Source organism: Anabrus simplex, chromosome 10 (genome assembly GCF_040414725.1).
Source record: "Anabrus simplex isolate iqAnaSimp1 chromosome 10, ASM4041472v1, whole genome shotgun sequence".
NCBI lineage: Eukaryota > Metazoa > Arthropoda > Insecta > Orthoptera > Tettigoniidae > Anabrus > Anabrus simplex.
This window is the reverse complement of record NC_090274.1, coordinates 49,934,623-49,995,570: the sequence shown is the minus strand read 5'-3', so window position 1 is coordinate 49,995,570 and position 60,948 is coordinate 49,934,623. Positions and strand designations below refer to the sequence as shown.

General features: G+C 38.2%; 1 protein-coding gene across 1 annotated transcript; it reads right to left on the bottom strand.

Annotated features, from left to right (window-relative positions):
• Positions 1–14,584: 14,584 nt before the first annotated feature.
• On the bottom strand, positions 14,585–57,915 carry LOC136881993 (zinc finger protein 347). Its single transcript, XM_067154473.2, has 5 exons — positions 57,777–57,915; positions 38,351–38,441; positions 30,839–30,961; positions 26,942–26,994; positions 14,585–16,391 (listed from the first exon to the last, which is right to left on the bottom strand). Exons 2-5 carry the CDS (start codon positions 38,426–38,428, stop codon positions 15,296–15,298), a joined length of 1,350 nt encoding a protein of 449 aa, XP_067010574.2. The 5' UTR covers positions 38,429–38,441; positions 57,777–57,915; the 3' UTR covers positions 14,585–15,295.
• Between the last annotated feature and the right edge of the window lie 3,033 nt (positions 57,916–60,948).

Sequence of the window (60,948 nt, the reverse complement as noted above, 5' to 3'; positions counted from 1 at the left end):
GTAGCATGTTCTGAAATTCAGCCTCATAAATCTTCAAAATCTTCTTCCACACACCTATCTACTACAAGATTACACCAACAAGGGGTGGTCGTGTAAGTCACGCATAAAGCAGGGGGAAAAGCTATTTCAGGAACAGGCAGAGCAAAGCCCGTATAAAGCTGTTAACCCAAGGCGCCCAAAATATCCGCGAAATCTTCCTATTGAGAGTTGGGAGAATCATTTAGGCTACGTATAAAGTACAAGAGACACATGCCGATGCAGTATTCTAGTTCATACACTCACACGAGAAGAAGACCTAGACATAGAACTGTTTACATTCAAGGAAGTAGAGGATGCTATAAACAGACTCAAGAATAATAAGGCTTGCAGTCTGGATAATATCTACAATTAACACATCAAAATTGTTTTCCCGGTATTAAAAGAAGCAATAACATATGTTGAACAACCCACATAAGCAGAACTGTATCAAGAAGAATAAGAAGAACATATGCCTTGAACCAATGTCTTAAGCAAGGAACGATTCCAAACAACTGGAGACCCACTATCGGCAGCCCTGAAAATGGTTTTCTGTAGTTTCCCATTTTCACACCAGGCAAATGCTGGGGCTGTACCTTAATTAAGGCCACGGTCGCTTCCTTCCAACTCCTAGGCCTTTCCTATCCCATCATCGCCATAAGACCTATCTGTTTCGGTGCGATGTAAAGCCCCCAGCAAGAAAAAAAAACTGGAGAAAGTCCACAGTCAAAATGATGTATAAAGGAAAGGTGAGTACTGAAGATCCAAACGCTTACAGAGGCGTCGCCCTCGAATGCACGTTGCTAAAGATCCTAACAAAACTCTTATGACAACGCCTGACTAGCGAAGTGGATTCCCAACTACCAGAGGAACAATTCGGTTTTAGAAGAGGGAGGAACACGATACAGGCCATCAAGTGTCCACTGGATGATATTGAAGCAGGTACAACTAAGGCGGGAGGCACGCTATACACCATTTTCGTTGACTTCTCTGAAGCATTTGACTCCACCAGCCGAAAAAATATAATGGAGAAACTAGACAGATTAATGAGAAGGAATATAAGCCTCAGACGACTAATTCAGAACGTACTGGCCGCAAACTGCACAGAACCTAGTGACAGAATCACGAAGTCCAACCCAATTCAACAAACCACCGGTGTACTACAAGGGCGTCCACTAAGCCCAGTACTATTTGTAATTGCTACGGCACCGAGCTCTATAGCTGTAGTCGCTTAAGTGCGGCCATTATCCAGTAATCGGGAGATAGCGGGTTCGAGCCCCACTGTCGGCAGCCCTGAAGATGGTTTTCCGTGGTTTCCCATTTTTACATCAGGCAAATGCCGGGGCTGTACCTTAATTAAGGCCACGGCCGCTTCCTTCCAATTCTTAGGCATTTCCTATCCCATCGTCGCCATAAGACATATCTTTGTCAGTGGGACGTAAAGCAAATAGCAAAAAAAAAAAAGGAAAAAAAGAAAAAAAAAAGAAAAATTGCTACGGCTGACATTAGAGAAGTAATCCCTGAAGAAACAAGCATATATATGCATTCAGATGATATCGTGATTGCCTCGAGGTCCAGTGAGAAACTGCAGGAGACACTTGACGCAGTTGCAATTCAGCTAGCGAGGTGAACGGACGTAGTGCTGAACGTGCGGGAAGTATACGAGTGCGCGAACATGGGAGTTACAATCGAACAATACAGATGTGCTATAGGCAGATGGCAGGCCCGATGTAGGATGAAGTCGTTACAAACGGTGAAAAACGATCTCAACATCACTTATACAGTAGTGTCATTAGTTGTAGTGGTGGTACTATTAGTGATTGGCGGAGTGGAGATGAACCCCGGCCCAGGACTGACATGGGAAGATATTGAGAAGATCAAAGAGGCCATGCAAGAATGCCATGCAGAAAAGACCAAAGAAATGTTACTAGAACAGAAAAATGAATTCAAGGACTTGAAATCATTTATACAAACAGAACTGAAGGATATTAAAGAGAGTGTATCACAAAATAAAAACGAAATATATGGTATGAAGATGAAAGCACTGGAGGTAGAAGAAAAATTAAGGAAACTCCAGGAAAAAGGAAAAACACGGTCAAAAGAAGATAGGAAGAAAAAACATAATAATCTACGGATTGGCAGAACCAGTAAGAGAGAACTTCAATGACTTGATAGATAGAGTACTCTCTCTAATCAGAGAGAATTTGAAAATAGAGTGCAACGAGAGTGATATTGATAACGCCTTTAGATTAGGAAGAAATATGGGAAAAAGACCAGTAAAAGTCTGCATGGTATCTGGTTTGAAGGCTCGAAAATTTTTGGAAAACACGAGAAACCTGAAAGGCACGAAGATATGGATCAAGAAAGATCTCGACAAGGAAGAAATGGAGAATGTACGAACACTACGTTTTCATCAAGGAAGTGATATGTTCAATTAAAGTCAAAGAAGATTTAATGATAGGTAAGATCCACTCGAACATTGGACTTAAGCAGGGATGTAAACTATCACCAATACTGTTTTTGCTTTTTATTAATGATGTAATAGAATGCCTAGGGAAGGAGGATAGGACTAGCCCTTGCTTATACGATAAAGAGATCCCCGGCCTAGTCTTCGCAGACGACATCCTGCTGCTCTTACTAACAACAGTAGGTATGCAAAGTAACCTCAATAAAATGGTGGAATACTGTAATACATGGAATTTGAAAATAAATACCAAGAAAACGAAAGTAATGGTTTGTAAAAGAGGAAATAAATTAAAAAGAAATGAAAGGCGATGGTGGTTAGATGGTGTTGAATTAGAAGTCGTAAATAAATTAGAATATTTAGGAATGATATTAACAAAGAATGGGTTGTGGAAGGAACAGATACGCCGTGCAAAAATAAAAGGTTTGGCCGCCCTATCAAGTATAAAGGCCTTTGAAAAGAAGATGCCTAATTTAGAATACAAGCTACATAAAAATGTTTTTAATACTCTTGTGGTATCAAAAGCACTGTATGGGGTTGAAATATGGGGTATAGAAGTTGATAAAAAAGAACTAGATGTCATAAGTAACAAATTCTGTAAAATAATAATGGGGTCTACCAGAATGTTCAGCAAATAGTGGAGTGAGAACTATATGTGGAGATATCAGCATCCAAGCAGGCACAAGTAAGAAAATGGTAAAATATTGATTAAGATTAAAAAGAGGAGAGGGGAGGGAAATATTAAACCTAGCTTACCATCACCAGATGAGACACTTGGATGAGGATTATTGGTTATCGAAAGTAAAAAGTATGATAGACAAAATAGGAATGGGGCTATATTGGGATAAGGAGATGAACGGTAAAGAAAACAGCTTCATTAGAATATTAACGATTGGAGTAAAGGACATAGAGAGACAGACGATTAGGGCATAATGTGAAACTAAAAGAACACTAGTAGAATTTTGTGGAATTATCCAAAACATGTCAATAAGAAAAAAAAGAATCACAAATAGGGAACTAAGAGGTGTGTTGTGGTGGCTTTTGGGTTTATACAAAAAATAAGGGAATAAGAGAGAACCATAACGTAAATCATTGTTTATTTTGTGACGACATAATGGGAGAAGCCCATTTACTGAGAACATGTAAAGGAACGGAGGCACTGAGAACTAAATACCTTGGAGATGAATATAAATTAAAAGTAGAAAGAGAGAAAGAATTTTATACAATAACCAAATTGTTAAATAAAGAATGGACCACCCCAGGAAAACTAGCTAAATTTTTCTGTATTCTAAGAAACATTTGGAAGAAAGAAATTAAAATGAGATTAGTAATAACAGAAAGTAATAACAGTATTAGTAAATGATAGTAAATGTAATATACATGAGCATGAGGATGACTGTACAACAAGAGATCTCGGAAATAGCAGATATGTATGAGTTAATAAGATTTCAAGAAGTATGTGGCAGAAGGAAATGAAAAGATATTAGCACTAACTGCAAGTATTGTTACTGTTAAACAAGCACTTGCGTCAAATATAGTAATGGTAACATACATGGTGGCATTTAAGCAAGCATTGGAATAGATTGATATACCTGAAAAGATTATTTAAATGCCTGTGAAGGCGCTTTTGTGACTTGCTTGAAAAGGTTTCACATAATATGTAGTATCTGCTGGAAAGTGGGTATTCACACTTATTTAAATTATTTCTGCTGTGAAGTAGAAGTGTGTGCTTTTTGTTAGTTTGCCGCGAGGTGAGCAGTTATTTGATAATGATTATTTTTCGTTAATTTAAGTGTATAAATAAACTAAGGTAAGATACATGTTGTCCTAGACAATATAGCAATGCTAACATCTAGGACAAAACAAATTTTATTTAGTATAGTTAAACAAATGTAAGAGGAAAATGTAAAATGTTAGGCATGTATCAAAATTGAACAAATTGCAATAAAAGAGTGCTCTCTCTCCCATAATTCCGGAATCAGGAACTAGGGGATGGGCGTACTCCATCTACTCTACTCTAGCCTACACTTGACGCGTTGGTGAAGTGGACAGAAGAGAATAAACTTCAATTAAACGAGGAAAAGGATGTATCAATAACATTCAAGAAAGGGAGGGTGAAGCATCAGAGTTTCATATACATGGGAGACCTCTAAAGAATGTATCGAAATTCAAGTATTTGGGAGTCACACTACAAATTAGAGATAATGTTTTCTCTATCCACATCAGTGACAGAACAAATGCAGCAATCAGAGCCATCAACGACATACAGAATTTGAATAAGTTGTCTATCAAAACAGCCTTGAAATTATTTGACCTCAAAGTCTCACCAGTGCTCACCTACGGTTTAGAAATTGTATGGTCATATCGAAAAATGGAGCAGTTGGGGAACTAGAAAAAGTGAAAGCTACATTTTTTTAAAAAGAGGCACTGTGTGTCTCGAAGTATACGCCTTTAAGGCTTGTGTATGAGTCAACTCGTGAACCTTTCTACGTAGAGGATCTCCCTTATCACCTACCGCTACCAACTACACCAACATATCTACAGTTCATAGAGAAATATGGACATATGGAGCGAATTTGACTCGACGGATGCAATGATTTACAAAGATTGGCAAAGAGGAGGATACGAGCTCAGACACTTGATCACATGCTTTGCAATACATGGATTCCATTCTAAGTTGTGTAAAACTAAGAAATTCCATCAACCAGACACGGACTGTGTATGTGAACGTTATCATGCCATGATTTGTACTTGTCGGCATGAATCGCTAACAGCCCTCTGCAAAGATGACTAATGTTGTGTCATTAATGTAACTTTCTTTTGGCCATTGGCTACAGGAAAATATTAATTATTATAAATATTCAAAATTTCAATGTAAATCACATTTTTCAGTTCTTCTATGATGCTAGGGTTACTTTTATACACATTATGTTTCATTAGCATATCATGTGGGTAGAAAGCGACCCATTGGGCAGTTTCCCAAGAAATGTTTTTCTTTGCAAGTGGCTTCTACATAGGCAGGTCCTATGGCGACGATGGGACAGGAAAGAGCTACGAAGGGGAAGGAAGTAGCTGTGACCTTAATTAAGGTACAGCCTTAAAACAGAAAACCATCTTAACGGCTGCCGACAGTGGGGTTCGAACCTACTATCTCCCAAATGCATCTGCACAGCTGCGCACCCCTCACCGCATGGCCAGCTCACTCGGTTTTCCCGAGAACTATAATTCACTTACAGTTTTGCTAATCTCTATATATATAATTAGAGTTTTGTCTGCACATTGCTCAGAATTTGAAAATAATGGTATTTCTGTATCGATCATGATGGATGGGATGGGATGGGATGGGATGGGATGGGATGGGATGGATATCAAAAGCGCATAAAATTGATCAACGATAACATTACATTGACCATCGTTTGTTGTGATGTTCTATGCTGCCACTCAACTCCTATAGATGGGATTACCACTGCTGCGTACTGAGTATAACAGCCTGACTGGATATTGGCGGAAAATAGTTGTGGAGTTACAAAACTTTCTTTAGCATGCCATTCCTCTGGTTCATACATTTTCTGATACTGCTGGTACGTAACACACTGGCTCATCGTAGTATTCCAGCCATTTGATCCCTACTCTGACGCACTGTTTTGAATGAGCAATGTGCACACTTAAGGCAGAGGTTCACTTAGTAGTAGTAGTATTAGCAGTAGTATGACCTGGTCTAGAATTATAATTTAAGCCTATTCCAAATTACAGCACCACAATTCACTAAATAACTCACAATTCAACCCTGAAAAGAGCAGTTTCTTAAAAAAAGCTTCTCCCTCTTCACATTTATTAAATTCTACATTCATTTTATTCCAAATTAGCAGTGAAGGGGGGTTTCTCCTCTGGCCAGGAGGAAAGTATGCCTCCTAGTCAGATAGGTTTTCCCGCCGCCAGTGTATTGAATTGAGAATTTCGGACTCATCTGGTACTGCTAGGAAAACATTAGTAAAAGGGCATGGTTTTTGCCCTGGAACTCTCCACTATTTGACCCCCTCCCCCCACCGCCGAAATAAAATACGAAGTGTATTCACGGATCACGGCTTGGTCGTTCCAGCTCTGGAACTTTGGACTGTTAGATTGGCAGCTTAGTCATGTTCGTTAAAAGTGAGAAAATGTGTGGCGTTTCATTTGATGAAATATTTCATATGAAAGTATTGCTTTTAATCTTGCCATTCCTACTGACGTCATTGTAATGTTCATTTCCGTTGGAAAAACCACTAAACAGTCTTTCTGAGGATGTAAAAAGGCAGGTGGAGAGTGAGTGTATGCCATTATAATGAAAACTCCCCAGCCTGATTGTGACTGATAGTAAGCAAGCGGGCCTACCATTACAACAAATATTCCCTAACCCAGTCTTGATATGAGAAAAGACACTTTGTGACTTCCCCGTCGCATTTCTAGGGTAATGTTAAGACCTATGCAATTTAATACAATCTTGCTCACAACATGTACACTACCTCACCTAGAATTCCGTATACAATGTAGAATTCTATAGCGAAGCATGGGTACATCAGCTAGTACATGTATAAAATTTCACGCATTTGCAGCCAAAAATGAAAGCTGGTAATCTATACAAGGGAGTCTCACAAGGTTTGCTTTGTTTGGCTTGTTTTACATACCAGAGTAAAACACGTAACAGTACGAAAATTCTAAACAAGTTTGAAGGAGTTCATTTCTCAGACGTCTTGAACTCTGAATTCAATATTTATACATGTTAGTCAGAGGGTACAGGGGAAAGAGATGAAGATTCTAGGGATGAAGACTACAGATTCCACAGATTAAATTGTGGCCAGCTTCAGCACTGTAGGTACCAATAAACAAAAGCTGCATCCCAAATGATCCTCTTGAATTCAGTGAAGCTCCTGTTTCAGTGTAACTTGGACATAAATTGCAGTAAAAAAAAGTTACAACGAGCACTAGAGGAAAGAATACCATAGTCATTATCTAATCAGTGAACAAAATACAGGTGCCAGTTCAGGATTTGTAGTAATAAAATGCTGAAAACATGTGTAACTTTTCTCTTTCCAATACCTGTTTTCCAATTCACCGTGAGTGAATCTGCACTCCATTGATGGTGATGTCTTCTGCAAACAATATATTCTTAAAGAAGAGATGTAATAATTATCAATGTGAAAGTGCTCATTTTACAACTATATACACCATGCATGCATTTCTTTTTAAGTAAATTGTTGGTAAAATTTCCAGCTAGTCTCAACCTCATTCCCTAGCAAGTTTGTGTTCATACAGAACCTAAATGAAACAATTTTGGTTCATATATATGTTAGTAGCAGTCCATATTGAACATATCTATGTACAAAACTTCAGTCAGTGAACTAAAGAATTAATTTGGGCTTAAATGGGTTATCTAGTTTATCTAGTGTCCACTAGGATGCAGCACTAATCAGGAAGTTTAAACTGAAACTGTAAAAAGTAGTTTCTTCTTGCTGTGACCTCTACCGAAGCACTCAATGTGCTGGGTGCTGATCACGCCAAATCTGTTGCGATCAGGGTCAATGTATTCCTTGACAGAGATGTGAGTAGGGGAAATTACCTTTCTCTTGCTCTCAAATCCTCATTGTTGTTACTACTCTGATTGTTTAGAAATTGTTAGATTAGTTTGAAGCTGAATTTAGGTACCAAATCCAACCAAAATGGTTTTAAATCTAGTTTCAAATTCAGTTTCAATGAATAAACTATTCTGGGAAAGACAATGTGGTGGTTATAGTCCTAAAGTTATTTACAAGTAAATAATAAAGATTTCCAGTAATATGTTTCTCGCGGATTACAGTAGAAAGGAAATTCCAAGCACCGAAGGATGCAGTCATTAGAAAGAGGAAAAGGAATTCTGTAAAACCAAGCAAAGCTTGAATTTAATTTATATGGCTGTATACCGTGTATTCAATGTATATTGTTGAATGTTTGTGATTGCAATTTAAACACAAGATGCAACATTTAATAAAATTCATTATCCCTCTCAGTTTTCCTTAAATATTATGATTAATAAATTAACAACTTTAAAATAATATTATTATTATTATTAAATATGCTCATTTGGAGTTATAAACATATGTATAGGTCTAATTATGTAAGATGGACTTTTCCTTTATAAGTTTCTGGATTTAGGTAGTGTATTCGTATATGGAGTAAACAATAAAAGTCAGATTTGAAAAAACAGTGAGTCTCTATAAAATATTATATTAATTTCTTGTAATACAAACATAAAGCTTTTTCATAATTAGAAACTGCTCTTGGATGGGCAACATTTGTATGAATACTCTTGGTACGAGTGCTGTTAAGCGCATGGGCTTACAAACATTGAAAAACAAGGGGGTTATTCCAAAGCAGGACAAAAACAACGCAACTGGGGGATGCTGTACTGTAGGTCTACTGGGTTCGAAATCATACAAATGCAAGCTTCATCATATAACATTACAGTTTGTTTATTATTGCTCAAGTCATCAGTTGGTAAAGAAAATTAAAGATAATGCTCAGTAATTTCCAAATCACATAAATTCCAGTCATTTCAATGAGTGGATTTACACAATGCTGCAGGAAATATGGACATTCCTTAGTTTAATTTTGTGGGTGGGATTTGCTCAATAGTGAATTACAATGAAAAGGTCTTGGAAACAACTCCACATTAAACAATATGCTCCCTGAACACAGAGGAAAGAAACTTTCCCTTTTGTGAGAGGTTTAATGTCACACCAACACATAGGTTTTTGGTGATACAGGATAGGAAAGCAGTAAGGTTAGGAAGATGGTGAGGATGGACTTGAGTTCTGATGTGAAATGGGCTGTCATTGGTGGGGTTTGAACCCACCGTCTCCCAAATGCAAGCTCACGCCTATGTGAGCCAAACCATAAAGCCAACTCACAAGGTAAAGTAAGAATTAATTAGCCCCAGAATGTACAACAATCCTGTATCGGAATACGTTTGTATAGCTTGTAATAACCACTGTGATCTCACCAGACACTACCCCATTTTTATGCATGCATATTATTAGCTTGGCTAACATAACATAAAGCAGGGCTGGCTGAAGAAACAAACTCAGTTCATAGGTGCAGTATTTCCATCATTTTTTTAATGGTTCTCCATTATTTGAAGCATTTTTCACCCAAAGTTCATCAGAACATGTTTAAAGTTGAGAAAGTGAAACATTACTAACCTCATATTGGATAAGCTGCAAGTAAAAAATCATGAGCGGCAGAAATATAATTGTTTTAACAGCAACTTGCAGTTGTTGAACTTAGACAAGAATTTGCACATTATTTATTACAATAGGATAATACATTGCCCTTTTTCTGTAACAACTTAATCAGAACAAAAATGAAAATGAATTCTTTTTGCTATTTGCGTATCGTTGCACTGACACAGACAGGTCTTATGGCGACGAGAAAGTGAATTTTGTGAAGATGTTCAGAGTATGAGTACTAATTTAGAAAGTACACTATCACCGCAAAAACATCATCTTGGTAGGAAAAGATTAATAGAGATTTCTGACAAGAAAATGTCCAGGGGGAAAAAGAAAACTGTAAATGTTTTATAAAATTTACAATGTAGACAATTGTCAAAAAAAACGTCACCCATATTACAGCATCTGGAATTTTCCTCACATACATTTTGCCCGTTTAATTCGTCACCAAATTACATTTCATCACCACCATATTTTGCCACCAATTCAGTTTTGTCACAACTATACTTATTCATCAAGAAATTTCTTTGCGGTGTGGAAATGAAGGGGAAAAACCAAGAATTTTTTTTTTTATTTTCAGAATTTTCATGGATTTATTCGGTTTCCTAATTGTTTGTGATATTACAGAATTATATTGATTTGAAGAATAGAGGAAAATATATATTAATCTACAGCAGACAAATATGCGAACGCCAGGAGCGATTGGAGATGCGATCAGCAAGACATGTCATTCGTTGATGATCACTTCCTCAGATAAGAAATCCACTATAAAGGAATCCACAGAACATTTCAATCAGTGAGTAAATTGGGGTAGATTTAAGGGCTGCAGAATGGGTACAACCAATTAACAGCTACAGAAAGAATTACTGAATGCTCTCTTCCAGATAATGGACGGCAAATACAAATCTGCACCAGACTTCTTTCTCCAAATTTGTGCAATACATGTCTGTACAGGGACAATCACTTCCACTTGTCACTGCATTAATGACAAGGTAAGAAATGCTTACAAAACTCTTGTCAGCATTCTCAAAGAGAAGGTTATTGGAAATCAGTAACATTCAATTACTACAAATATGCATTTCTACAAACTTTGAGGTAACAGTAATGGGTGCTGTAATGAAAATATTCCCTGGTTTGACAGTGGCTGGCTGTTTGTTTCATTTAGGGCAAACATTATGGAGGCAAAATGCAAGGAGAGAGATTATCAGGAGAATCTCCACAAGAAAAAAACAAACTACAATGCGTTGGCCTTTGCGCCAGTGAATAATGTAGTTCGCACCTTAAATAAGCTCCAAGAAAATGTTATGGGTGAACTAACCCAGTCTTCTATTACTTTGAGAATAATTATGTCACGGGTCATAGATATGACAGAGATACACAGCAGCTGAAATCTCCTCCACATAAATGGAATTGTTACTTCCATACCGGGGAAAACATACCCAAAACAATGAATACTTGTAAAACATGGCATAGACAGATCAGTACTTTAAAGGACAAAGCACATTACTACTTTTAACATGTCCATCTCTTGCTACAGGGAAAGACACAAAAGACACATCAGTACATTGAGAAATTAGAAGCAGGTCAGTCTCTATCCAAAAAGAAGAAATCCTCAAGTAAGAATTGCATGAATTGTCAATAGGAATGAAGCCTATAGAACAGAAGATAACATTCTTGATTATCTTCATGCTATAACTTAGCTGGAAATTATGTGTACATCAATGTTAAAGTAACAGTATAGTGTTGATTTGGACTCAAATAACACCAAAGCAGCATACATTTGTTATTGTTAAGAAGAAAGCCATTCTTTTCCATTGGCAACTCAATTAATTCAAATTATAAGTTTTGCAGTCTGTTAAAACATTTAACTTTTTTTTACAGGTATGTTATAGTATGCTAAGTGTTATAATTCATGTTTGACAAACTGAAAACTTATAAATGATTAAAAACAAAATCACATTTCATTCATTTAGATACTAAGCCACTGAAGTTTTAAGGGAATATATTGTACCTGTATGTGATAGAGAGTTCCTTATCAAACTGTTTCACATTACAGCCAGAAGAATTCATGCTATCCAAAACACTTATAATAACTCAAGGATTCACCAAAATACAAAGAAATCATAACAGCTGTCCCATAAGACTAAAGAATCTCTGTGGGAATTATTAAGGAGCATTGGGCAAAAATACCTCCTTCTTAAACCCATTATTCACAAAGCAAGCTTCAATATTTTCAGAATGAGAATGTTTTTGAAATGCTTTGAATATACTCCCAAGTTAAAGTGAAGTATTATTTTAAATATTTCCAAGCCATCTCACCACGCTTACTACAGAGTCAAAAAAAAAAAACAAGTGCAACTTTTGTGAGAAATCAAAGAGACCCTTAAGATGGCTGATCCAGGAGAGGGGACATAACAAGTAATGGAAGATCTTTGAAGAAATTCAGGCCATATGCTTGCAAAAAAATATGTCATGATGATCACAGGGCAAAAGACAATGATAAATCCCTACTTTTTGAATCTCAATATTTGCAGAATATACTCATTCCAAAACTGAAGATGAATTCACATTTTTACAGGTGCTGAATGCAGTATTGGATTTTTAATATTTGTTGGCTCAATGATGGGAAGAGTTTTATGCAGTTGGAAGCCCAGATCCCTTTCTGGTGAGCAAAAGCACTTACAGTGCACTACATCTCCTGACATGAGCTATAACAAATTTGATACTTTCACCAACCTATCACATCCTTTGCTTTGATAATATAAAAGTGACAGATATGAACAATACTACTAACATCATTTTCTACACAGTGTCCCTGCTTTGAATGGTGTGAGAACATTGCTGATGAGGTTATCAATCAATCTGCATTTAAGGCAATCACCCAGGTGACAGATTCCCTATCTTAAATTCCCGTAGATTCCCTTCTTAAATAATTGCACTTTTCGGATTAGTAATAGTAGTAGTAGTAACAGTATGGCTTCAACTACTATGTGCAGGCATTTTTACATCTCACCCTGGCCACCTGTGCATCAATTTCGATGGCCCGTTCCACTCTAACCTCATAACAGAGTAACCTCTTGGGTGATCTATGGCTGGGTTTTAATTTTTTGACATTACCATCAAATGTGTCACCAGTGTTCTTGTACATGCTGACATCATATGACGTGGAGGGATCAATGGTCTTCTCTCCACTTTTCAGAATTCCCAGTGCTTCTGCTGGGTTTGAACCCAGAGAGACCAATACTCTACCACTGATGCACAGAGGGAGCTATAATAAGGCTGGTTAATATGTGCAGATGGTGATGGTGATCACCATTTTAAAAGAAAGTAAAAAAAATTGGTAGCTACATTTCAGTGAGCCCAGTAGATTATGATATAGTACCTTCTAGTCCAGTGAGGTAAGTGACAGGAAACTACTTTGATCCTCAATTCCTGAGTACACCTCCACGGCAACACGCTAGTTCATCTACAATACCTAAAGGCAGAGCTGTTGGAGAGCCAACCAGGTTTTAATCTAGAACTCAATATACACACAATTCAGGTGGCCAAAATAAAAATGACTACGATCACAGGAATAGAACCAGCTTTTGGATGGTTAGGCCGTGTGCATTTGCAGAGTTTTGCCCAGATGTGCCATTTGAGCCATTCCCATGATCGTAAGATCTGCGGCCGTGAAAGCCATTTTTGAAATTGTATCTCCATGGGGAGAACACATTTTTGAGAACAGAGAATTCACTTCACATTTAGCAATCCCTATTTGCTAACATGGCGGCATCACGTGGTTGGTCTGCCACTGCAAAGCAGTCTTGGAGGCGTGTCCCAATCCAACAGATGAGCCCAAATGGCACATCTGAGCGAAACTCTGCAAATACACATGGCCTAACCACCCAAAAGCTGTATCTATTCCCATCATCATAAGATTTGTGTGTGTGAAAGTCAGTTTTGGAAACTGTATCTCGATGGGGAGAACTCGTTTTAGAGAACGGAGAATTCACTTCTCCTTTAGCAGGTTAGCAATCTATTTGCTAACATGGCGGGACCATGCAGTTGGTCTGCCACTGCTAAGCAGTCTTGGAGGGACGTGCCAATCCAACTGATGAACTCAAATGGCACATCTGGGCAAATCACTGCAAACAGACACGGCCTAACCACCCAAAAGCTGGTTCATAAGATCTGCGGCTGTGAAAGCCATTCTTCAGAAGTGACAATCTTCACACACTGCTCATATTTAGCTCAAACATCCACTTAAAAGTGACACATCTTCTTTCTAAGAAGCCATTCAATCTACCAAGTGTGAAAGAAGTTTTTCCAGTTTATAACAAAGAACCAAAAAGAAATTCCCACAGAGAGCATAACACAACTATTTCTAAAAGTTCCAAAGTTCATAGATGTAGAATTATGAAACAATGGGATACTTGCTCCAAGGAATGTTTCCAGAAGCCTAAATCAGAGAGAACCTTCTTTAATTCTTGAAGTATTGTAAGCTTCAGCACACCCCCAAAGAGTGTATTCTGACAGCAACAAAATAACTCGATAATTTACATATTAATTTTTCAAATCAAGGGCACCCAGTTCCCTGAAATATTTGTCAAAATATTATGACAGGCACTTGTAAGTCAAAAACAGAAAAACTGAGATGTCCTCAACAGCATTTGTGAGGAAGGGATCCAGTGGTTTTTAGCATCAATTTCAGCACAACTTTCATCATAGGTATCACACTGTTAGTTTTCCCTATAGGTTGTCTGTTTGACAACAAATACATTTCAGGAAGCCAAGGTTAAAGACAAATTTCATTGGAAAGGACTGATTTTCTTTCAAATATATTAGTTAATCCTTTTTACCAGCTTAAAAAAGCTGTCTTTTGTGATATAAAATAAAATGTATAATAATAATTAACTGATGGGAAAATACCTTAGAAATATCTTAGTAAAGTAGACAATGATGCAATAACTCTGCAACTCTAAGTAAATAATGCAATACAGAAAGAAAACAATCATTTAAAATAAATCTGATATTATGAATATTACAACATACCAAACATACATTTAAATGGGTTTTCCTTTGAGATGAAAATTTGTTCTTCATGTCAACAATAACTTTTAACATTATCTGAATTTCCCACAGATGTGTCTATAAACTTCTCATTAACATAGCTCTTTCTTTGTTAACAGCTCAATAATTAAACTTCATGTGACTTTTCACTTGAGACAAACTATACTCAAAATAAAAACTTACACTAAAAGAAAATTGAGATGCCTTGGCAACTCGTATATAAGTAAATAGTGCAAAAAGACAATATCAATTATTTACATTACATATATTACAGCCTACCACAACTCTTTCCAACAGAAAAATTTCTCTTTATCCCATCAACCTTCTCAGCATCAGATATTTCTGCCAAAGCAGTATTTTCATCACGCTCTTCATACATATTTTACAATGATTCCATTTAAAAGTTCCTTCGTTAAAACTTTGCAGACTGTTAGGCACCAGAAAGAAAATCAGATTACTCACACCTCCACATGGCTACCGTCAAAATTTAGCTGCCACTCAGACCATGTTCGAGGTACATACTTTAATTCTGAGAGGTTTCTCTTTGATGTACACGAGAATGCCTGACAAGATGGGACTGCCGAGTAAAGGCCTTGTTACAAATATTACATGAGTGCTTTCGCACCCCTTCATGCACCCGTATATGGGCCTTCAAGTTAGAGCTCCTAGTGAACTTTCTTCCACATATTTCACAAGCATGAGGCTTGGCCCCGGCATGGATCAATTCATGCGCATACAAGTTCGAACGACGTAAAAAGGACTTCCCACATATCTCGCAGAAGTGCGACCTCTTGCCCGAATGAACTAAGCCATGCGTCCGCAAAGTCGATCGTCGCGTGAAGGATTCACCGCAAATAGCACAAGAAAATAGCTTCAACTTTGTATGAGTTACCATATGTGTATCAAGGGTACATCGATCCCCAAAGGCTCTACCACACAAGTCACAGGAAAACGGCTTGTACCCTGCGTGACGTAACATGTGGCCTTTCAAGTGAGCACGCCTACGAAATGATTTTCCACAAGTGTTACAATGATAAGGCAGATGCACTGTATGAATCAACAAATGACTTTTGAGATTAGAACTGGTCGCAAAAGCCCTCCCACAGGTTGAGCAAGAAAATGGTTTTACACCGGAATGTGTGTATGAATGTTTTTTAAGTGTCCCGCGTTGTCGAAAAGATTTTCCGCACACATTACAGGTATAAGGCCGTTCATCAGTATGTTGATTCATGTGCTCCGCCAAAGAACTTTTGCGAGCGAACAACTTACCACACACGTTACAGGTATGCAAACTTTCGCCAGTGTGTATTGTCCTGTGCGTAAGAAGATCGATCTTTTTATTAAAAATTTCACCACATTCATCACATTCATAGGTTCGTCTATTTTCATTATTTGTACTAGGGAGATTTGTAAATACCGAATGACATCCTGCATTGTGTTCCACGGTATGTTCCTTCAGAAGCAACTCTGTTTCAAAGAATTTCCCACACAGCAGACAAATGTTACTCTTATCTTGAAATTCCTTGTTCAATTTAATACCGACAGCTTGGTTTTGACCTTGAATCTCGTGGCCTTCGTTCCCATCAGCTATGACAGTATCCGAAAGTGAAGTGCGATTCCTGTCAAGAAGAAACAATATTTATACCTATCGAAGAATGCAAAACAAAATTCCATGATAGTGTAAAAAAAGCAGCAGTCAAGAAGTAACCCAAGTCTGGTTAGCTCTACCTCTACCGTGCCTGCAAAGAGTATGGCCAAAGCCCCAGATGTAAATGAGAAGTTAGGTTCTAAGCATTCAATTCAGGGCCTAGAACAGTACATTCCAAATTCATTCCAGATGGTAGATCTGTCAAAAAGGGATACTTATGTTGGCATTCTTCCAGTGTCTTTTATGACACTGAGTGACATTTAAAATAATTTATTTGTGGGAAGGATATAGTTGCTTTATCCATTATGACAATGTCCTAACACAAAGGTCAATCTGTAATGTATCTGCCCTTCCTCATCGTCCTTATTTTCCTTGCTCCCGATTACTTCCTGCTTCTGAAAGTCAAAATCCATGAGAGGAAGAGGTGCAAGGAATGACATGCACAGTCTGTCAGAAGTGATCAAAGATGTACTGCAGGACTGTTCCAAATACTGGTACAGATGTTAGCAGAACTGTGCCACCACCCCAACATATGCGTACTTTGAAGGTGGTTTAGTGTAAGTTCCATATCCTCTGTAATGAGCTCTTCTACACATGTCTGGATTACTTTTTAACTACTGGTACATACTACATAACATCACAAAAACTAGCTCAGTTGAAGGCCATACTTAAACATTTAAAATACAATAGAGAAAAGGGCTAGGATTGGGAAGGTCATAGCCTTAATTAACGTACAGCCTCAGCATTTGCCACTGTGAAAATGGTAAACAATGGAAAACCATCTTCAGGGCTGCCGACTGTGAGATTCAAACCCACCATCTCCTACATGCAAGCTCATAGCTACGCAACCTTAACCGTTTGGCCAACTCACTTGGTTTATTATGGAGTGTTCCTGGAAATATACTGATAGGAAAACCTACAGATACCAGAGAAAACCTGCCCTCTACTTTCTCTGTCCAGTACAGCCTGTCAAAGGTTTCCCAAGACTTGAATCACGGATGCAGCAACATTCAGTCAACATCTGACTATATGAACTGCAATGAAGCCGTAAAGAGGTAAACACATACCCTACATTAGTGTTTGTGTTACTGGCACAATATGCAAAATTGGATGTTAATTTCCCCAAAAATCTTAATTAAACTTTAATATTATTTTATTACAAAGCTTGTTCACAGTGGAGACCCTATTTTATGATATAATTCATATAATTTAGGCATCAATTTAAGATGGCAGTACATAACTGGTGGCCTTCCAAAATAGCCAGACTGGCTTTTACACATGAATTACACATCTACAGCATAATCGCAATATTTTCAATAGGACAATAACTTCTAATTATGCCATTTCAGAGAAATGTTGAAGAAAACCTGAAGAGTCTAGTAACAGAATCTAGCAGTCCGATTATTTGGTCCAGTTCCTGACATCCTATACAGAGATCAAAGAGTGAGTTAAAAATGGGTATTTACTTTACTGGTCTGAACTTTCTCATAAATGCCTGGGTGGGTATTATACAAAGAATACATCACTGTAAAGAAAAAAGTGACCAGTCAATTATTCTGCAGTGAGCTCCACAATGGGCAGGCCTCAGGATGGTACCCTCTGCCAGTATTGCATTTCCCAGGATCGTGCATATGTAGTGAGAGATTGCAAAATGTCACCACCAAATTTAGGACAAAGATTGTGCTAGGAAAGAGATTCACTGTCAACAAAAAGAATATCCAACATGATTATCAAAGTAAGTGGCTGGTGCGTTGTCATCACTGCTTTTTGAAGCTAATCAGAAACCAAAATTATTGTTGATGTAACAAACTAATTTGCATCACACATTAGTCAGATGGAACATGTCTATAGTGAAGAGAGATCCCTTTACATCTCAAGTATAGATTACCAAGAAAAAAAACCCCTATTAGATCAAATCACTGTAACAGGATGGTGGCAGTGAAGGTACACTTCCAAAGTTTTGTCACCAATTATGGTAGACCTTGCGAAACATATCAAAAGAATAATAATTCAAATGTAGTCATCCTCAAAAGATTTATAGCTATGCTCTCTGTAACAACAGATCATATCAAACTATAAACAAAACAAAAAGTGCTTTGTAAATATCAAATATGTATACAAAAGGTAGTGTAGTATGGGATACAAAATGCGACACTTCTATTAAGAAAGGGATGTTGAGAAAATATTTAACTGTATTGCTTAATCCATCCAAGCTGATGAATCTAGTTGTAAACTAATAATCTCATGCAAGTCATATCTTGATGATGATGATGATGATGATGATGATGATGATGATGATGATGATGATGATGCTTGTCTAAAGGGGCCTAACATCCAGGTCATAGGCCCCTAATTGTATAAGATGAAACAAAATGTAATGATAAATAAAATTCTAAAATGTATCCACTTACTATAATTTTTAAAAAGATGAAAAATGAATATGGATTTAGAATAATCAATGGATCTCATTTGTAATGCTTTTAATTTCTTATAAAATTGATTTTAAACAGATTCAAATGTAATAAAATGAAATAAGGCATTGCCTCTGAAGAGGCATCATGTATTTCATCCATATTAAATATTTTTAAAAGACAAAAAATATACAAACCTAACAACAAAATAAAAATTGCAAACAAATGCAAATTGTACTTTCAAACACAATAAAACAGGTCACTACCCCTCATAAAATGGATGATGATGTCTGCTGACTGCTCATCATCTTATAAAATGAGGGAGATAGTATTTGGAAGTTATAGACTAGATAAATTGCATCTTCAGGACCTATAAAATTATCTTAAGGTCTTGTGGTAAGCTCTTCTTCGTTATCATTCTTGTTTACTGCTGCCTCAGACTGCATCTTGAATCACCACATTGCCATCAATCATAACCTCAGTTACTTACTTACCGACTGAGATCCATCAAGTGTACTAATTGGCTTGTCACCAGGGCCACACATCAATTTCAAGAAATTGGCCTCAATATCAACAAATACACAAGCCATGGACTGAGCACTGAGGAACACATCCTGGCTGATTAACCCCCTTTGATTTTTGCTGAAAATGATTTACTCTGAAATAAAATTAAACTATTTGCTACCTGGGGTAAATTTTTACAAAGAAATTAGCTTCAACTCAGCTGAAACTTTGTACAGACTAGAGAACACCCTTGAAATGCTCATTTCCAGAACCCTTCCTGGTCCTCAAGCTCATAAAAAAGTGTCATCACGAACACTTCAATACGTCAAATGTTTAAATTATCAATTTCAGACTGTTCCTCCAATAATATCGCCCCATAATGTCTATTTCTATAAGATTTATTGCAGCTTCCTAATAATATTTCAACTTATATGGTGTACGCTAACAACATGAAATTCTAAGGGTTTGGAACTATTTTCTTTTGAATAGGAAGTGCATCTGAAGCACATTAACATATGTATAATCTAGTCAAAATCAGGAAATCCCTTTCTGTGTTCTACACAGCAATTCTCTGATGACATTTCACCCAGTCTTTGACCAGCAAGATTAACAGAACATAAGTTTGCAGATGACAACCGAGAAACAGACCTGGGTTAACTGGAATAAGAAAATATATAAAAGGAAAATTTTAATCCAATTACAGTATTGTGCCAAACGGTTACAGAGACGCTACGCTCAAAATTCTCCCCCTGACTAAAGTCGAGAAAAGTATTAGCATTTACTAACAACCACAGGAAAACTAATTATAGGACAGGTGCTTTAACAGTTAACAAACTAGAAAAACCAGATGCAATTTCTCTCAGAGAAGAACAATCTTACTCAGGATTACTCAACAGAGTTAAATGATATATGAAAGAATGATAGCATCTTGGAGAAAAATTTCTCAAGCAATTTGAATCTATTCCTGGATGAAAGGCAGTTGTTCAAGGTGCTCAGCTGCTCAAAGCAGTCATTGGTGGACTTAAATAAACAAAATCATCCAGTGATACTACCTCCAAAACATAAGGTACCAAAGCTCATACTAGAAGAAACACTTATAGAAAATTTGTATGCTCCTTGTCTTACCCTACTATCTTTAGTAAGACAGAGATACTAGACAGCCAATTCAAGAAATCTGATTAGGCATTTTTCTCATAAATATGTAACATATTTTAGGTTAAAACCACTAATGTCAACACAATGGGACAGTTACTAGAACCATGGATTACAATATCACATTTGTTTACAAATAAACAAGTTTACTACAATGGAACTTTTATAATTAAACAAGGTTCAGTGAGAAGAAAAACTAAAGTGCTTTGTTTGTGTGTCTAACACCAAGGATACTGGTACTCATACTAAATTGAATCAGACTTGACATTACAAGCTTATGTAACTGCTCTGAGATGATTTACCATGAGAAGAGGAGTGCATACCAATAAATAATACATAATAGTGTGAAAGTTTCAAGTCTACACAATAATATTTGATTGGTAAGAAAAACTATATATTCCCATATGTGCAGACCAGCCTATAACCTATACGGGTGCACAAATTTATTATAATGTTATTACAGCAGCTATGCTACATAAAATACAAGCTAACTAAACAAAAATATTGTAGACAGAAATAACATCAACAAAGGTGCATTTTTAACTCACCAATATATATATATATATATACAGCCTCCAAATAAGAGCGGTAGTGATAACAAGTACAACGTCATTACACAATGTTTTGATCTGTATAGCAACAAGTCGCTCATTTGTTTCCAAGGAAACATATACAAGGAGATTGTTTCTATGATGAAAGTGAGTAAGCAGCATCTGTAAACCTCTAGAATCACAAGACAAGACATGTGACACCATCTGTCAATGGAATAGTGCTACCAAAATGAAGAAATTAAAATGTGTCAAAGAATAGACTCTGTCGCTACAATAATGGACAAACCGTCGGTTCATCGACACTTGCCGGTTCTAAGGTTAGAAAACATGCCCAATATCATACTTCACAAAGAGGAATGAACTTTCATTATATACCTGCAAATGTACAACATATGAATGAATTATGGGAAGCAGGAATAAAATCCTTGAAGATTCAATTCAGGAAAGAAGTGGGGATTGTTTAACTTATGAAGAATTTATTACTGTATTGTATCAGGCAGTAATGGTTTGTTTAAAGCTTTCAACACTACCATATTTTAACATGGATACTGGCTGTGAACTGGGTCTTTTTGCTCATTTTTAACACGTTATTATGGAACAGCGAAACATATTATATGCCTGATTTTTGTACCGTATGAAGGTGTCAACCATCCAAAATGAAGATGTTAATCAACAAGTGAATATCTGAAGTAATTTAATTATACTAGTCTTATGAAAAACATGAGAAAAATAGCATGGAAAAAAATTTTACATTGAGGTTATACCAATAAGCTTGCTCAAACAATAAAAAATAATCATTTAATGCAACTACTTAGGCCACAAATAAACACAAATGCAGTGGAATAAAATATTTTCTATTTAGGAATAGTTTGTTTTTGTATGATAGTCCTGAAAACATTGGACTATACACAGTCCTACTTTGCACTCCTTGCACCACCATCTACTCCCTTTTCTGACGCGTTTATCACTTTCCTTCTTGCCCCTGTCTGAGCATACCTTGCAATAACGAGTAGCATTCACTTAATTGTTTGCTGGAGGAACCTTTTCTGGAAAATGGCGAGCAAAAGTCCTGTCAACACTGGGGGAGGGAGTAGGTTCCAGCCTTGAGATATCTCCCCCTCTTTTAGCTGCTAACCGTGAACTGATCACTCTCATGTAATCCACAAGAGATATCTTTGATTTTGAGATCTCTTTATATAGAATGAAACCATTCACAACAGACATAAGGAACAAATGGAAGAAGAGCTTTTTCCACCATTTAATTGTCTTCCATGCAAATGGGTAATAATTGTTCAGTTGATCTGCTCTATCAACACCAGTTTTATTTATATTATAATCGATGACTACGTCAGGCTTTAGTTTCTGTACGACACCACCCTTCGATCTACCAGAAACAAGTATAGTGGAAGCCTTATGTTTTGTTGAAAGGCATAAAACATCCCGCTTGCTCTTCCACTTCACAGCAAGAAGGTGCCCTTTCCTCAAAAATATCATCTCGTCCTTCTTCAATTTCTTTATCTTGAACGTTGGTGGTAAACCCTTCTGTTTTTCATGACAGTTCCAACAGCCAGGGTTTTCTTTTGCCACAGCGTATTCAGTAGGGAGGGGCTAGTATATTACTTGTCCATATAAATACAGTAGCCCTTACTGAAAAACTGTAAGCATAACCTATCTACAGGAGCCTGAATGCTGTTGTCAACATTCCCTGCGGATCCCATATATATTTCACAATTCAGTACGTAGCCTGTTGCTGCATCGCAAAGTACATACATTTTCATACCGTACTTATTGGGCTTATTCTTCAGATAAACCCTATACCCTACTCGACCATATAGCCTCATCTATTGTTAGGTTCTCATAGGCTGAAAACTGGCAATGCATTTGTGCACAAAAGAATCAAAGAAAGGCCTGAGTTTACGTAGTGGGACATGATCAGTTTCCCCCTTCTTGATGAAGGTGGCATTGTCATTTAGGTGCAACATAAATAAAATTCCAGAAAATCTATCATGACTCAACAATCGACTGGCAAATCCTGTCTGATAAAAGGGATCAGTAGACCAATAATCACTAAGTTTGGATAGCTTCACCACACACATATGCAAAATTGTTGCAAAAAACCAATAAATTTCGTGAAGTTTTACTGCAGACCATTGGTGCCACATGGAATTTACCTTCAGTTTGCCTTGACGTTTCATTGCCGCAATTGTCATACCTGCACATCTGTTAGTTTCTGTTGTTATATTTTTGATCACATCATCACTAAAAAAATTACTGAAACAATCCATTTTGTCACTCCCCGCGCAAAACTAAGTAGAACCAGATGCCGACTGGAAGACAGGTAGCTGTGGTTGGTCATCTGTTTCTGACCATTCATCATCAGGTTCAGATGATCTAGCAGATGTTCCTGGCACAGGTGAATCATCAGCCTGTGTCTCTTCGTCTAAACAAAAAAAAACAAATTTCTGTAGGTGAAGTATTTCTTTCGTTTGTATTCGGACTAAAATACAGCTAAACACTTATGTTCCAAAGTAACGTAATAAATAAAAATCTTACCTGAACTATCGTCACTTTCATCCATCTCTGAACCCGCTTCTCCCGATAAAATCTCCAAAACATCACTATCATTGAGCCAACGTGAAGACACGCTGTCAGCTGTGTTACTGTGTAAACATGACAGATTTGGCACGCGCAGCACACGGCACACTGAGTGCTTCGGTAGAGGTCACGGCAAGGAGAAAATACCCTGTTTATCGTTTCAGTTCGAAATTCCCGATAACTGCTGCATTCTAGTAGTCACTAGATGAACTATTACCTCCAACCAAGGGACAAGAACCATACGTGATACGTGCAGCTGGATATAAACACACGAGAAAATGACGCCCATATCACATACGGGCGCCGTCCAGAAGCAGGAAAGCAGCGTGCCCGTATCCCGTACGAGCGTAGTGTTGAAAGTGTTATACTCCTAGCCACTCATTCTTTTATCTAATGATCCAGAAAAACACTGAACTATTAACTCCTGGATACTTCCTCCTACGTACATTTTTTTGTCATTAATCCCTAACTCTAGGTAGTTGTTTACATACAAACTGCAGCAGCATACAATTTGATGCTCTTGAAAAAGATGATCCTTTAAGTATCTGAAGTTAGTTCAGAGCAGCACAAGTAGAAGGATGTACAGGCTAATATAATGGTACAGCAAAGAAAAGTAGGAGTCAAAAACTAGAAAATTAACTGCAAGAAAACTAAATTTAGAGAAATGCCAGACTTGTAGCACTGGTAGTGGCAATGATTTTTATTTTACAAGGAAATTACAAATTAGCAACCATCCTCTCTTAAACTAAAATGGGGCAAACATAAAAATTAATTTATTCCACAAACAACAGATTTGAAAATAAAGTAAAACAAAAATTATTTTATTACGCCAAAATAGACACAAACAGAACACTTGAAATTTACATGTGCTTTATTAATCCACTCTCACATATAAAGTGAATGATGTGATCAGCAGTACTCTCATTATCGGATAGTATGAGTTTGAGCATTTCCTGTAGGCCAAAGTTTTGTCTTCGACCAGAGGCATGCAGGAAGTTCAAGACCATGGCTCCTCCAAAATTCTCCATTGTTATGTTTGGTTTTTTTTTTTATGAGTTGCTTTACGTCGCACAGACACAGATAGGTCTTATGGGACAGGAGTGGGCTAGGAGTGGAAAGGAAGCGGCCATGGCCTTAATTAAAGTACAGGGCTGATGACCTAGATGTTAGGCCCCTTTAAACAACAAGCATCATCATCAATTAAAGTACAGCCCCAGCATTTGCCTGGTGTGAACATTGGAAATCATGGAAAACCATCTTCTGGGCTGCCGACAGTGGGATTCAAACCCGCTATCTCCTGAATACTGGATACTACTGGTCACACTTAAGCGGCTGCAGCTATCGAGCTTGGTCCAAACTTCTCCACATCCTTTGCTGAGAAGGCTGCAAAAGTGTGCATACCACCTGAAAGCTTTGTTGTACCTTCAACGCCTCACATTTGGAAAATCTTCCAGCACCAGCTGGAGAAATCTTTACCCTCACACTGGTGGAGAAGGACTTCCCAGTCAAATGTTCCTGAGAAAAGCTCTTCTTGGACAACATCCGCAATGATGTATTTTTTGATGTCTTAGAAGGTACGGGTACCTTCTCCCAATTTTGGCTTTCACATTCAGTAACTAGTGGCTAAGTGAAAGATTTAATAACACCATTGTTTTTTACATCCCATTCCTTGGACAGTTCATCGCACGAACACATCAATCCTGAACCAACTTCAGATAAAAGTTTGTCTATCGTGTAAGGTCTCCCAGTGGATCGTAGGCTACTTTGGACATATAATGCGCCGAGATGGTAGTCTTCAAAAGTTGATTGTGTAGGGCAAAGTCCAGGGACCAGACAACGAGGACGAGTACCAACATGATGAACTGACATGGTGAACGGCCCCCTACAGAGTTCTCTCAGAGTAACCACGTTGAAAGCTTTACATAGGGAAGAATGGCAGAGTATGGTTCATCGGCTAGATGGCTGAATATTATGATAGTCACGACGCCTCACTCATGAGGCAAAATGATGACGAAGAAGAACTACTTTTTGACAGTTTTTGGAGATGCTGAGATACTGGAATTTTGCCCTGCAGAAGTTATTTTATGTGCCAGTAAATCTACCAACACAAGGCTGACATAATGGAGCATCTTCAAATGCCACCAAACTGAGCCAGGATCAAACCTGCCATGTTGGGGTCAGAAGGCCACACTGAAGATTTTTATTTGTGGAGAGACAAACATTCCTGTATCATGAAGATTTACACAAACATGCCTCTTGAGCCGCTTAACATCCAAAACTTCCCTATTGCAAAGGCTATGGATGTTTCAAATATCTGAGCACCACAATTACAAGAAACCATGTGATGCTAGAGATAAAACAGAGGATTTGCTCTGGGTAACAGCTGCCTTCAGGCTGTTGGTAATGGACCGGTAACTAAAGCCAGATTTATTTCGAAGAAAGAGATGATCAGGACCTATATGATAACAATCAAGCCTACAGTTGGGTGTGCACCTTGACAGAACAGCATTGGAGAAAGATTTATTCATGCAGGCTTAAGAGCCATGCCGAAAAATTAGCACCAAACACTAAGACACCATGGGTTTCTGCCAATGCCACTGTAGCGAGCTTGCTATGGGCTGAGCCTATCAACAGGAAGGTCCTTGTTCAAGTCCCTCCCCTGGAGGAGTTTGTTTCTTCTACTGCTGCTCTAGAGCCAGTCATACACCACGTGCAGATTTAGCAACACTGCCTTGCAAAACCCATCTGAAGTCTCCCGCGAAGCGATCTGATTGGCTAACTTCAGTAGCTGATAAAATTACAACGGCGTGAGATATCAATGTAATTTTTTCAAATTACATATCAGTATGACCAACACTCTAATGCTCATATACCCAGTTCACAATGCTCCTGACCATGCTCTATACAGCCCCATACTTGAGAAAGAAATCGGATGGACAAGAACCAATCCGGAATTGCATCATTTATATCAAAATAAAAGTAAGAAGACTGGAATGCTAGGGCCATGCAATCACAATAGACAGGTACAGGATACCCAGAATTACATCAAATGCTAGGACTGATGGAAGAAGGAAAGTTGGAAGACCTAGACTATGATGGTTAGATTATGTCCATACCAAAAATGGATAGGTGGTTATCATTCAGAAGGCTAATATTAAAGTATGAGAACCAAAATGCCAAAAAAACAGTGTTATGTTATTTTCAAATAAAACAAAATCGTGAAGTGCATAATACCCACAAAAAAACAGGAGATGTAAATATCAACATCAACATTATATACCACTACATTGATTAGAATGACTACTTACTCATGAGTTCCGCTGGTGCCACATAGATCATTTTGAGCTTCACTCTTCATAGCCTGGAGAAAATGAAGAATTTTCACACTTATTTTCAATAATATACCACTAGCTCATAATAAATAGTAAGCCATAAGTCTAACCCTGTTGTGAGAATCAATACAGGAAAGCACACCAATGTTACAAAATTGAACACATCATAGCTAAAAAATATGAAAAACTGAAAAATCACTGATGCTGGCACCAACTTCCAGTCTCATACATACCAATGTGAGAAAACATGCAAACAGGGGGAAGATCAGATGCAGCTAAGTGTTAATATACATGACCACCATGCTTAAAGCACTGAAATCTATACTGTTCACATATATGTATCATCTGAATCTTTAAAAACATAAGTAATTTGTGAACCATATAAATTGTCTACTGTAGAAATATCTCTTTTCTTTCTGCAGTTGCTATCCTTTATGCAATTCCTATGCAAAATACCATTATTTCTTTTCAAAAACCAAAATATTGTATTTCCAGATGTACAGTAGAATCTGGTTAGCATGTTCTTATGCAGACCTAAAAGATATGGCATTAATAGATGAAAGTGTGCTAAATAAAACTAAACTATGCAGAGACACTGCTCTGAGGGTTGAAGAGAAAAAATAATTATAGCAAATAATGGGTTTTTCCAAAAGCTAGAAACATTTGTTTGTGGTATTGCAGCACTGTGATTGCCAGGAGCTTCTTTACCATCTGTCATTTGATCATCTGATGTTGAAACTGAGGATATGATTTCAATTTTGCTGTTTTGAAAAAAGAAATGTTAATTCGTGGACTACAGATAATGCACTGTAAAGTAGAGAAAAACGTAACTTCTAATACATTTTCCTATTTGAGTTTAACACATGAGTGGAAACAGCTGAGGTGGCTTGAAACATTTGCATTGTGTATGCGGAGAATGCTACTGTGGAAAGTACAGCAAGAAATTGGTTTAACTGTTTTAAATAGGGCCACTTTAACCCAAATTACTGTCCACATTCAGGCAGAAGGCTTTGATGAAGACTGCCTCAATACACTGATTCACAATGATTCACATAAGTCAACTACAGAATTGCCAAGTGTAATCAACTATTACCAGCCAACCGTTGTGCAACATTTAAGTCCATGGGGAAGGATTAGAAATTGGGTGTGTGGGTAAAACACAATGTAATATAGTATGAAAACATTCTCTCAAATTAAACTTAGTAAACCAAGAATGAGTTGGCTGGAAAATTTATAATTTAATTTATATTGGAATTATGCATTCTTTCATTCAGGACAGATATTCCAGCTTCCCTATGCAAATCAAAATCTATAGTACGGCCCACGAGAGATGGAGTCTAACATTTGAGCAGCGAAAACAGTAACTACAAAGTATGCTACGTTGTCATAGTTACCTCCATCTGCGTCATATTACCCTTTAATACAGGCTGAGTGTTTCATAAAACAGGTAGGCCTAATGCAATTCAATAAACTTTGGCCTGTTCCAAAGCTTGAGCTAATAATTCCATCATTTAAGACAGAACACATTGCCGATAAATATGAGATTACATAATCACTAACAAAGTCATGTTTCTGACAATAACCTCAACAAATTCAGATGTTAAGTATGGAATAGAACTGTAGAGCTAGCCACCAATTAAATTAACTAACAACAAAATAATATTCAGAAAACAAACATGTAAATACATAAAGCAGCAACAACTAAGAGCTAACACAGTACCACTCTGAATAATATCACAAAAGCAGCTAAGAGCAAGCCAACCCATGGTGGTCATAGCTTCCTTAAATGTGGCATCGCTGATATCATTGCCATAGCATCGTTAGTTGACTTTTTCTCGCCGGTGGCGCTAAACGTCAGACTCCAACTCTCGTGAGCCTTAGTATACATCATTTGATGGCCTGGCAAGCATCAATTCTGTAATGCATATCAGGTCTCTAATGGTGCATTGGAGCTGTCTATGACTCCAACTAGCTTAAGCAGTGACCTCCATAAATGCACTAGCCACGCATCTTGGTGGGTGTGCTGGTTGCCAACTGATGAGTCCAAGTTGGCATACTGCAGCAAACCACTGGCAACCAAGAATGAATTGGCTGAAAAAAATTTAATAGTGGATCAAATGAGGATGTGGCATAGAGCAGCAGCTTTGTCATTACTGAATCAAGACTACTGAGAAATTATCTCCCCATGGGCTTGACTTCGGTCCCTCACAGGCGACAACCACAATGATGTTAACTGGTTGTCATACAGAAAACAATTTGGCACTCTTGTCCAGAAGCTATATTCTCAAAGGCAGATGAGTCCTTTGCAGATGAACTGTATAGGATCAGTAACGCAAGGGAAACCACTTGATTAATATCCCACGAGCGCACCACACAGAGTAAAAAATTCAATCTTGCTATCAGAATGCAGCAGAATCCTAATGGCTTAGCACTTCATATCTTGGAAAAACAGCATGAAATTTGAAACGAGATGTCCAGAAGTGAATGATCAGGCCTTGCATGGCAACTGTGCTACTGAACAACCAAATGCAGACCAACTCCATGAAGGTAAAACAATAGGAACATGGGATATAAGAAGCTTGCTCCGGATGGGGAAAACTTCACTTTGTACAGTAGAATGAGACCTAAACAAACACCGAACTGACATTTGTGGACTACCAGAAACTCTCTGGAAAGGCAACAGGCATTTTGAAAGAAATGATCATATGATATACATCATTAGCATAGATAATACAGGTCAGAATAGCGTCACGTTCCTTGTCAATAAACGGCTGACCCAGTACATTGAAACATACAAACCTGTCAATAAAAGAATACTGACCCTCACCATCAAACCAAATCAGCTGAATCTGATCCATGTGTACCTACTCCCCATCATTGCAGATGACCAAGTGATTGAAGACTGCTATGCAATCATAGAAAACACTGTAGTAACCCTTAAACCTAGAGGAATTACAATCATACCAGGAGACATCAATGCAAAAGTCAGAATCACCGTGCTGGTCAACCACTTGCATGAGATGGTGGGACAGTATGGCGAGAGGGGGCAACAAGCAAAGCCATCAAATGATACACTTTGAAGCCAACCAATTTTCTACAATGAATTATAATCATCATAAAATATCAATTATCAATTGCAAGAAAAACAGTGCTGATTATTATTATTATTATTATTATTATTATTATTATTATTATTATTATTATTATTATTATTATTAAAATCTGACTAAAATAGAGCTCAAGGTTGTATTGTCTTTATTAAAACTTGACAGTCATATCAGCATGTACAGGTACAAACAGGTGGGAACAATGGCAGGAGGATAGTTGAAATTAAGAGAAAGCACAACGTAGGAATAAACTTGATGAATGAAACAGTAGGTATAAACCGGCTTTGGCAGTGGGGTCATGTGAGGCGAATGGACAAGAATCAGTTTCCTATGAGGACAATGAACAATGGACTCAGCCATGAGAGAAGTAGAGGGTCACTAAGGCGATGATGATTATATTCAGTTTAATCACTTGATGGAACTAAACAAAGCCACAGAGTTAGTTACAAACAGATTCCTGCAGGCTTGAAGACTGAATGCTGAAAGGCATAACAGTATAATGACGATGTATGTACGTATGTATGTATGTATGTATGTATGTATGTATGTATGTATGTATGTATGTATGTATGTATGTATGTATGTATACCTGGAATAAAACAGCTAAAGAGGGAGAAATTGGAAATTAGACTATGGATCTGAGAAATATAACATGAGGTAGCAAATACTGTATGTTAAAGTGAACAATAAAATTGTCATTGTACTGGGAGGAAACTACAGTGAACACAATTGCTTATCAAATATATCATACAGAAATAATACACACCTGATTCCCATGATCCTCGTTAAGTAATTCCGCATCTTCCTCTTCCTTTGAATCACAAAATAAAAGATCTGGCTCAACCTTTATCTGTACAAGATCTTCACTGGGCAACTGTTTACTGGACTCCTGAAAAATTAAAAGATTAATGAAGGAAGAGTTAAGTAAGATTCAATATAAAGAATGGACACAAAGTTTATAAAAGAAGTTATTTTCTTCCTTTCTACTGTACACAAAATATAATCATATATGGCCCAATCTAGCTGTGCACCACTCTCACCACAATCAATCTTGAGGATCTGTTGACATTTTATATATTAAACATCATCTATTCCATGATTAATCCATTAATTGGGTACAATATGTATTTTCACCTCTGCAAGGGTAAGAAGTATAACTGAATATTATGTATCCCAAATTCTATGCATAATGTCATATAAACATGCATTATCAGTGCAATTGTAAATATTTATACTACTAAACTGTAGAATTACACATAAATTTCAAATGAAGCATTTCTTTTTTAATTATTGATGGCACTGTTGTGCAGCTGGAGATACAGTGTTTCCTTCCAGAAACAAACAGCTGCAACTAGCTCATATTGAATGGAATAAATACTAATATATTAACTAATAATAGTGACAGAGAGTTTTGCCCTATAAATCTGAAGATACGTGGATTAACATGGATAATGGAAACAGCAAAAATTATTCATATAATGATTTAACCTTTTGCACTGTGATTTTTTTTATTTTGTAAATATTGCTAAATACTGCTGGCAGAAGCTGGACAAGGGGAAATGGAAAATGATTACTAATGGTCCACTCCAACTTATTTCAGCACTTTTGTTAGGAAATTACCTAATTTGTAACATTATGGATTTGTTCCAATCAACTGACAATATATGAATATGAATGTGTAATTCCATCAATAAAGCAGTGTTTGAACCAAGTTCAAGTCATTTATTACCCGTACTTCAGCAGTCAGCAGGGTATAGAATTTCTTGAAAAATTCACAAATATGCATGCTGGCTTTTAGTTTTATTTGCATCATTATCTGTGGAATGCCTCCATTGGTTTACGAACTCTGTAGCTGCAGCATCACCTATACCATTATATCCAAATCACTGTTAGAATGAACAATGTCCATTTGTCTTATTTTTGTATCCTTTGTCACTGTTGGAACCTATATCTTTACCATCGCTCTTACCTACATATGGAAGGATGCAGAGGTTACAGTTATCACTGAAACTCTGTTCACATTACATTTATAATGACACATCACTTCCACTGTCACTATCATTGTCATGTAATGTAGACGAGTCTGGTACTGGCTCACCAGGTGCAGGTCTTTTGATTTGACGCCGTAGCTGACCTGCACTTCATGATGAGGATGAAATAATGATGAAGATAACACATACACCCAGCCCCCATGTCAGCGAAATTAACCAATGATGGTCAAAATTCTCGACCCTGCCAGGAATCGAACCCAGGACCCCAGTGACCAAAAGCCAGCATGCTAACCATTTAGCCATAGAACCGGACTATTTTACTGCGATTTTTATGCATGACTACCAAGATAATTTTGGATAATTCTATTTGAAAGCATACTGTTAAACAGACATGACATTTGACTACACTTTGTCAGTTTAAAGAACTCTTCCTGGTTAAACACTGCAACTGAAATCAAACAACAACAACAAAATCAATGACTTTGCCTGGAATTGAAGACAACACGATCATAATATGTTAAACTAATGTTAATTTGGAAAATGTTGAAGAACTAATGGAACACATGAAGAGCTCAAGGATATAGAGTTCCGGAAAGCTCAATCTGAAAAGGTAAGAGAAGAAAATACATTGGAAACAGCCACATTGTCACAGGATTAAATACCAAATGGTTGGTAAAAAGAATTCTGTCATCAAAGCTGTTGGAGGAGTGCTAAGAAATCCATCTATCCCTCCCACACAATTCTGAATCACACAGTCCATTCTCCCCAACATCAAGGCATGGAGGGGATGGAAACAAGTTAATACAAGTAAAGAGAGATGACAAACAGAATGAAATGAAACAGATCGAGAATATAGAAATACTAAAGAAAAATAGTTTCATCAAAAATGTGAAAAAATCAAAGAAGTGGAATTCCGGGTGTGCTGCTATATCTCTGGAGTATTGTGTATGAACATATCAAAACTAACAGCAGGCGTTTACAACATTCTATGTAAGAAAGAGTTTCATGTTGTATGCTGATATGCTCTGTTCCTATGATTAACGTACTGTGTAGAGTTGTAGAAAATGAGTTCTAACAGGGAAATACAGAGTTTCTGGAACCTTGTCCATGTAACATATTTTCTTCTTCTACGTGGGAGGAATGTGTCCTAAAAGTTTGACCGTACCTTATTGTTACATCCTGTCTGTGGATGTACTCAATTTTTTCAATTTTACATAATATCCTACCGTATTTATGCTAATAATCCCCGCACCCTAATTTTAGGAAGGCTCACTTTGAAATAATGAAAGGAACTAAAATTCCTTCCATTGAAAGAGTAACATAGGCATAAACAAACATTACACATCACTCCAGGAGGTCCACGTGGTCGTTACGCAAATATGAACGTGTAAATTTATGGAAATAGCTGCTTTGCCTGGACATATTTGAGATGATAAAAATACATTACCTCTGTTATAAAATATATTTGCCATGAAAATTACCAAATAGGGCTAGGCATTTCATTAATCTGAACCTACAATAGGCTCCATTCTCTGTAGATCGAAAGATTCATTGTCTCTTGCACCACTAAAATCCTCTCCTAAATTACTTACAAATTCATCACACTCCACGTCTAAAACACTTTTCACATGCGGTCTTTTTTTCTATAGGATATTAACACAACCAGTGGTGGATAATTCTTTTTATGCAATGTAAACACTTGAAACAGACACACCGGCGAACTCGGATGTTAGTTTTGCGATACAGTAAAACCCTATTAATTGAAAGTCGTTGGGACACAAAAATCAAACTTCAAATTGCATGATTTTGAATTAACCACCAACTTGTACTTTAGAAATGCCAATCCTTATGCCACAAAATATTCTGAGATCCGTTACTGCATGCAATTAACAATCATTCACAGTTTAAACCTTTCAAATGCCATGGAAAAGAACTATTTCCAAAATGTATCCAACAGGGTGCATTTACATTATTCAAATAATGCACTTGAATAACTCACTGGCAAACATAACCTCACTCAATGAAAGAAAAAATAGAAAAAAATTATTCGAAGACCAGAAGAATTCTATGCTGGCTCCCCTGTGCAAGTACTTTATTTTTTTGATTACTGTACTGTTTGCAATTTTAGATACCTTGAACTTGACTATGACGAAGGGAGGAAATCTTTTGCTTCTGTCTGCATTGCAACACAGTAGAGTGACCCACCTCCTTTTAAAAAGTCCATTTGGACTAGACATAAAAAACAATACATTTTCAATAGCACTGACAATGTTGTTTCTTGCGTATGAATTGATGATAATTATGAGCCACACTTTTTCGCCAACTGTCGGCATCGCCACTGATCGCGGTTTCTGCTTCTCTGCACACTGCCTGTTACATGATATTGTGGCGTTCCTTAAAATGCTGAATACAAAAGAATTACGATTTCACTCGAACTTAGCAACTATGAAACAAAGTCGACACATCGAAGTAAGTGAAAGTGCGGAAAGCTACCCCTGCACGTTCTGGAAGCCACATTCTGTTATGACACGGAGAAGTTTTGAATTTAAATTACTCAGTAAAATACTTTTTTAATGTAAAGGTAGTTTTAAATTAAAAGTCTGAATTGTTTTCTGTTTAAATATGACATATGGGGGCAGTTTTCTTCCACCTTCAGTTACACAAAGCAGAACTGTACACCCAACATCGAAAACTAGGTGAGCCAGGAGTGTGTTGCCAACCTTGATGCAAATAAAACCCGCACCCCGATTTTGTGCCTCAAATTCTTTTAAAAAATATGCAGGGATTATTCGCGTAAATACAGTATTTGTTATATGTATGAAGTGTAGCAAAGTAGTCATGTTATGACAATATAAATCACATGGTTAACATACTATCAGGAAAAATGCACTAAATATAAAAGAGATAAGGTGTTTAAAGCAATAATATTACACATCTAACCCTGGGAAATAATACTGTGACAGCAGAAAATCATGTAGAAATACTGATAATCTTAAACAAAAGAAATTGGAAAGCCCAAACGAGAGGTGGATGATTTCCTCTTGATTTTTCACCTCTCAGAGAACTGTTCCTTATGACATCTGTGAACAAACTTCACAGTAATGCCCACAGTTGAACGATTATTGCCTTTTTTTTAAATTGATGACATGTATCACTCATGTCCTCTTTTATTTCAAAAACCCCACCAAATTAAGCTTTTGATCTCCATTACCCTTAGCGTATGCTTCCTGCTCCGCTCTGAATTAATGTCTGCACTATGAACAGTTACAACACAAAATACATCCTTGTAGTTTTTCATTGTGTGGTACTTTTCAAAACAGTTTCCTGGGTGGAGACAGGATTTTCTCAAACACTTTTTGTGTAGTCAACTGTTTCCTTTCTACCCCCTTACTTGCTCCTGTTTGAACAGGCAGCAGTCTTTATGCTGTTTTCCAGGTTGGTTGATGGTGTGCAGTTTACCATTCACATGTTTTTCAACATCAGAAGTAGATGGTCTTCCTTGCTTTACAGAGCAAAAATCTGTTGACTATTGCCACTTACAATGGTCAAAAGTACAAATTCTGCCATTATTTCAACCTTTTCAATATAAAAGCATAGCTTGATGTATAGTGGTCTGAACGATCAACAACTTCCATCTTTGTTGTGTAGCCAATAATTTTGATTTCTCTAATTGTTCAACACAGTTTTTGCTTCTTTCTATCAATGACCACGGTAGAACTGTTTCCAGATATTGAAACCATCAATACTGTCCACTAATGGTTCTAAAATATCCATTTCCATGAGTGAAGATGAAGCAGAAGCCATGTTTACATTCAGTCTGTATCATCAGTAAACTGTCAAACATGTTAAAAAGTCATTACAATTCCCGCAAAATATATTAAAGATACTGGAACACAGCACAGTCGACATAGGAGTGCTGAAAGTACAAGCTATTGTCATGTCGAGTGGAACTCTACATCGGAGTGCAAGTCTAATATTTTAACGTTGAGCCCCACTTGACATAGGAATGCAAAAGTTTCATGACAGTCTGAACACCTTTTTCATTCAACACTACACAAACACCATATATTTCAAGAGTATTTACCCTCAAATATTATCCGCTGTCTTCACACATCTGATCGTAAGATCGTTTACTGCTTTCTGGAGATGCTGGTTATCAGATACCAAATTCCCAATAATCATTTGCTGCCTATCAATTATTGCTTGCCTATTATCAAAAAGTTTTGGCTGTTCATCTAATCTCTCATAACAGACACTGAGTTATCCAGGTGGTTTTTAATTTCAGAAGTTGTCTTCCTCAAAGTTGTCATGTTCTCCTTCAAAGTGAGAAATAGTTCACATATTATGTCGTCAGCAGATGGCATCATAGCTACTGACTGTTCTTCACTCATTCATTCCTTTCTTGTTGTGATAAACTCTGCACCTCCATTTCTAAGCACTAGCTATGAGAAATTCCATATCTCTCTCCTGGAGATTGATACATTTGGTATGGAACCATCTACACTTAGAATGTAATTCAGCAGTGATATCCTGCCTGGATATCAATTTTCCAAACTCTGAACAGGTACCCATTGTTAATGTAGGTTAGGTCGATCGATGTATCAAATAACCAATGAAGAATGTACTTTGGTATTATGAGTTTGTTAGATTTGCCATACTGATTGCCTAATGTTTACACACAGTATGCTTATAAATAAATACTAATTAAACAACTTTTACAGTTTTCTACCAATCAAGATGTTCGCAGTGTACTATAAAACTTACTCCATTGGTAGATATGCCTTTCAATCAAGAAGCTAGCTTATTCAGCAGAAACAACATACTTTTGCCCGAGCACTATTCACATGTGTTCTTAGACAACCACAGCCATCTTGATCATTTATGACAAAAAAATTAAATGGCCACTGTAGAATTCGAAAAACAGTTTGCAAAATGTATGTGCCATCATGAGTATGACATCAATACATTTGTTCCTAGTGAATTACTGAATTAGCAAAAATTCAGACTTAATTTTTTATATTCTCTGTCTCTTTCATTCCATTACATCATAAATCCTCATCCACCCTATAAATGTGGTTGATATGTACTCTCCAATTCCTTTGTGACATTCTCCAGGAAACTATACGCTACAAAGGAAAAGGGAGGCAAGGGCAAGAAATATTGATATTTAGATTTGAACGCCATCTGTTATCCTGAGCCTTGAACTACGTGATGAAAGGAGGGACAGTGGCGTGATCATATGGAAATGTCTTCAAAATAACCTTGAGAACAAGTTGTGCAGTCTAACAAAACAATACCTTAAATTGCAAGGGGAATTTAACATTGGGTATGGGTTCTTAAACCTGCATTATCTTCTTGTAAAAAAAAAAAAAATGAAAGAAACAACTTGTGCATCAAGATAACATATGGCTACAATTATAGATATTAGACAGAACTTCTGTGTAATACGAGTGCCACAAGAAAAAAGTTCCTTTCTCACTCTTTTTCAAATTTTGGACATGCTTACATATTTAATCTTTTGGTCAGTAAAACTCCTAAATATTTATTAAAACTATTTTAATATGCAAAGCTGATATTCCTTTATCCAGTAAAACATGGTTTTTTTTGTTTTTTTTGTTTGTTTTTTTTTTTTTTTTTACAACTTGCTTTACATCGCACCAACACAGATAGGTCTTATGGTGATGCTGGGATAGGAAAGGCCTAGGAGTGGGAAGGAATCGGCCATGGCCTTATTAAATTACAGCCCCAGCATTTGCCTGGTGGGAAACCACGGAAAACCATCTTCAGGGCTGCCGACAGTCGGGCTCAAACCCACTATCTCCCGGATGCCAGCGCACAACTGCGCACCCCTAACCGCACGGCCAACTCGCCCAGTACAGTTTTTCTTAAATCCTTAATATATTATTTCCACTCAGTTTTCTTGGAAATTCAGTAAATTCTGTCTTACAACTTCAAAGTACATAAGTGATCAGCTTTTAAGCTGAAGACTTCTAGTTTTCACGAAAATCACTGCATATTGATCTATCAAAATATCCAATAAACACTGAAGGTATGGTTTCCTGGAGAGCATCACATATTCAGAACACAACCCAATGTTGAGTAACAAAGTAAGAATACAGTATTTTTGCACCATAACTCATACCCGAAAGGATAATACAATTTAACTGCACCCACAAGCAAATTTCTTTAGCCATATCATTTCATTATATCCTGAAAATACAACTTGTTACAAATAAGGAAAGAACATGTAAAGTCTCATCTATAAAAATGATCAAAATCCCACTTACTATATTAGAGGATTCTTCTGTATCGGACAGCCCAACTGGCTCGCACTTGATGAAGTGAGTTTCGTGAGTTTCCTCCATAATGCTCAAGAATCTGAAAGGCAGAATTTAAAAATTAAACAAGAAAATATCTCACAAACCATATTCTTTCAATAGTTTCTTGAAATCTCTACTTAGAAACAGCCAGTAATAGATGACAAAACAACCAGACAGAGAAATACAAAAGGATGGTTTAATATCAGTTTGGATATAATAATCTTCTTTTGGTTACTTGTCCAGAGGGAAAAGTTATATTTCCTAGGTTACACTCATGTTCATAAAAAACAGAACACCTTGAAAGACCAGAGAGGGGAAGTTAATATTCACAGGACATGTTCATTAGTGTGTTCTGCACAAACGATTAGCATTTCAGTCACTTAGGTTTAGCATGTGTCCTGCTGCCTAGAAGGCACTGGGTCCTCCATGCGCACTGGTAACTTGTTCCATATGTGATGGCATTGACGCGTATAAGGCACAAATGGCGTCCTGGGGTATAGCCATCCATGTTGCATTCACCTGATTCCACAGTTCATCTTTGGTGATTGGCTTTGGGTCACAGCACCGCACCCATTGTCTCACCATATCCCACACATTTTCGATTGGCGACAAGTCCGGTGATCGGGCAGGCCAGGACAACAGTCTGACATCCTTTGACAACAAGAAGGCACATATTGATGTAAAAACATGTGGTCGTACATAATCCTGCTGAAATTTGGTGTCTGGTGTGTCATACAGAAAGGGTATGGCTACGGGTCGCAAGATGTCATTCACGTAGGTCAAACTGGTCACAGTGCTCTGGACATGCACCAAGTGTGATTTGTGGTTGTGCCCAATAGCACGCCACACCATAAGACCTTGAGTTGGCGCGTATGTTTTGTACAAATGCAGTCAATTTGATGCCTCTCCCCCTGTCTGCGGTGAAACAAAATGCAGCCATCATTTTCAAACAAACAGAACTTGAATTCATCCAAAAACACTATTTATTAGCTGCCATTTTTGTCCTCAGTGACGTCATTCCATACACCATTGGAGTCTAGCATGTTTATGCATGTTAGTCAAAGGTAGGCGGAGAAGTGGACAATGCACCGGTAATCCAGACCGTAATAAACGGCGATGGACTGTCACTCCTGAGTGTACGATGTGTTATACTGTTCCACTGTTGCGGCAGAGCCAAGGAGGATGCATATCTGACCAGCAATGCCATTCGGATGAGGTGTCGATTTTTTTCGGAGGAGGGGTCTGGGTGACGAGACCAGACACATCTCGTCATGTTGTACAGCCTTCTGTGAACCATTTTGTACACACCTGTTGCACTGCCGACACACTTCGTCCCACACGAGCTGCAATTTACCGGATGGTTGCATCACGTTCTCTCATGCCAATAATGCGCCCTCTTTCAGACTCACTCATTTGATGGTACGGTTCTAGCATACATCTGTGAGGCATCCTGCACGTCTGCTCGGGTCACACTGATCCATTACTTTCGGTTTATAATGACGATAGCCGCAGGCACATTTTACCAGTCGGCGATGGTGCGCCAAAATATCAATGTGGACCTTGAACCTGAGGGCCGACATGGTTTAACTGCTAATCATTTCTTCAGAACGTACTAACGCACATGTCCTGTGAATATGAACTTCCTATCTCTAGTCTTTCAAGGTGTTCTGGTTTTTATGAACATGAGTGTATGAACCATTCTTTGTTAGTACTACCTGACCTAAAGAGCTCAAGCTAATACTCATAATAAACATGACTTAAAAATCAAATCTTGTAAGTTATTGACCAACATTCTGTATCATCTAAGGTTGCTAATTTCAACCAGCAGTACTAATGGTGACGCAGCTAATTTCAAAACACGTGACAAAATGATCATGTTCCAGACGAGAAAGTTGTTTGTAAACATAACCACATGTGTGATGACAATCATGATGCTGCTTGTTTAAAAGGGCCTAACATCTAGGTCACCAGCCCCTATAATCACACTTGTATGTAAACCTACCTGTAGACAGAACATTGTACTCAAGTGTTAGATAGAGCAGTATTTCAGTCAAAGTTATAGCACCAGTAACGAAGCATTTGACTTGTACTTGGAACAATGTTCCCCGTGGATGCAGATTCAAATACAAGCATAAATTCCTATGTCTGTTGTAAATAGCAACTCTTATTATGAACTAGCCAACACATCTGTTAGCTTAAAGTGAGCTGATCGGTCTTCCAGTGCATTTTAATGGACAAAAAGCTGCATTGGTCTTATTCTTGTTCATTTCTGTTGGTTTGACATCAATGACAATGGTTAGACCCAGTCTCTAATGATTTAAAGATTAAAGAGGTATGGACCAAAATGAGACCACAGAGCTAATTAGAAATAGAGGATTGTGGAGGCAGTCAGTAAATTCACAGAGGCTTGCACAATGAACGTTGAAAAGCACACCAGTCAATAATGAAGATCTATGTATGTATGTATGTATGTATGTATGTATGTATGTATGTATGTATGTATGTATGTATGTATGTATGATTTCACATCACATCAGACAGGTCTTACGGCAACAACAGGACTAGGAAGGAAGCAACCGTGACCTTAATTATGGTACAGCCCCAGTCCTTGCCTGGTATGAAAGTGGGAAACCACAGGAAATCATCTTCAGGCCTGTTAAGAGAAGATTTCAAACCCACCATCTCTCAAATACAAGCTAACAGCCCTACAGCCCAGACCACACAGCTCACACTAGGGATGTGCCACTCGGCGCTGCTTGAGCAGGCTAGAGTGCTGACGTCACGAACTGGTGTGTCGAGCTTGGTCGAGCAAGATCGAGCAGCACAGAATTCCCTCGTGATGTAGGCTTTGCATGCGCTCTAAGCAGGACGTGTGTGTTGTTACTCTAGCCACACTTTCGTCTTCACTCATTCTCTTTGGTCTTCACATTCCGGCACTACATTTCGGTAGAGTAATTAGCGATCATTCTACAGAAGTACAGACATACCATAAGTCGTAGTGGACGCATCAGTTTATTAAACCCATATATGCCCAGAATAACTTTTTTCTTATCAAATTGAACTGAGTGCTCAACATGAAGATGAGCTCTGCATAGTGATAATATTTCTGTGTTTTTCCTGTCCTAACTTCGTCGCTACTTCCATTTCTGGTTCTTTTGATCATTGGATGTATCATTTTAATAACATAATCTTTTCAGTTTTATTATAGTCCTGTGGTACTATTTCTCCTACACGAAGACGTGTTTATACAGACTGAACCGAAATTCGCGCACTCGGGCATCGCAGCACGACTTCTCACATGCCAGCAATAAAAAAAAATGTCTCTCACAAAAGTTCGTCCTGCGAGTGTATCCAGCAGAAAAAGGACATTGATGAATGGCAATATGGCAACACTGTAACTGCATGTAGGGTAACTAGCTCTGTCAGCACATATTAGCCATGCTGTACAGTTGGTGCAGTGGATAGACTTTTGGATTAGCATGTGCAGGAGGTCGAGGAGTCGATCCTGGGTTGAGGCGTATGATTTTTATTTCGTAAACGTACCAGGTTGTATGGTATCTGGCATCTTAATCGTCAACAGCAATTGCAGCGGGTCCTCTAGAAACCATGTGGACTTACATACTACGATCCTAGAAATGGACGAACAATTGTTTTCATTGGTCAGCTTTGAAAGACGCCCTTTCCACGTCATGGGCGTGAATTTACTTGCTGTTGATGATTACGATGCCAGATACCATACCACTTGGACTACATTAACGAAATAAAAAACAAACATACGCCTCAACCCAGGATTGACCCCTCGACCTCCTCCTGCATGATAACCCAAAACTCTATCCACTGCACCAACTGTACAGCACGGCAAACATGTGCTGACAGAGGTAGTTATCCTACATGTCATTACAGTGTTGCCAGATTGCCACTCTTCAATGTCCTTTTCCTGCCAGATATACTCGCAGGAAGAACTTACGCCCGAGTGCGCGAATTTCGGTTCAACCTGTATACAATACACCACTGGTATAACGGGGCCTTCGATATTTAATTTGTATCCATTCAATTTATAATTATTTTGCTGCCGTATATGCTAATTAGATAAAGGGAAAGGAGGGAGAATAGTAATAACAATACGAAAATTTGAACAGAACTGAAGTCGTTTTCCCGTATTCATCGTTGAATTTATTCGGTCCCAAAAATGTTCCATATAAACCAATGTTAAATTTCCCCGCATCTATCGTTTATTGAACTATTGTTTTATCTCATCGATCGTCGAAAAATTATTTGTCCTGAGTCCGATGGGATATAACTGAACTTTCAGGATTTTTTAAATTACATCTCACAATCCGTAGATATTGAATGTTGCAAAAATGCATCACTGGACACATAGTTCTTGTAATTCTAATGGATTAGTCATTAATAATTCAACATATTTCGATATAAACTTATTTTACCACCACGAACATGCGGTATTTAACATCAAAGAGCAAAGAAGATTGCCACTCAACTGATTTAGTACAACAATATCACTCATAGATAGCGGGCCATACTCCTGCTCGAGTACTGCTCGATCTACATCGAGCTGTGACGTCATCAGCTCGAGCTGTGACGTCATCAGCTTGAGCTGCTTGAACTGCGCTCAAGCCCATCCCTAGCTAACACACTTGATCAATCCCATTCTTCCATGCTATAATTTCCATATTGAAGAATTTTTTATTTACCAACGTGGAAATCTGGGATTTTATCTACAACACAGGTGTAAAAAATAAAACTTTCTTTTACAAGAACTCAATTAACTGAATCTAAAAGTGTTTTTCATGCTGAGCTCAAATATGCTTTCATTTTTTTTTCTGTCAGACAGGACTTATAGTGGCGAACGTTTTAAATTTATTAAAATTAGTACCAATGTAATACTAAATGATAAATGTACACCTCATTTGGGGTTAATTTAAAAGTTTCATATGGATCATTTTCAGCCATATTTTGTATTTTTGGTGTCTCTCTTCAGGGTCCAGCAGTAGTCTGCCAGCATACTGGGACTCCATTTGCCTTGGTACCTCCTTTCCGTAATCTGCTGATGAAAACGCTCACCATGTGCATCAACGCCCCAAGATTTTCTGGGAAAAAAATCTAACGGAAGTCTAGAAGTGAACTTTTAATGACATGTTGCATCCCATGGCTTGGTATGATTTCAGATCACTCGTTGCTACTTCATGATAATTTTCTACTTTATGATTTCCAAGAACACCAGAACAGATGCTTTTCAATTATTTCCATGTTGCTTTTTCCAGTGGATATAACAGTTTCTCAAATGTTCATCACCGATTACCGTCATTACCATTTGTGGTCCTATACAAATGCCTTCCTTCCGTTTTGCCTCACTAACTTTGGGAAATTTAGATTTCAAATATACAAATTTAGCAGAATTTTTATAAATTGCTTTTATAAAATGTTTCATATCCCAGTGTTATATGCAGGGGAGGTAAATGCACCTTTTCAGGATTTATCAATGGACTAGTTGACACACTGCTGTAGCCTGGAATAAGAGATTAATATTTAGGTCATTTTGTTATGTAGTGAGACTTACTATCCCTCCTCTCCTATTCACATACGAAACAGCAGAACTTAATGCATTCTCATTGCAAATGCTACGATAAAGCTGTGAACTTCAAAATCTCTACAGTTCCTATGATTTGAAGGGAACAGAAGGACCACTAAACTATTTGCTATTTCTGTTTAACTAACATAAGAGTAATAATATGTAAAACAAAATATTAAGTTAACTATCCCAATTTATCATCTGCAATAAGGCCTATATTACTAACGAAGAATATTACTGTACCAAAGTATCCAGATTTACTTGAGTGATAACTCCAATCCCGACCTAAATGGTCCTATATTTTGAACCAAGTTTTTCATCAGAATCTTACTTCTTTTTAACTCATGAAGATACTAATGATCTTATTCGGAATTTAAAATTGTCTGACGTTATAAGTTCCGGGCTCAAAGATTGGAATCTACTCAACAAAGATACATTTACTATAGTTTACTATAGATAAATTTACTATAGTTGTTCTTGGCTCAAGGTACTTGGGGTTAGACAACCTTTACTGTACATGGTTTATATGTATCATCTACTGAAAAGGGCAAAATGGCAGGGAGCAATTCAGTTAGGTGGAAATGTAGTGAGCAGTTTGACCTATGCAGACAACAGTCTTAATGGCAGATTGTGCTGAAAGCCTGCAATCTAATATCATGAAACATGAAAATAGGTGCAGTGAGTGAAAATTAGCATTTCCAAGACTAAAGTGATATCAGTAAGGAAGAAATCTGAGAGAAATGAATGCCAGGATGATGATGATGATGATGATGATGATGATGATGATGATGATGATAAAAAATGCCTGTCCATGAACTACAAGCTGGAGAAGCTAGAGGTCCTGGAAAGAAGAATCCTCAGAAAAATTATGGGAGCTGTCCAAACAGAAAGCGGATGGAAACTTCGGAGCAACAACGAAGTTCACCAGAAGGTGGAAAGAATTGCAGAGACCATGAAGAAAAGGAGGCTGGCGTTTCTTGGACCTCTGTACAGAATGAATGCGAACAAACTTACTAAACAGATATTTGATTACTTCTGGAGAAAAAAGACCACTACAGCATTGATTAAGGAAATGAAGAAGGATATGGAGAGGTTAAGCATCTTGGAAGACCAGCTGTTAGAAATGAATACATTTAGGAACACACTGAAGAATTTGGAAGGCGTTCAAACTGCAGGAAGAACTAAGAAGACCGGAAGAACCTGGACAGATGAACAGTGGAAGCAGGCCAGCGAACACATGAAGGAGTATTGGACACAGAGAAAACTCTGCACAGAGAGAAAGAAATGAGGTTTTAGCGTGATCCTTAGCGGTCCATTCACTTGTAAAAAAAAAAATAACAACTAGGCCTAGATGAGAACACCACCAGACTGGTCCAAGTTAAAGAATTAGCTGAAGTTTTAAGTCAAGTTCAGGGATGAGCTCTTGGAGAGCTTTCCCATCCAGACAGGAGTCAGACAGGGAGATGGTCTCTCTTACATCCCCTTCAACTGTGTATAGAGAAGATCATCAGGGAATAGACTGCCACATTGTCATCAGAAGCAGGGCTGAAGCTTGGGTACAAGAAAGACCTCAGTGTACCCTGTCTAGCCTTTGCTGATGATCTCACCCTAATGGCTAACAGCATGGAGGAGGCTACTCACTAACTGCAGAGCCTCTACAGTATTGCAGCAAAAACCGGCTTGAGGGTCAACCAATAGAAGACTGAGTTTATCATTATTATAAAGCAAGCTCTTTCCACAATCCCACTAGGAAACAATACCATAACTAAAGTTCCTGCAGTCAAATACTTAGGAGAATGGATCTCAGCAAGGGAGAGCAAAACTTTGGCCATAGACACCAGGTGCACCAAATTAGAGAGGGCCTACCAATCCTGTAAAAGCATCTACACCTCAAAGTACCTCTCCAAGAACCTAAAGCTGAAGCACTACAACTCAGTAGTAAGACCCCTCTCTACTCTAGGCATCTGAGTGCCTCTTGATGAATCGGAAGGGGCCACTTAGCAAACTAGAACTTAAGGGAGGAAGATCTTGAGGAGGATACTAGGACCCAGAAGAGAAGAGGAGCACAACAGGCACAACAGCGAGCTCTACGAACATCAAAAAGACAGACACATGTACGAGGAAAAGGCAACTGACCTTTTACGGGCATATGAACCACCTGAAACCCTGTAGGCTCACCAACAGAATCCTCACAGTGACAAGTAGGGGAAAGGCTTCCAAGACCAAGTGGATCACCTCAGAAAAATCAGACCTAGAGGGACAGCGGATCCGATTAGAGACCAAAGAGAACCGATCTCAGTGCCAACAGGCCATCCTTTCCATTGTCCCTACAGGGTTAAGACAAGCCCTACAGTCCCTACCAAAACAAACCAAAAAATAAAAAATAATGATTTTATTACATCCCACTAACTACTTTAGTGGCTTTCGGAGATGCCGGGGTGTCAGAATGATGTCCCACAAAAGTGTCTTAACATACTAGTAAACCTTCTGACACAAGGCTTATTTTCTTTTAACAATCTACTTCATGTTGCTCTGGTACAGATAGGCCTTATGACGATGATGGGATGGGAAAGGACTAGGAGTGAGACGGAAGCAACTGTGGCCTTAATTAATGAACAGTCCCAACATTTGCCTGGTGTGAAAATGGAAAAACCACAAAAACCCATCTTCAGGGCTGCTGACAGTGGGGTTCCCGAATGCGAGCTGACGTATTTAACTCATTGGGCCCGAGCCACGGAAGCGTTCCATGCTTCGTCTCGGTGGACCAAACGCCGGACCATGGAACTGTTCCGTTGTCTCGTTTTACAATATAATTCAACTTTTCCTCAAGAGATGGCAGAGTGCGTTGCATTTGTGATTTGTGTAGGGACTCTTTCTTTGCAATGTTATATGCTCTTTGCTAATATATATCGATAGTGTGCTTGGTAATATTAGTTTGAAGTGGGCTATCTCTAGCTTTGAGATTCCCTTGTAAACAAGATGGCTGCCAGTACAGAACTGATATTTACTGATATATAACCCCCTTTTAGAACGTAATGATGATTAGGAATGTAATTTTTTCAGTGAAATCGAACAGGAAGTGCAAAGAGAAGACTGTGTTAGAGCTCAGCAGGCGGACTGAGTAGATGCTAATAAAATAAAATGTTTTACAGTATTCCTTGTTCCGCAGTTTCTGGTATGAAAGCCTTTTGTTTTCATGTATATTTAAATCTTTAATGGTCTTGTAAGTAAGAAATTTCTCATGATATGAAGCGACACTATATTTCCTCCAAAATAATCCCAGCGCCAATGCAGTTTCAATCCAACAAATATGCAGGGCTCAATGGATTAAGCACCTTCAAATACCACTGGACAGAGCCAGAATTGAACCCGCCAAGTTGGGCTCAGAAGGCCATCGCTCTACAGTCCGAGCTACTCAGCCTGGTGGGAACAGAAAACTGCAATGGGTAGATCATTTCAAGTATTTAGGATGTGTTTTCTCCCAGAATGGTAGTACAGTAAGTGAGATTGAATCAAGGTGTAGCAAAGCTACTGCTGTGAGTTCTCAGTTGTAATCAACAGCATTCTGCAAGAAAGAAGTCAGCTCCCAGACAAGACTATCCTTACACTGGTGTGTTTTCAAACCAACTTTGCTGTAAGGGAGTGAAAGCTGGGTACACGTATGATATCCTCTTCACATGTTAGAAGTTACAGACATGAAAGTAGCAAAAATGATCACTGGTACAAACCAGTGGGAACAATGGCAGAAGGGTACTCAGAGTTAATCGTAATTTAAGAGCAGCCCTCATTGCTTACCATCACTCCCGATCAGTCTAAATGGGACGCAAGTCTTCATTGGTTGCAGTATGCTTTCAATACTGCTGTTCATGAACCACACATGCAATCTCCTGTTACCATGATGTTGAGTTACAAACCATATTCCCCATTGTCCAATGCACTGAAACTCTATGAGATTCTTCCTGAAAATATGTGCGTTCATGACATGCGCAACGTATGGGATTGTGCCAAGGGTAGATTAGCAGTATCATATGAAAATGTGCGTAAACAATATGATAAAGGACGTAAGTCATGTGGTATATCCATAGGTGATCAAGTCTTTGTCAAGACTAATCCTTATAGTAAGAAAGCTGACAAGTCTGCGGCGAAAGTGGCCCCTTGTTTTAACAGTCCCTGCACCGTCTTACAATTTTTGACACCTGTCTCCTTCCTCGTCCGTGACCCTGTTGATGGAAGAATAAAGAGGGTTCATCTGAGCCATGTGAAGCCTAAGTCATTTTAAACTTACCTATTTGACGCAAATTGTAATGTCTTGCATATAAACCATTCTATAACTTGATATTTGTAGTAGCTTAAGTCAAATTATATTTCTTATAGTATAAGGGTTAGCAATTATCTGAAACACAGCATGTCGAAGGCTCATTTCTCCAAAAATTTTATACTACTGTGGTGAACTGACATTAATGAACAGTATCCGATGACACGCAAATCTTGTGACTAATTGAGGTTTTCCCCTGGTGTGTCTGCCCCTTAGGTATGTGTCAGCAACATGCGCACATGGTTTAATTATGTGAGTTTCCATCATCTATGCTGAAATATGGGCTAGATTACCCTTCTATTATGCTGTGTGACTGTAGCCATTGCCTGTGCTCGCATCGACTATGTATGAATAACATCTATATGGCAGTATGAACATGGTACTGCCCACACTGTATTCATCATTTCTGTGCCACTAATAATTCTGTCAACGACATTGGCTTTGTGCTGTTGCCATTACATCATAAGGCTAGAAGACTGTGATAACGTCCATCTCTATGAGTATTTGCCCTGTGATACTTCTGTTCTGTCTCAACGGCAGTTCTGTCATACTTCGCCAGTCACTACCTGTATTTACCTATGTATTCAAACTGTAATTAACACCCTACCCTGGTGTGTGCTTTTGGGGAATGAGGCTCTAACAGAATAATTTGTAGGGAATATGTGGAATTACTGCTACACCTGAAATTAGTACATGTGGAATTCAATAGAAAAAAACCTATAATTTAACTTGGCGCTATGTCATACAACGCAGCAGTTGGCCAAAATAGTTAATTGTTATGCATTGAAAAGACCTGATTGGAGTAAATTGTGAAATAACGGTGGGCTATCTCCTCACCATTAGATCTTTGGTGGGACTTCATTGTTCATGAACTTGGTTTGTGAAAAATTTACCTTATGAAACAGCCTCATTACTTTGTTAAGTCCCACATTGTATAAACTCTCTGTATAAACTCTGAGCAAGATTACAGTGCGTCGCTTCATTGAAACTTACTTGTGGAGCGAATCCAACATGTTGGCCCGACATGTAATATTACTCTGCTTCTCACCTGAAGGTTCCATTCGCCTTCTGACACCGTAAAGTTAAATAAAGTTAACTTTTTGTGACTGAAATTGTGTAACTGATTGAAATTTTAACGTGCCCACTCAATTATCTCATATTCTGGCGGGTGAAAATAATTGGAAAATTACTTCTGGGTAACTAAAACCGCTGTTATAACTGTTAGCATGAGCCTTTCAATGATCTACCCTTTTTAATAGGACCTGTTATAAGTTAAATTGCTGTATCGGAGGTTTTTAATTTAAATTCTTCCCCATGGAAAGAAAAGAAACTGGAACTATAGTTTTAGAAACCAAGTGGTCTGTATGTATAGTTAGCCACCTAAAGGTGTCATAATGTTTAACTGATTACTGTAACGTTTTGTAAATTCTACACCCGAGTGAATACTGAAGTGTGCGTTGGGTTTAATTTTATCAAATTTTCCTTGTGCCTTATTTGATTTTCATTTGTAGTTATTATTATTGTTGTTATTATTATTATTATTATTTATTTTATCTCTTGCTTATTTTTGGTTTGGCGGCTACTGTTTCTGAAGCTGCCCTCCATTTATAGCATCGTTGTGGAATGCTTCCTTCTTTTGTTATCTTGATAACGGTTCTGATTAGTGCGCATTGTCATGCTGTGAATTGGTGGTTGTGATTATGCAATGTGGTGACCGAATGCTGGTTGTTGTGTGATGATTTTGTGCACTGGGTGTGTTGAACTGGGTCACAGAAAAGTATTTATTTCCTTTAATATTATTGTTTAACCTTATGGTTGGTTCTCAAGGTTAAAATTAATTTATTTTGACATGGGCTCTACACTTTATTCAAATTTATCCTACCTTAATGTTACTTCTTTGATATTATCATTCTGGGTTGAGGATGCGGATAGATTATTTCCTTCAAAACGCTTCCATGTTCACTAGGGTATCTTAAACCATATTGTAATTATGTATGGTAGTTGGGCCCATTGGCTTTTAATTGTTTTTAAGAATTTGGTAAAAGCCTAGTAAATGGGTAAATGAATGAGCTGAATTTTAATGAGTACTCATTATATCCTCCTTCAGAAAATAATACTGTAATGATGTTCAACTTAAATTACAACTCGAGTTTGAATTTTAAACCTTCTTGTACTCTATTCATTGGTTAAGTTTGAAGACTTCTAGTTCTTTGATCACGCTTTTAGTAGTAGTAGGCTTCCCAATCCTATGTCTTTAATTATTGAGGCCTGCCCTAAGTGGCTGGCATGTTTTCACACTGGGTTGGCCTCTAATCTCTTAGTGGTTGAGCTAGCAATCGAGGACCTGGGCTGTGATGTTGTGCCACCATTTGTTTGATTGTCCTTTTCTTCGGTTGTTGGTACGCCACACTGCAGACCACCATCCATCAGAGTCAAGTTGAAGTGCCTGTTTGTCAATGACTTTTTTTTTTACAATTGACTTTATGTCGCACCTACAGATAGGTCTTATGGCAAGGATGGTATATGAAAGACCTAGGAGTGGGAAGGAAGTGGCCGTGGCCTTAATTAAAGTATACCCCCAGCATTTGCCTGGTGCGAAAATGGGAAACCACGGAAATCCATCTTCAGGGCTGCCAAAACTTGGGTTCGAATCCATTATTTCCTGGATGCAAGTTCAATGCAATGGATTCTCCATCAGCTCTGGCTAAAAAGCCATAACAGTGCAGTCTCACCCCTGGTATCAGGGCGATCTTGAGGATGTTCCTAAATCTTCAATCCACAGGTGATCCAGTCCCTAGCATCCATCTTAGCATCTCTACCACATTCCACCCTATAGAGTGCTACTGGGTGAATGACTGTGCAGTACACCTTAGATTTTTTAATAGAGCATAATCTTTTGTTTACAAAGTACACCTGTAACCTGACCTCATTTCAAGCCTCCAGCATCAACTGCTCGGGTGTCTATTTAGTGTCAATGTCAGTTGTCATGCGGCAGCCAAGATACACAAAATTTTAAGACTTCACCAGTGAGATACAACGAACTATGATCGTGCCATCTACGTGCGCAATATAAAAACACACATAACTTTGCCTTTGAACAGGTCTTAAACATGAAGGAAGTCAACCCACTAATCTCAACTGGGAGCGAATCTACTGTTTGGAACAGAAGGACGACAGCTAACCAACTGTGCCTCTAAGGTTGATGGACAAAAGATATTGTGTTCCTCCCTCAGGAGTAAGTTCTAAAAGTCTTCACAATGTAATCGGTAAAAAGTTCTACAACAGGGTAATTTGTTTACCATAAACATCATTTATCATTCAGTGTTGATTCAACACAACTGTATGATGGACTTCTTCGTTGAAGGAGGGTTTCTTTTAAAAATATCATTCTCTTTTCCTTTGTGTGTGCCTCTCTCTCTCTCTCTCTCTCTCTCTCTCTCTCTCTCACTCACTCACTCACACACACATTCACACACAATAACTTATTGCCACGAACTGCAAGAACTGTTAGTGTATGCCACAATCTCTTCATTATAGTAGGATACATTTTATACCCGTTGCACCCATTCCCAAATATTCAAGAAATTACATCAGTTAAACCATATATTTGGTGCTCTTAATTATTTCAGGTAAATTCTTCCAGAAGGACCTTTTAATTGCAGGGTTCATGTTGCATAGCTGGAAGCTTGCATTCGATAGATGGGCTCGAATTCCAATGTCATCAGTCCTGAACATGGTTTTCCATCGTTTCCCAGTTTCACACCAGGCAAAAGCTGTACTTAAATCAAGGCCACGCCACTACCTTCCCGTCCCCATCCTTATGTCACCAAAAATATTCCATATGTTAGTGGGTTAAGCCATTAAACTCCACGCTGCCTTACTTTTAAATTAACATTTTGGCTGATTGTGGCTCTGTCTGGTGGTTATGCGCTGAAACATACACATCCAACCATGGCTGACTGAATCCTTCGCTGCGCTCCTTATACCAGCCTTGACAATCGCTTGTGAAGTCCAGCATAAATTTGTAATTGGAAAGTTTCACCATAATGCGCTCCCTAATCACTGACAGGAAGCTGTATACTGCATATTGCCGCATTTCCAGTTTTATTTATATTGTTTTGCTGTCGTAAATGTTGCCAGCGTGTTCGCAATGAAGTGTTTGTTGGCTTGATATTGAGAGCTGATAGTTAAATCAAATAATTAGATTAAATTACCACCTAATTGATTACGGTCATGAAGTGGACAGTTTGCAAGCTAATAGTTATGCGCTTGTGAGTTTAATTTTTTTATTGTGTAGTGTGGTGATTGCATTTTTAAATTGTGTTTACAAATCTTGGAATTTGTGACATTATTGTGTATCTTTTTGTACTTCGAGCAGAAATTTTCTGCAAACAAGAACAAATGTAATGAGTGGCTCAAACTGATTTCTCGCTGTAACTTTGTCCTAAAGAAGATTTTTAATTTATGCGCTAATTTGTTTTTGTTTTTTTGGTTTTTTTTTGTTTTTTTTTCTGGTGTAATGATTTGCATTTCTTTAACACATGAGAGTTCGTGCCCATTTTAGAGCGCGAAAGGTCGTGCAAAGGCAAATTGCTCACGCTTAATATTTGAATGAGCTGCTATTTTCCTTTTGCAGTGAATGCTCTGATAAAAATATAAATATGTACCCTGTTTAACTGCCTTTCAACTAGTACTAACATAATTACCCAGTAAAAATATTTTCTCAATATAAAAAATTACGGATTTTTTTGCAAAATCTGGTAAAATTACGTGTGTTTTTAAAGAGCGTGGGAGGTCGCGCATGAGCAAATTGCCTCAATGTTTGCATTTTTACATTTCAATGAATGATTTGGTCACAATTCAAGATAAAACTACAGCACCACACTTCACTGAAAGCCACCATAAAGATCATGAACTTTACTTAAGAAACTTTCTTGGAAATGCAGTCATGTAAGAATGCACTACGCGAGGGGTCCCATGAAGGCAATTTGCCGCGGCAGATACGACAGTGAAAGAAAACTTAAAATGCTCCGGAACGCAGCAGGCAATACACTGACGATAACGAACATCAGGCGGGAGAGTTGGAGTGGAGGGATGAAATGGCTAGCAACAAAATTATTAACAAATATTTTAAAAGTGCGGCAAACTGCCGCTTGCGCGACCTCTCACGTGTTAACTGTGTTAGGAAATATTCGAATATGAATTGATGTGTGCCTTTTTGTATTTTGAACAGGGAAACACTATTATTTCATTAATTCTCTGCAGACCTCAACAAAACTACCAAGTGGCTCAAAGCAGTTAACACTTTCATCCTTTTTTGGGGGGGGGGGTGATTTATCTTCTTTATTTCTTTCTTTCTTTCTTTCTTTCTTTCTTTCTTTCTTTCTTTCTTAATCTGTTTACCCCTCCAGGGTTGGCTTTCCCTTTGGACTCAGTGAGGGATCCCACCTCTAACACTTCAAGGGTAGTATCTTGGTGTGTGAGACTTCGGGTCAGGGGATACAACTGGGATGGATGACCCGTACCTTGCCAAGGCTGCCGCAACTGTTATGCTGAACAGGGGCCTTGTGTTGGGGATGGGAAGATTGGAAGGGATAGACAAGAAAGAAGGAAGGAAGCGGCAGTGGCCTTAAGTTAGGTACCATCCCTGCATTTGCCTGGAGGAGAAGTGGGAAACTATGGAAATCCACTTCAAAGATGGCTGAGGTGAGAATCAATCCCCCCTCTACTCAGTTGACCTCCCAAGGCTGAATGGACCTCGTTCCAGCCTTCGTACCACATTTTAAAATTCGTGGCAGGAGCAGGAATCAAACTCAGACCTCCGGGGGCGGCAGCTAATCATGCTAATTGGGTATTTTTTTACCCCTGAATTTTCTTTCATTGAATAATTCTTTAGGCAAAGTCATATTTAATGTATGACAGCAACACAACACATTTTTATCCAAGATTTTTATTTTTTTAAGTGCTATTTTTTTGGGGCATCGACCCATGTGGATCTTTTGCCCCTACTGGCACCATATTGTATGAACCTGCATGTAATTGGAATGGTGGTAGTGTGGAATGTTGTGTGTCAGGAAAGGAAGATTAAGGACGTCACAAACACCCAGACTCCAGGCCAGGGATATTAATCATTACCATTTTAAAAACCTGACCCAGCCAGGAATCGAACCCGGGGCCGCCATGTGACAGGTGGACGCGTTGCCCCCTACACTGGACTTTATCCAAGATAATCTGAACTTTAACATTTAAACACTGACAAGTAGGACCATTACTGTTATGATGGTAAGGCCAACGTATGGAGTGTTCTCACCTGAGCAATGAACAATTTACAATGTATTTACTCAAAATACTTTTCTCTCACTGAATTTTTATTTAAAATTCTTTTTTCTTCTTTCTTTGCTATTTGTTTTATGTTGCACCAACACAGATAGGTCTTGCCGCGACGGTGGGATAGGAAAGGGCTAGGAGTGGGAAGGAATCGCCATCGCCTTAATTAAGGTACAGTCTGATGTGAAAATGGGAAACCACAGAAAACCATCTTTAGGGCTACTGACAGTGGGGTTCAAACCCACTATCTCCCGGATGCAAGCTCACAGCTGCGCGCCCATAACTGCACAGCCAACTCACCTGGTATTTAATTTTTTTTTCTACCTGCTTTACGTCGCACCGATACAGATAGGTCTTGTGGCGACGATGGGACAGGGAAGGGCTAGGAGTGGGAAGGAAGTGGCCATGGCCTTAATTAAGGTACAGCCCCAGCATTTGCCTGGTGTGAAAATGGGAAACCATGGAAAACCATTTTCAGGGCTGCCGACAGTGGGGTTCGAACCTACTATCTCCCGAATACTGGATGCACTTAAGTGACTGCAGCTATCGAGCTCGGTTTTTAAAATTCTAGAGCAAGGTATGAATGTAATGTCATGTAATGTAATCTGAAGCTATATATACATATATTGAAATTAAAAGTTTTTAACATGTTTGAGTCAAAATATTTGTTATTCATACAACAAATATAGAAAAAAAAGTAAGACTTTTATGTTTTGTTCCTCCCCCTTTCTGACAGCAGCACTTGAAGAATTTTAAACTCTAACTGAACAATGACTCCTAATCCCAAGATTAATTTCAGAAGACAAAAGTATTGTGGGAAGTTCTGCTATGTATCTAAATGCCATGATAATAAAAGTGATTACTATCATTCCTCACAGTTCAGGAACATCAGTTGGACTACTCCATCTCTCCGCAGTTTCATTTCATGATGTTATTTTGGCACACATCAATGAAAGTAGCCTTTAGGATTAATAATTTTAACAATATTAAACTATGTAACATTCTCCATAACTCTACATTACGATAAATCGGCAACCAGAGTCAATATCAGAACGTCAGCTGGACTACTCCATCTCTCCACAGTTTCATTTCACGACACTGTTTTGGCAAATATCAACGAAAGTAATCTTTAGGATTAATAATTCTAACAGTATTAAACTATGTAACATTCTCCATAACTCTACATTACGATAAATCGGCAACCAGAGTTAATATCAGAACGTCCGCTGGACTACTCCATCTCTCCGCAGTTTCATTTCACGACATTATTTTGGCAAATATAAACGAAAGTAATCTTTATGATTAATCATTTTAACAGCATTAACCTATGTAACATTCTCCATGCCCTCTAAATTACGATAAATCGCCAATCAACGTCAATATATTTTCCATAATTAAGTATGCATTTCTACCGCAAATGGTTAGGCCGCCAGCGACACGTGTCGAGCTGTGTAACTACTCCAATTACAGTGCGTGGTCCCGATTGTGAAGGCCGGTACGAACCTAGGTACAGCGACGCATCAAGTCGGCCGTGATCCAACCAATCCCAGGCTTTCATTCATATCGACTTTTATCGGCAGGGGCGATCTCGAAACCTAGTTGCCAACTCTAATATTTACATTCATCATGTGGTTACCGTATATCGTTCAGCGTGTATCGTATTCGCTACGGTTCGTGATCTTTTGCATTTTTCTTCAGTAATGAGTGTTTATCATATCAGTCTTTATCTCTCTGTTCTCTGTTCAGTGTATAAAAATAGGTGTAGTTACATCCGTATATTGGTTAGTGTACTTAGTTCTTGCGTCTTTAGAATCTCTCAGTGTAGTTCGGGAAAGACAAGTGGCAAGAAAGTAGCTCTGAGATCAGTGGAGTGCTCCCTTGGCAGGCCTTAACCTCCTTCCTGTGCCAGCCATTAACGGTGAGTGATGTGTTATTTCCTCATTCTCTTTTATTCTTAATGTATTCTCTTTTTAGTGTCGGATGTTGTTAGTAAGTGTAGTTTATGTGAATTCGTTTTCAATCCCGATTCATTAGCTTTTCTGGGGACGGTGTTTCATTTTACGAGGGCTATTAACCGCGGTCGTATTGTATTGCATCAGCTGTTCTCGCGGTAGTAGCGCGCTGGCAACAGGGGTAAGGCAACGCTCATTTGTTTTGCGAAACGTCAGTTTAGAAGTAAAGCTGTGCGGAGTATAGCAAAACAAAATCTCTGAAGTTGATTCACTCAACCCAGAGATTCCGGCAATTCCGTTTTCCACCATGTTTTTCCGTTTAGAACATTCTGATTCAATAAGTTGAACTTTATAGCCTAAGAAGTGATTAGCTTCACAGTCCTCTCTAGGGCTTGTGCTTTCAGCGTAATAAAACAGCATACTGTACACTCCTTACGACACTATAGTACATCAGAGTAAGAAGTCACTTTGTGTTCAAGGTGACATTTTGTTGCGCGTAGCTCAGTTCAAACGCGAACTTGTTCAGTTAAATCTGGGTCAGAGATATGAAACCATCACAGGCATTTCTTATAGCAAAAGGGAGAAATTCTGTTCTCTTAAACATAATGTAGATTCCCAATAGTCGACAATTGTACCAAAAAACAGTACTAATTCTTAAACTAGACGTCTAAGTCGGAAACACCATAAGTAGTTCGAAATATTAATTTGTAATCAAGCAATATTTTGCAAGAACACTACGAAGCCAATGACGAACGTTTCGTTTCTGGGCCTAATCGTGCCTTCTGAAGGTTTTTAATTGTTATTTTATGTTTCATTTCTTTCACATGTTGGATAAATGGCTTATTGCAAGTTCTGAATCACTGTTCTTAATTCTAGATCTAAATAATCAAATTAAGAACACCACAAATTGCTTTACTTGTCAGGAATTGTGTGAAAACTCACTGTAACATACGGGCAGAAGACAAGACTGATAACCTACATATCCCAAATTCAAGAAAGAAAATATTACAGAAATCGTCGACGGGTTGTCTCAGTGACACGCTACAATCACAATAAATCAGTTTAAACAAACTTTATGAACACACTATATGCTTGAAAATTTCGTAAGGTACTTAATTTGCTTCCAGCGAAATTATGTAAGGTAATATTTGATCGTACACATTTTAATGCCCTCCAAAACTTCCCAACAAGTTGACGAAATATGCTTACCGATTCCCGACTTGAAAATAATTGGTGCGTTAGAAAGTTATTGTGTACAGTCACAGCTTTCAACTGTACAGACTGCTCGTATTATTCTCTTCTTCAACTTCTTACAGTCCTAGCAGACTTGACAGCTCTCCGTGCTCCGTCCCGAGGTTGTCGCACGCAGTATTGCCATCTGGTACCACGAATGAAATTACTCCAATAAAATTTAAAGTTTATTTTAATTTACTCTAAAATGTTTAAACATGAATAGAAAATAACTACTTCATATCATTTTGACACCTACTACGGTAGCTAATGCATTACATAGTCTCATGAAGACAATGATTAATACGAGACAGTACGAATTTCTGTATGTTTATAGGAATAATATGTGAGAGTTAGCAGTCGAGGTTGGCAGAACCAACCTTTGTGACTGTAAATAATATAAATTGCGTGCAACGTGCCTGAATTTTCATATCGTAATTTCGGTAAGAAAATTCATTATCCTTCGTGTACTTTGTATTCTTCAGAAATGCAATTAGTTAACTATCATTAATATTGAATACTATGCATTTTTCGGGTTTAGAAATATTTCAATGATTTGTCAGTGTTGCTGAACCTTAAACTACCGTACTCACATTATAGAATTACACGTTTACTTCTAAAATATAGCATTTAAATGCACATCAAGACTGAAATACTGTATTTACGTTTTGGCTAGGAATACAACAGATAGGGAATCTGCCCTAAATGCAGATCAGTAGTGATTGACGCAAGCAGGAGCGGTGCGTCGAGCTAAAGGGGCTTAGCCCACCAGATTTTCGACCATGAAGAGAAATTAATTTAATGAGACCAAATTGATATCTGAGTACCACTGTTCTGAAGAAATTAATGGTACGAGAAAATGAAGGTTGATTGTATTACATGTTTTGTACGTTTATCCTATTCATGACACATTCGCTCTCGGTCCTCGCAGTGAGTATTGGTATAACTGTTTTGAAGGTCAGTGAACCTTAGACGGAGTGAAAGTTTCAATGCATTTTAAAATGTCAAGCTAGGGGCTAGCTTTGATAAGCCCGCAATAAATAAAAAGACAATGTAGACGAAGCTGTAGCGGCGGGTGTTACGGCGATGTTATTGCAAACTCACTTGTATTCTTCTAACCTCATGTAACATGTTCTGGTGATCGTACGTTTCGAATTTTAGTTTACAGTTCGCTTTTAGCAGTTACGAAGTATAGAGCATTAGTTATGGATAATTTTTGTTCAACAGTGATTAGTATGTAGCATTTAAGGCTCGTTTACACGGGTAGAGTAGCGAGGCGAGTAGAGTAGATAGTAGAGCTACTAGCATCGTGTATTTTTGTAATATGCAATACACCGCCATGCGACATCTGGCGTACACTGTACGTACTGGTGGTGTTTATATAACAAACACCATACAAGTTAGAAGGTAACATGAGTGCGGAAAATAATCCTAGTAGGCCTACATCACAGGAACCACCAGGTACTCCAGGCTTATACACAGCGAGGGACGTAAAATAATAGCACACGTCATAAAGTGCTGTGCGATGGAAAAAAAAAGAATAAACAGCTGCTCGTACCCCTAAACAAGTCTATCCAACGTGCTGCCGCCTATACGGGAAAATCCGTGGTCACTATTCATAGGATTAAGGCATTTACTGCCTCTCACCCCGACGATTCACCACCCACGCCTGTCTACCTAATCTGTTCAAACTAATATCATTATGGATACTAGTAGGTTGTCATGTGCAAATGTTATATGATGTTCTCCTCTTTCTCGTAGGAAGGGAACGCACGGGAAGATAGAACTGGACGATCGCGAAAAACGAATGATAAGAGACACCATCGAACACTTCTATGCCGTCCAAAAAGTGGTGCCTACTCTGAAGAAACTGATCCCTGTGCTGCAGAACGAAATTAAGTGGAAGCGAAGCCCAACATCTCTCCGAAGAGTGTTGAAAGGTATGGGTTTTGTGTGGAAGAAGGTCCAAAACAAACATGTGTTATTGCTGGAGCGGGCAGCCGTCGTTGACTGGCGAGCACGATTCCTCGTCCAAATTAAACATGCTAGGGAAGAAGGCAAGGAAGTGTTTTACTTGGACGAGTCCTGGATTGACAATAATATAACAACTGGAAAATACTGGCAGAGAGTACAAGATGTTGTGGGTGTTACAACATGGTGATCCTCTTCGAAACGGCTAATCATTGCAAGTGTTGTATCTGAGAAAGGGTTCATTAGCGAAGCACAATTAATATTTGAAGCCAGAAGTACCCAAGGCGATTACCATGACCAAATGAATGCCCATAATTTTGAGAAATGGTTCAAAACATCTGTGCTCCCTAATTTGCCTCCTGCATCTGTGATAGCGATGGATAATGCACCATACCATTCTCGACAGGTGGATAAAATACCATCGAGGTATGATACACAAGTGACAATGGTCCAGTGGCTACAGGGGAAAGGCATTGTCTGCGACACAAATCAAAGGAAAGAGGCCGTGTATAGATTAGTTCAGGAAAACAGGCCTCCTGAAACAAGTTATGCTGTTGACGTCATGGCTGCTGAATACGGTCACGTCGTCCTTCATCTTCCCCCATACAACTGTGATCTGAACGCTATGGAATGGCATTGGCAAAAATAAAACGCAAGTTCAGAGGACACAATATGACAGGAGACATGTCAGCAGGAAACCTACAACGACTGACCATCCAGGCATTCAACTCAGTATCTGCTGAAGATTGGAAAGGGTACTGCAGAAAGGTGCACGAACGGGAAGAAAACTACTGGAGGCATGACGGTGTCATGGAAATAGCCCTGGTCGATATTATAATCAATAGTACGGCAGAGAGCAGTGACGATTGTGTGAGTGATGTATCTGAGAATTCAACTGAATAAAGTTGTAGCAAATACATATCGATTCAATTCCGATTCATTCAGTTAGCAGTACTACCGGTACAGCAAGAGCTCCCTCCTTACTCCTCACCCCAGACGGAAATCTATCGATAAAAAGTGCGCAGATAATAAACACCTGGGATAGTAGCTAGTATGCAGTAGAGATGGGACAGATTAAACGCAACAGCTATTTTGAAACTGTTTCGGTATCGAAACCGTTTCGAAGTGTAGCTGTTTCACAAAACACCCTGGTACAACCACTGCTTCTGAAACTGTTCTG

What these genes read in the sequence shown, in the direction of transcription:
- LOC136881993 (XM_067154473.2), bottom strand. Translation starts at nt 38,428, where the DNA reads ATGGAGGAAACTCACGAAACTCACTTCATCAAGTGCGAGCCAGTTGGG. An exon ending in CAGAAGAATCCTCTAATATA is followed by an intron (nt 30,962 to 38,350) that starts GTAAGTGGGATT and finishes TTAATTTTTCAG; the next exon opens with GAGTCCAGTAAACAGTTGCC. An exon ending in GGCACCAGCGGAACTCATGA is followed by an intron (nt 16,392 to 26,941) that starts GTAAGTAGTCAT and finishes TCTTCTTGACAG; the next exon opens with GAATCGCACTTCACTTTCGG.